This window comes from Brienomyrus brachyistius, chromosome 20 (assembly GCF_023856365.1).
Source record: "Brienomyrus brachyistius isolate T26 chromosome 20, BBRACH_0.4, whole genome shotgun sequence".
Lineage (NCBI taxonomy): Eukaryota > Metazoa > Chordata > Actinopteri > Osteoglossiformes > Mormyridae > Brienomyrus > Brienomyrus brachyistius.
In genome coordinates this window covers 5,970,839-6,041,504 of record NC_064552.1, presented here as the reverse complement: position 1 = coordinate 6,041,504, position 70,666 = coordinate 5,970,839, and the positions used below count along the sequence as shown (strand labels likewise).

General features: G+C 44.8%; 4 protein-coding genes and 1 long non-coding RNA gene across 13 annotated transcripts; 2 read left to right on the top strand and 3 right to left on the bottom strand.

The window, feature by feature from the left end:
* Positions 1-31,012: 31,012 nt before the first annotated feature.
* Positions 31,013-32,756, top strand: LOC125715847 (uncharacterized). The gene is made up of 3 exons (XR_007384206.1): positions 31,013-31,153; positions 31,681-31,767; positions 32,522-32,756. It is a non-coding gene; the product is annotated as an uncharacterized LOC125715847 (long non-coding RNA).
* A 7,320-nt stretch (positions 32,757-40,076) lies between these two features.
* On the bottom strand, positions 40,077-45,186 carry mmp21 (matrix metallopeptidase 21). Of its 2 annotated transcripts, XM_048987884.1 has the most exons (8): positions 44,780-45,186; positions 44,372-44,455; positions 43,373-44,048; positions 42,808-42,947; positions 42,410-42,551; positions 41,146-41,403; positions 40,859-41,031; positions 40,077-40,651 (listed from the first exon to the last, which is right to left on the bottom strand). In XM_048987884.1, the coding sequence occupies exons 1-8, from the start codon at positions 44,801-44,803 to the stop codon at positions 40,346-40,348; spliced, it is 1,803 nt and encodes a 600-aa protein (XP_048843841.1). In that variant the 5' UTR covers positions 44,804-45,186; the 3' UTR covers positions 40,077-40,345. The 2 variants fall into 2 exon arrangements, with proteins under 2 accessions (XP_048843841.1, XP_048843840.1); XM_048987883.1 differs by having other exon boundaries at positions 44,372-45,186.
* A 134-nt stretch (positions 45,187-45,320) lies between these two features.
* uros (uroporphyrinogen III synthase) lies at positions 45,321-54,625 on the bottom strand. 8 transcript variants are annotated; one of them, XM_048987889.1, is made up of 10 exons: positions 54,590-54,625; positions 53,324-53,411; positions 52,989-53,072; positions 52,757-52,853; positions 50,813-50,887; positions 48,579-48,653; positions 48,360-48,449; positions 48,054-48,251; positions 47,479-47,577; positions 45,321-45,704 (listed from the first exon to the last, which is right to left on the bottom strand). In XM_048987889.1, exons 2-10 carry the CDS (start codon positions 53,384-53,386, stop codon positions 45,511-45,513), a joined length of 975 nt encoding a protein of 324 aa, XP_048843846.1. In that variant the 5' UTR covers positions 53,387-53,411; positions 54,590-54,625; the 3' UTR covers positions 45,321-45,510. The 8 variants fall into 8 exon arrangements, 7 of the variants coding, with proteins under 7 accessions (XP_048843846.1, XP_048843845.1, XP_048843844.1 ...); XM_048987888.1 differs by having other exon boundaries at positions 54,322-54,619; XM_048987887.1 differs by having other exon boundaries at positions 53,324-54,288; positions 54,464-54,617.
* Positions 54,626-54,978: 353 nt separating this feature from the next.
* Positions 54,979-59,011, top strand: LOC125715552 (BRCA2 and CDKN1A interacting protein). The gene is made up of 7 exons (XM_048987250.1): positions 54,979-55,170; positions 55,315-55,389; positions 55,685-55,765; positions 55,983-56,069; positions 56,808-56,995; positions 58,131-58,281; positions 58,490-59,011. Exons 1-7 carry the CDS (start codon positions 55,027-55,029, stop codon positions 58,658-58,660), a joined length of 897 nt encoding a protein of 298 aa, XP_048843207.1. The 5' UTR covers positions 54,979-55,026; the 3' UTR covers positions 58,661-59,011.
* dhx32a (DEAH (Asp-Glu-Ala-His) box polypeptide 32a) lies at positions 58,959-70,302 on the bottom strand. Its single transcript, XM_048987249.1, has 11 exons — positions 69,933-70,302; positions 67,898-68,091; positions 66,781-67,153; positions 65,890-66,126; positions 64,889-64,982; positions 64,184-64,333; positions 62,198-62,389; positions 61,409-61,549; positions 60,862-61,052; positions 60,251-60,441; positions 58,959-59,760 (listed from the first exon to the last, which is right to left on the bottom strand). Exons 1-11 carry the CDS (start codon positions 70,182-70,184, stop codon positions 59,577-59,579), a joined length of 2,199 nt encoding a protein of 732 aa, XP_048843206.1. The 5' UTR covers positions 70,185-70,302; the 3' UTR covers positions 58,959-59,576.
* Positions 70,303-70,666: the final 364 nt, after the last annotated feature.

Here is a 70,666-nt window from a genome sequence, read left to right as displayed (position 1 = left end):
CCGGCGCCGGGGCGGCGCAGCGGCGGATGAAATGCGCTGACATATCTCGCAGGAAGAGCCTGAACCAGCGTCTTCTGAGATGGGTAGAGTAAAAAAAAAAAAGAATGTAGACGCAAGCAGAACAACTGCGCCCAGTTGTGCATTTGATTACGACCCGCTCTCAAAGCGCCCTTTCCGGCTCCAGAGAAAACCCAGTCATGAGGAAGTCAGTGTGGGAGAAATGTCTCATTGTCTTATAGGAAACGTGAAATGTATTTATCGATAAAAAATCATTTAAAAGAATCAGTAAAATTATTACGTTTTTCTAATCGCTCCAGGGAAGCTGGATAAATAGCGTACCCTACACTCTGACTCCAATATTCGCTCTGTGTGTGTGTGTGTGTGTGTGTGGATTAGGTTTATATTACATTGTGGGGACCAAATGTTCCCCACAATTTAATAAAAACCTGCTTTTTTGACGTTGTGGGACCATTTTTCAGGTCTCCACAAAGAATCTGTGAATGCATGCAATAAAGAAAAACAAAAAATGCCAAACGTCTCCTGTTTTGTTTGGTTACTTGTGATTAAGGTTAGAGCTGGTTGGGGGTTAAGGTCGCCATGTTGGGATTAGGGTCTTGCCCATAGAAATGAATGGAGAGTCCCCACAAATACATGAGTACAGGTCTGTGTGTGTGTGTGTGTGGGGGGGGGGGTGTATAGATAACATTTGAGGACCATATTGTCCCCAAAGTGTAGTAAATCCTGAAATTTCCCTACTTTTGGGGACACTTCCTCAAGTCCCCATTTGGATAAGCTCAGTTTTATAAAAATCTGCGAATGCAATCAAAAAACTAACAATGCCAAAAGTCTTGTATTTGGGTTGGTTACTTATGGTTAAGGTTAGGGATGGGTAGGGGTTAAGGGTGTCGTGGTTGGGATTAGGGTTTTTCCCATAGAAATTAATGGATGATTGGACGGTACCCATTTAGATAGGTACACCAACATGTTTGTGTGCGTACCCTTGTGTGTGTGTGTGTGTGTGTGTGTGTGTCAGCGTGTCACAGGAGAGCGAGATGGGGTATACGAAGATTGAATTTCATTTTACTTACACCTGTACAATGACAATAATAAAGGCAGTGTTAGAAAGGGCATCGTATGAGTTGGTCGATAAGGTCACATGACCGACGTCGATGAATCATTTGCGAGACTTTGCTATTGTACGTGTCCACTGACCCAGGTCAAACACGCACATATGCTAAAGCAGAGGCAAGTAAATATTCACTAAATATCTACAATGCAAGTTCCGTTTGGCAGAACGACTAGAACTGATTGGCTGGAGTCTTTATTCCTTTGTAATAGGATGATCCACCGTGTTCACACCTATTACCGGTTCTCATTTACGGCTATTACGTTCTCTGTTCTGTGCTATTAATGCGCAGGAGTGGGAAAAAAACCTGCGCAATTAACAGTTTAACCCTCTCACTTTGAGTATCAGAGTTTAATTTGTCCTCGCTTCTATTGCTTTGTGGGGGGCTGCAGCAGACACAGCAAACACGTAAAAAACTGGCAGACAGAACTGAAGTATGTTATCCAAGCATATATTTATATAACCGGGGTCAATTCGAAGTGGATTAGTTTGGCCAAGTAGGATGCAATAGCATATTTGATTTTTTAATGCCTGGCAGGGATATCAAAGTCTGACCTTTTTAAAATGCAAAGCTATTCACAAATCCTGAAAGTGAGAAAGGCGACTGATTGTTGCGATACAAAATTTGAGGAAATTAACACTTCACATGGGGAGAGAGAAAGGTTTTTTTCGGCTCTTAAAAGGCCGACGACGCCCACTTTTATACCTCCAAGACTAAGACGTCCTCAGACGCGCTGTAATTCCAGCGCCCTCCGCCGCTTACACCCACTTTAATTAATATTTAATCACGACTTGGGCTCACTTTCCCGTACGGGTGCGTCACTGGCTGGCACTTCAGCGGCTGCAAAGAATTGCACATTAAATATGAAATACAAGTAGGGGCCGGAGCATTGTGAAAAAGCGCAACTCGAACCGCGGCGCAGAGAGATAATGATCGATCGCCGCAGCCACCGCCAGTAAATGTTGAAACAACAACCTCCTTTGAAAAGTCTACCGGGGTGCAAACCATTTCCAGTAGAGAGAAAGAGACATCTAAAGCCATCAGCCTTGGAGGACCCAGTAAACTTTGCGCCACCAAGATCATCTTTTATTATTGCGATTATTAATTTCATTTTTTCGACGGAGCGACGCAAACCGGTAGCACCTGTCGTATGCGGTAACCTTTCTGTCTGTTTGTAACTCCTGCCACATTAAATGTCAGCTGTGACGGCTACAAGTCAATTAACCGAAAGGGCAGTGTTTTCTCTTCCTCTCTTTTTGAAACTTCAATGAAAAAGTGAGCCCGCTGTGCCTATTCTCGGAATAGCATTAAAGCGGCTATGGGCGCAAAGAACTTATCCGGTTTTCGCTGCCATCAGTCTGCGAAAGTCTTAGGCAGTCGTAGAAAATTATATTTAAATGCTTTTACTGTTGCTGTAAAACTATGTCTGTCAAAGTGTGTCAGCTTAGCTATTTCAGAATCTCTGCTATAGGCACCTCAGCTCCTTAGTCTGAAATACCGGTGGTAGAAATGCCGATAGATTGCCAATTGACAGATTTTGCCCCTGGTAGATTTTGATAAAAAAAAATTTTTTTGGTGGGGGGCTGTTCAACCCCACAATTAGCCTACCTACCTGCCTGGCACTACCTGTCTAATGCAAGGATGTACGTTATGGGGAAGAGGTTGTTACCATCCCCCTCCCCTAATAATCAGGAGCAGCCAGTGCGACTCCCTGGACCCCTCTTAGTGGGTGGAGATCACAGTCCCCCCCGCCCACCCAAAGTTGTCCATCTATTTCTTGACAAGACCACTAGCATAGCATGTTTACTAATCAGTACCAATCGAGTTAGTTTACTAGTTAATTAATAGAACTGGTGGTCAGATTTAGCAGATATATGGCTGGGGGGCGGGTGGCTGAAGAGAGGTGTGGGGGTGTTCATCTAGCCATCCAACAAGATATCAGTATGTTTTGGGAGAACAGAAGAACATCTTGTTAGTATTTATTGTTTTATGCTTAATTTGCATATGATCTAATGTTAAATTGTTTTTTTTTTCTGTGCAAATATACGCTTACTGCTCACATAATTAGCTGGATACATTTTCTTCAGGAACTGCCTAAGAACTCCGCACAGTCCTGCGTCGACAAAAGGAAAACCAACACGTGACAGAAATCGCACCATTCATGCGCTTTACGAAATACACAACATCGCACGGAGACACTTTGCAAATTCAAAACGTCTCGCAGCTACATGTAACAGGTTCCAATATCCGTAACCGATTTCATAAGCCTATAAAAATTGACTTACGTTTCAGGAGCCTCTGATTTCAAAAGTCATTATACGATCCTGAGAAACGAAAGGCCACAATTGCAGTATTACAGACAGTTATCGGTTTCATTAATTTTAAACTTGATTAATTATAGTATGGCAAATTAGTCATAACTTAATTTGATTTAAATCCCTTATATATAATAAATGACAAATTATCCTTGTTATTAAAAGCAAATATCATTATATCTTGTTATGGTTATCTTAGTAAAGTCAATGGCATAGGTGAGTGATCTGCCTATTTAATATTTTAAAAATATAATTATGAAAATTCTATTAATTGTCTATGTATAAACTAAACTTTGTTGGAATATGTTTGCATTTCTAAATAATTATTGTCATTGTGAACGAAATCTTTCTAAAACGCTACGAGTAAATTTATGAAGTTAACAATGCAAATGATTTTGAGTAACATTTCTTTCTTTCTCGCAGGTCTCCTGCACATCCCCGGCCTAAAGCAGTGACTGTGACGTTGGGTGGCTTCAGGACGTCCCGGGTGACAGGCGGGTCCCTCTATGCCTTCCGGTTCTCGAGGTGAGTTCATTGCTTCATGACTATGGATTTAATAGAGGTTCCGGGTGAAGACCAAGACTGGGATTGCAACACAAGGATGACCAAGTTAGATTTTATAATTACCTGTAATTGGTGGTGGATCCAGGCACGGCAGACTAGGTCAGATCTAGGTCAGGACCCAGAAATAGTGCCAGGTTGGCAAACTCTTCCGAAAGGGACTCCCGTGAGATTTAATTCTGGCTATGATCTGGTCCTCCCTGTAACGTATTCTGTATTGAAGCAGATAATCCGCTGGATGAACTAGTACATTTAAAATGGCCACACTAGACACGTTCCCCTTATACTATTAGCTCCTCAACACCTGACACAACCTGTCCCTTAAAAATAAAAATAATCACTTTTGGAAGTTTTACTGACACAAAAATGTTCTGAGGGCAGAAGGAACAATGATTGGTTCAGAGAGATAACCAATCAGATTGTAGAGGATGTGGGCCCAAGCAACTAGAAGAGGCGGGACCAAGACATATTATTGGTTGATTCTGCCTCTGCTACTTGCCTGGACCCACTTCCCTGAACCAATAATTTTTTTATTCTGCCCTTAGAATGTTTTTATGTAAGTAAAACCCCCATGAGCAAAATAATCCTGTATTTGACTGTTTTTATACAGAGGTGATACATTCTACTTGAGAAGAAAATCTCCCAACTGAAACCTGCCGGCAAATAAGTTCCATTGTGTTTGTTTTTCAATATTTAATGAGAATTTAATGCAAGAAGATTCCACAAATATGAATCCAGATAAAAGCGACAGGTACATTATGCAGGAGTCATTTTTCAGTAACGGAGAAATTAAATTCATTCACTGAAAAATTTGATCCAGGAATTTAGTCGAGACGCCTCTGTGGACAGCACGGTGCGCCAATTAGCTTCTTAATACGCTGGGCAAACGGATAAAGTCAACAGCACTCCGAGAAGGGCTGGGTGTACGGCAGGAACTTTGGAGCAGTCTGCCGCTTCTGCCGTAACCCACATGGTATGATTTATCGACTGCCTGCGCGGCCCAAAGCCCAGAGGGGAGACCTTTGCGTGCAGTAATGAGGATGAACAGAGACGAATTTGCTCGTAACATCTGTTAAAATTAAGCTGCTGGAATCTCCCTTAAACTGCACTCTCACCATTTATTAAAACGTAGCCGTTAAACGTACCTTAGCGCTAGGCGGTGATGTCCCAGGCTAGTTAGCGAGCGTGAACCTCTCTGAGTACTTCCTGCGTTTCGCTCATTTGCGTGGACGTGCTGTATCTACAGAAGGAGTTTCAGGTGACGACGGACGGCTGTTTGCGTTAAGTAGATAAGAGATATTGTTCGTGCTCTGAAAAACACACGGCCTTCAGGATTACACATCCCCTGTTTGGTATGGCTTACACAAGCTTCAGGAATGGACATAAGGGGTCAAAAAAGTTTCTGGGGGAGGGGTGGAGGGGTTAACCTAATCAGTTCTATTGATGGAGAACCAAAGTTGAGTTGATGACCTTTGTTGGTGTGATGTGAAATCTCAGAAGGACCTTAGAAACGAATGCTTACGTGGGGTTTGTGAACACTGAGGATGGTGTAGATCTCAGTGCCCCGGTGCACTCAGTTGCTCAATGAGGAAATGAGGGCAACATTCCTGAATATCCCCAGGCATCACTCCTGCGCAATGCACTTTCAGAAGGCCGCTGTGACATGGCCTCGGGTTTAGAGCACAATCAGATTGACAGCGCACACCTCAAAGGGTCATGCTTCTGCCATAGAAACGGGCGGCTTTATCAAAGGGAGAGTCGCTCGCGAGAGGGCCGGTCTCCGCGACAAACGGGGGCCAACGCACATCGAAAATTCCTTCGCCTTTTCAACAAGCAGTTAAGCTGATAGCCAGGGGGGAGAAAAACAGCTCCTCTCGCATTGTTTTCTACACACTTTCAGTGCCTGAAAGGGAGAGATTTATAAGAAGTAATGAGTCCTCTCTGAGAATAGATAGCTGCAAGTCACCTTCATATCAAGGAAAAACCCACTGTCTCTTATCATGACTTTCTTATTTTATTATGACTTTCTTATATTAAACCAAGTTGTTCGAAACTCGGTGTGTTTGTGTGTATGTATATATGTATATATGTGTGTGTGTCTCTCTCTCCGGGTATGTATACAGTTACATATTGTTTATCATCTCATCCAGAGTGTCCCCAGCCTCGTGCCCTCTGCTTCTGGCAGTAGGCTTATTGTGACTCTGTCCTACTTAAGGAGACATGGAAGATGCATGAAAATATCATATATCATATATCTAATATCATAAATATCACATACTTCCAAAATGCCAGAAGAATATTTTAGCAACCAAATACAAAAGCAATTTCAATCTTCAGCAAAGTTTCATGAATAAAAAAACAAGCACTGATATTAATAATGTCTGGACATTTAAATTTAAATATACAAACATCTTTCAAATGGAAACCCATTGAGTGGATTTGTACAGAGTCGCTGCCTCGTCCAGATTAACATTTTTGCTGATGCGCTGTAAATAACTGTTTTCATCCCAGTATCCCCATAGCACCTTGATGGGTCCCTCGTAGTGACTGGGAGAACGCGAGGAACCTCATAGAGATCCAAGACTGGAACTTGGGAGAACGCGAGGAACCTCATAGAGATCCAAGACCGGAACTTGGGCGAACGTGAGGAACCTCATAGTGATCCAAGACCGGAACTTGGGAGAACGCAAGGAACCTCATAGAGATCCAAGACTGGAACTTGGGAGAACATGAGGAACCTCATTCAGATCCAAGACCGGAACTTGGGCGAACGTGAGGAACCTCATAGTGATCCAAGACCGGAACTTGGGAGAATGCGAGATAAAAAAAAGAGATGGCATAGAGATAAAAGACCGGAACTTGGGATAACGCGAGGAACCTCATAGAGATCCAAGACTGGAACTTGGGAGAACACGAGGATCCTCATAGAGATCCAAGACCGGAACTTGGGAGAACACGAGGATCCTCATAGAGATCCAAGACTGGAACTTGGGAGAACATGAGGAACCTCATTCAGATCCAAGACCGGAACTTGGGCGAACGTGAGGAACCTCATAGTGATCCAAGACCGGAACTTGGGAGAACGCGAGATAAAAAAAAGAGATGGCATAGAGATAAAAGACCGGAACTTGGGATAACGCGAGGAACCTCATAGAGATCCAAGACTGGAACTTGGGAGAACGCGAGGAACCTCATAGAGATCCAAGACCGGAACTTGGGAGAACACGAGGATCCTCATAGTGATCCAAGACCGAAGCTTGTGCCGCTATTCTGAACCTATGAAAAGCCATAGTCTGGAATTGCCGAACTAATGGGATTAAATTGTAGAGGGCACAGTTTCGGAAGCGAGCCGGCCAGCATGAAAGGGGCCCGGATACAGTTGTTAGTGTGTTCAAGGCCCCCTGTGCCGGAGCTGGCGGCGTCAGAGGAATGCATTGTGAAGTTGCCCCGTTTGAGTTTTGACAATACGGGGCTAATCCGTACCCCTCGGCAGGTATTCAGAAGGTCTGCAACTCCTTGAGCTGTACGCTTGGGTGAGTGATGGGCAGTGGGGGTGGGGGGCACTAGGTTTTGGAGCATTGTTAAGAATGCAGTGATGAACAACAATGAAAAAATTGGCAGTGGAGGCTTAATGGTTAGGGAAACAAGCTCGTAATTGAAAGATTGGACGTTCAAATCCCAACCAGCAAGGCACCACTGAGGTACCCTGAGCAAGGTGCCGCCCCCAAGCACTGCTCCCCGAGAGCTGAATTAGCTGCCCCCCCTGCTATGTCACGATGTCACATATGGGTTAAATGCAAAGCACACATTTCGTTATTGTGCACTAAGTTCAAATTCAATTAAAAAATTAGCTACAAATGATTGAATGCAAACCGAAAAAACTCAATTAATGAAAGTCTGAATTATATCCATGTTTTTTTTTTTTTTTTTTTTTAATAAACACAAGATTATATCTGAGTATTTTAAAATCTAATTGACATTTGGACATGACTTTATGCTACCCCCCCCAACCCCCCGCCCCCCACCACCACATGCCCCCCTCCTTGTTCAGATGATTTCCACGGCCCATGTGGAGAGATATGGAGAATGGAGTAGACGTTGCACAAATGAAAGCTCTAAAAATATGCAGATTTATTATGCCGAAATATATAAGAAGCTGTTAGTCAGCTACGTTTGTCCGCAGAGCTGCACGGAGAACGTCACAGATGATCGCTGTGGGGTCGGGAGAAAAGGTTCTACCACCATAATCCTGATTCTTCATACGTCCCTTCGTCGTCCCGCAGGTGGCCTGTGGGGTCAAGAGAGAGCCGCTGTTCCTCCCCAAGCCTGGAGCAGTGAATGCCCTCCCCCTCAGTGTGAAGTGTGGCAGCAGAGGATTAAAAAGAGAGTCCCTCCGACAGGCAGTAAAACGGCATCTCTAGAGGAGTCACGGGCTTTTGCCTTCCTGGGGTCTCCTATTTAGGTGTGGGGTGGGGGGCTGATAAAACCCAGGAGGGCCCATGTTAGGGCTCCCCGGCATCCCTGGGCCGACCTCAACCTCAGGCAAGAATAACACCAGTCGTTATTGACTGGAGTGTCAGCCAGTTGGGAGAGGGGAGGTCGCCTCTGAGAGAATATTCCAGGACGTACAAAAAGCCTGTTCCTGCGTATTTATGATTGATCACGGTTTCACCCCCGGAGACAGATGCAAGCAAACTGGTGAATGGGGATCGCTGGCGGCTTATTTTAGCCGGCGTTCTCGCGATTAATTAATTAACTGCCGCGACAAAGTGGGGGGACGTGCCCGCGAGGCGGTGGTTCCTGACAAAACCGGGGAAAGGGCACCAGGGGACACAAGGCGGCCAGCGGACGCCGTCCTCACGGGGTCGTTGATGTCGTCAGTGATGCGCCCAGGCAAACGAGACTGGACATATCGGTCGATGAATGAACGCTAATAGCGTCACTCGTTTGCGGCCAGCGACCTCGTTAAACGTGACAGGACTTCGCCTCTTTAAAATGGCGTAACGGGTCGGCTGGCGGGTTGTGGCGGCGACGGCAATTCGCGGTGTCCTTGCTTAGAAATGAAATCGGAGTTTGGCAATCCAACGTAGCACAAAACATCCTACCCCAAACAATGAGGACCCGCCCCGCTTTAGTAATTGAGCCCATAATGGAAAGCCTGTCCTATTTTCTTTTGTTATAGCCTGTGGGTCTTCACGGTGGTGGTGGCGAGACTGGGGGTGGGGGTGCGGGGCTGGATGGCTGACACCCCCAGTTTTGTCTCCCTGTGACACAGTGGTCTCCCCTTTATGATTGTCTGCATAGATGCTCCCCGCTGGCCTTTAATTGTCCTACGCTGTTGTTTGTTTCTATGCTGTGCCGTTGACTCGGAGCCACATAAATTGCCGCTAAGCAAACATGTAGACAGGGAGTGAATTAAATAAACAAATCATAAAACAAAAGACGGCTCCTTGAGAATCCATCCTGGAAATTCTTATCTGCAGGCCGAACTCATTTTTTTTTGTCGCGGTATTGCATTCTTTAATAATACACTTATTCAGGCTGAATGGCATTTTGTTTAATATGGATGTTTTATCAGTTAGATTCACGGGGGGGCGGGGTTAGGTGGGTGGGGGGGGGGGGGCGAAATGTTTTAGTTAGTTTTTATTCTCCGCCGAATGAACCATAAGCGCCCTTATCGCGCGTGCATCTGCAATGTAAATTAAATTGAACAAGGGCACTGCATTAGGATGCAAATTAAAGACCTTCCGAAATCCATTCAAATAATAACGGCGAATGGAGACCAAGGGGGTGTTTAGAAAAGTATTGAAGTTTTGCCTCAGTGCTTTTACGAGCCCTCATAACAATTTTCCCTGATAATTTACACAATGTTTATAATACGTTTTGTCAACATGTTGATTAGATGTATTAACTCCCATCCGTAAACAGTCTGTTCTCTCCATTAATCCGTACGATTAATGCAAATATTGACTAATTACAGGAATTACTCGCATGTAAGACCTACTATTTATTTTTAATGTATGCAGCAGTCTATTTTACTCAAGAATCTATTAAGCGTTAAAAACGTTTTTTTTGTCTCCTAAGTATATGTAGCATATTTTATTATTATTATTTATTTATTTACCTGGGTATTTTATTCAATAGATTGGTAAACAATTTATCCTCCGGGACTGATGTGTTAGGCTACTGGAAAATGACGTGCTGTGGACCGAGCAGATTATCTAGACGGGATTCTAATTTACAACCCACCTGGCCACAGCGTCTCACCCATAACCGCTGAAAACAACCTACCCTTTCCTCATATTTCCACCACACCCAGTGCAGAACTAGATCTAATCCTGATTTTCGTGAATGCCAGCTGGTGCATTAGAGTGATGCCTATTATTTTATCACAATAGGTACTATATTAAAATGACTGTAAAAAGGTGAGTATAATCCTAAATGAAAGTAATGCACTGATCGCGTGTCCCACCTTCTGCCCTGTCATCCCTATCAGCGTCTTAACTGAACCAGGTTTTTCTGTCTGCTCCAAGCGCACCGCACACGACACGCCTGTCACCGCTGTCACTCCCGGTAAGATGCCCTGAATGACTCCCGCCGTCACCCTCGCAGACAGGCGGAAAATTCTCCTTCCCCCCTGTCCGTCAATGCTTTGGCGTAGCCGCGCCGCCTCCACGCAACATCCACCCTTACTCGCGGGGGCTTACCGGTGATTAACGACACGCTGGCTCTGGAAATGCTGCAGCACCTTCAAAAACAGTTTATTGCCGTTATTATTATTTTCCCCCGCTTGTGAACATTATCTCACAGGTTAGAAACCGCTACCGGGAAAAGTCTGTACTGCCCGCGTTCTTCTAGTCACGAGCATGTGAGTCTGATCTTATCCTTGACGTTGCGGCTTAAATCTTGAGATTACCAAATACTCACGTATATTTGCATGACTTAATTACAGCAACACTCTGAATCTGTCTGATAATTATAGTCTGATTAAAGCCACGAGCAAATCGCTCTGCAAATTAAACATACTTAGATGAATAATTTCAAATGGAATTTTTTGTCAAGAGACCTTGTAATTTCATTAAATCTAATCCAATCCTTCAACAACAGAAGAGCTCTCGACTGGCATTGGATTCCTGTAATGCTTGATATGGAAACTTTTTCGTTATCCTTTTTAAATTGCATTTAATACAGGTCTGACTGCACAATGACACAATAACCTGTTAATCAAATTTCAGGTATTGAAAAATATAAAACAAATAACATCTACGGTTCATTTTCAATGCTAGTTATATAAAAATATAACAAATGTTTGCTCATATCCGCCCATTAAATAGGTCTCGGCTAGCTTTTCTGTTAATGTCACCCGATTTGTGTGGGTACCGTCCAATGGTATCGCACCACTGGTGGAACTATAGGCAGTGTAGTCTGTGGAGTCTCACTGCGGCCCCCAGAATTGGGGGCCGCACAGAGGGTTGACAGGGCCTTTCGAGGGAGGATCGTGAGACTGTTGATCTCTTTCTTTAAATTAGCGATGCATGTTACATTGCATTTTGAGTCGTTGGACACTGAAAGATACATACCCAAATCTTGCACTGGGGTCCATTATAAGACGTTTACACCACTGCATTACATTCTTCTAGACTGGTTGCAGCTGTGCACGCTAGTGGATGGTCTGGTGCACCCAAAGGCCGTTATCTCCTTCTCGTTTTGTCTTCCTGCCCCATCCTACAGCCACTGAAATGAAAATGAAATGAACAAAAGTGAGTAGCAGCGTTTGGTACACAGGGCTTGTTGGAAACAAGTTTATGGGCCAATTATGAGCGTGAAAAGCACTTCTGAAAAGACAGGACCATTACAATCCATCTATTATTCACTTTTAAACAAGAAAGTCATAGTTAACACACCACAGAATGTAACAACACAATGTCCTTTGTATTTAACCCATAGGTGACAAGGGGGTACCTTGCTGGTCCGGGATTTGAACCAACAACCTTCCAATCACACTGGCACTTCCCTAGCCATTAGGGCACCACTGCATTACATACTGTGTTATATGGTTATATAAGTAATTTAATAGATTATATATAGTGAATTACATTAGGAATTGAGTCAAACCAAGTTCGCTTCTGCAAAGTATGAACACTCCCGAATCGTAAGTCAGTAGAGACACCATTTAGGTCGATGAGAGATGTCGTTCTCGTCACTGTCACGACACACTGCTGTAAGAAAGGGAAACAAATCTCCGCAGGTTTTTCACGAGATCATGCTGAATGTTCCGGAACTGAAGGGAAAATCGCGTTTAGTTTGCTCCGCCCTGTTTAAAAGAGCGTGACTCGGGGGTGGTGGATTGCCAGTGAGAGAGGATAAATGGTGCCCCCATTGTGAGTAACGGACATGCCGGCGTGTTTGCTCCGGTTCAGTGGGGGTGTTAGGGCCCAGCTGCCAGAAACCGCAACTTTGGCAGTTCTGGGTTGACGGCTGATCTATGATTCAGGAGGAAACTCCACAGAGTGTCGATAGGTTCGCTCATTTCACTGCACTGCTTCTCGCGTAAATGCCTGCCAGTGCCCTCAGCAAAAGGGAAGAGGGAGAAACCACAAGCTTGCGATAATACTGGTTGCCCTGCGCCGTCCTTGTGGTCCATGTGAAATGGTTTCACCCAGCATTACAGGACAGGCACAATTTACCTCACAATAGGGATATATCTTCTCATTAAGAACACCAGTGAAAAATGTGCCTTTGTTTAATCTGAAAGAAACTCTGAGTGAACTTTGGTAAAGTTCATACTGCCAGTGCATTTTTTTCAAGGTGGAAACATTAATTTTGAAGTTTTATCATAAATGAAAATGAAACGTACATAGTTATGATAATAGCACTTGTTTGTAAAGTGCAGGTCTTCAGCGAGGGATGTTAAAGATGCTGGTAATAAAATAGTTTATCTGCAGGTGTTAATGATAATCTAAGACAAAAATGTCGGAAAAACAATGGTTTTATATGACCGCCAAATCCCAGCTTTTAATTCAGGTACTGTGACAGGTTACTGCTTTTCTCTGGCTCTCAATAGCGACATTATATCTTAAGCAGGCTTGAGCTTATTCTGAGCAAAACTGATGCAAATGAGGAATAAAGTTAATTGTAAACTTTCATTAGTATTGTCAGACAAAGTGGGCAGGGGGTCGGTGCGGATATTCAGGTCAGGGCCAAAGGTCAGGCAGCGGCCACGTTCGTTTGGTTCACGTAAGTTTAGCGAATGATTAACTATCTTATTTTGCTAGTCTTTAACATCAGAAGTGAATTTAGTTTGAAGAAATTAAGACCCAGCAAAATGACAGCATTGTATTGTAAAGATTTAGTACATCACCTGTAAAGCATTTCTGTTAGTTGTCAGTTTTCTTGTTTGATGGTTTGGTTTGAGCATGAAGGACATTATAATTATGATCAATTCTGAATGATGCTGGATCGGACATGAAGTGGTTTAATTGTGAAGCCCGTGAGTCACCGAATTAGGCCTCACCCTGGATGACCTGCTTTTCATGGTCAGAGAGAAGAATGACAATATACTCGCAGAGCTAGAGGGGTTTTGTGTGCATGTGAGCGCTGTTCGATAGACGCGCGGGAACACGGCGGATGAAACAGGTGGAGAAGTGATCAGAAAGACCAGCGGTCAGATGGCGGTTTGCCGAATTCTGTGTTACATCTGCCAGTGATGCTCAACCAGTATCGTAAGCCTCTTATAATGGGCGCCAATTTTTTCTTTTGGGGGAAGGAGGACCCTCCTTATATCTGGACACGTGTCCTTGCATGCGAACGAAGCCTCTGGCCCTTAATGGTCAAATGTTAGAAATGTACCTCGTATGTTCATATGCAATATGAACTTTCATAGCCTTGTCATGAAAAGGAAAGATTCTCGGACACACTGAGTGATACAGATTAGTCAGCCTGATAAAGGTTAGGGTTTGGTTTCCGGCAGTTCCTAAGCAGTCTCGGTAATTGTAACTAATAGATCAATAGTCCGGTGATCATCCCCACAAAGGCGACCGTCAACCCTCCATGGTACCCCTCCCCCCCCAAGTTTCTGGGGGCCCCAGAGATACTGGGATGCAGTTGTACCAGTGCGCTCAAGGGCGCCACCTTCTGTGTGGGGGCGCCGTCATAGCAAGTCGATTTCACTCAGACGGCCTTTGACCGCTCGTCTGCACAGTATTTGTTCGCTGTAACACTAAGCAAGGGATCTTCTTGGGCATGTATGACACTGGGCGTACCGGGCTGGGCTAAATTGTTACACGAGAAGTCAGTGTTATTTAGCAGCAATGCCTTAATTACGGACTTGCTGAGGGTTAAGTACCGTTCGCCGGACCAGAACTGATGAGATGTGCCCCGGACGGTCTAATCACAGCATGCCTCCTGAAAAGGGGTGTAAATGGGTGCGAACCACAGGTGGGGGACGTCGAGAAGGCGATGCCGGGGCTAATGGCTCGGAAAATGGTGCTGATGAATAGAGAGGGAGGGCGTCGGCATGCTGTGGCGTGGAACGCCATTTCTCCGTCGCGGATGCTGAGGACGCACAGATTATCCACAGATGGCACTAATAATGGCAAATCAGGGGTCTTGCAGGATGGACGGCGTATGGTCTTTGCTTTAATCGTGTGGGTTTAACTTGGTTTGGTGCTAAGATATGGAGGGAATGGTTATCTGCTGTTCTCAGAAACCACTTTCCCTCTCTCTTCTCTGTACTCGTTTCAGAAAACAAAAATGTATGTTATGCAGAGAAACCAAGACACCAGAAGTCTTTGCGCAGGCAGTGGTGACAAGAGCATTCCCACATTTTATTTAGTTGTAATATTATATTAAGTTGTCTCATCTGGGGAGACCCCTACCCCGCAGCCTCTGAATCCTGGGATAGGCTCCAAGTTCTCTGCAATTCTTTACCGGATAAGTAGTTTGGGAAGATAGGAGTGTGAATTACAATAAGCTAAAAACAATCCATATTAGATTTCTACACTTTCTTCTTACTTTTTGAGTAAATTGATGCTGAAAATTTGGTTTTCTAATGATTGGATGACACATCATAATTAATATAATTGCTGGTAATATCTATCCATCTGCCAACTGTTTATCCAATATAGGGTCGTAGGGACTGACGTTAATATCTGTTTTTAAAATACCAACAGGCTTCTTTCCCAATGTCTGCACATAATTGGAGGTTCCTGTTTTGAGGATCTTGCCAAAATGTTGCGTTGACCCTTGACCCCCGCCCTGGCGACTGAATCGGTCCTGGTGGCCACATCCAACTGCTCAACTGATCTGCATCATTCCTCGCCCACCAGCATGGCATTACCGCCCCCCACCTCACCTCCCCTGATTGTCTGGGCTCCGGAGACTCCTTGGGGACTGTCTAAGGCACACAGACGCTACAGCCCCCCCCCAGGCTCCCCTATCACCACACCCACCAGTGGGTCACGCCTTTCAGGGAGCGATATTCATGCTGTGTGTATAAATGCGATGTTATTTAGTGCTGCATAGAGTGCAGTAAAAAAAAAAAACCTGACATATAGGCCGTCAGCTCAGGGGAGAAATTATTACGCTTTAACATAATGGAAAAACGGAAAATGCACCTCGCTCGTTGTCCAAATGTGGATCTTTCACAGCACTCGACGCCAGTCACTCAGCCAGTGTTATGGTTCAGCTGAAGTCATATAATACACGTATCGCTAGACAGAATATTTGCAAGACCCGTATATGAAAAGGTGATCACGTCGATACGCGTTGGATACAACATGTGGTCCATTATTTATGACATTTAATAGAAACATCATAGCGGTGTGACATTTCACGCGTCACGCCTGCGCACAAATGATCGGTTTGGATGACGGCGTCCAAAAAATCCTTTGAAAACAGTTCGAACGAGATGACTTTAATTGGAACCCCGCGCTCCCAGAGATCACGGTGAATTCAGCTTTGGCAGCGGCTAAAGGAAGAGACGGTATCGGCACTCGCTGGCAAGCAACCGCCTTCTGCAAGCTTCTCCCCCCGACCCGACTGAGTGTGAGTGTGTTACTACACGGGGAGAAGAGGGTTACGTGGCTGTCTTTGTGTTGACAGATACAGAGCAGATACAGAAGGTGCCGTTTACACCCGCTCTTATTTGATTTATGAAGAAAGGGGAAGAGGGGAAAAGATACGATAGACGGAATGCCCCTATCGGAGCCATTAGTCTTGGTACCAGAGTAAACAATGAAATTCTATATAATGCTCTGGGACTTTATAGAGTCGTCGCCATGGCAACCCCCGCTTCCCAATCATATCTTTAATGAATAGGTAATGAAAGGGCCATAACATTCACAACTTCATTACTGGAACAAAGATCAGCAATAAAAGTGAATCAGAAGCGATGTCGCTCCTCCGAACAGTTTCCGTGAATATTAGGCGGCCAACTTGTTTGTGGCAGTGATAAGCCTGAATTTGTGCATTGTGTTTATGCTAACGGGGGTGGGGTGGGGTGGGGGGGGGGGGGGGGCTTGCGGCCTTGCGGTCAGGTGACGTCTTCCAATGCTTTATTGGGGGGGGCGGTATTGAGACGGAAGAGCATTCTCCTCCTCAGTACTCTCCTTTTCAAATCTGAAATCGGTACAGATTTATTCGCTTACCTAATTGGGGGTCTCTATCAACCGATCCGGTGGGATCGCTCCCCCCCCCCCCCCCCCATCCTTTATTTTTTTGTTTTAATGAAAAGACACGCCGATGAAAGCAGCGCTTCGAACGGGAATTATACTAAGTGCCTGTTTAAATAAAAAGAGGATTTAATTAGCAATGAAAATGTGACATTTTGCTTCTGAAAGCTGTCCAGATATTCAGGATCTCCACCAGTGGGACTGGCTGTCCTTCAAAGTGCTTTACTGGCAGGGAGGTACAGAGACACGTCTACTGGGATGAAGAGAATATGTGGAGAGAACAAGACAATAGCAGACACAGGGAGCAGGATCAGAGCAAATGCAGGAAAGAGATGCTTTCAAAGACAAACATGCTTTCCTCATCACTGTTAAATATATATACATATTGCACATACATAAATGCACAAATGCATACATGCACGCATATTTTATCCTGGCAAGTGAAACTGTGTTGGACATTTTCAAAAGGAAAGTTCTTACAAGGATCTGGCTGGGAGTTACTGTGGTAGTGAAGCACAGAGAGTGAAGGTAGATGTTTGCAGATGTTGATACCGACATGAAAAATGTTTTTAATCAATAAATACATGTGACGCTATTGTGTTTTTGCTCTTTTAATACCGACACATGAAATATGGTTGCAGAATATTACAAAGATTCCTCCCGATATTATAAATAATACTTCACAAAAAAAAAAAAAATCTGTTTTCTGAACTCCTTTCGGCCTGAAATGTGCACCAGTATGGTTCGGTTTGTTAATGGCGGGGAAATCGTCGCTGTAGTCTAACATGGATGCACCTTGCAGATAGTAGATTTATTAAAGGTGGGGAGCTTCGCAACCGCGAGAAAAACTGTCGTTTTTCGGTTTGAAGGGTTGCAGCTATGCGGAATGGTTCAAATGTTGGAAGACTCCTTCGTTGTAATCAACAGTGTTTTTATCTTTTAGTGAATCAAACAAAGACGTTCCAGAGCTGGCGAAGATTCACCACTGAACTCTCCTTGCTAAATTTTTTTGAGTGAAATCAAATGAACCCATGTGACCCTCTGCAGACAGACAGCAGAACTCTATCGAACCCTGCGTGTCTCTTAGAAACAGCCCCACGTGTCAGAGATCCCCACATTCCCATAATATATGTGATGTGCTTTTTCTTTACGTATTTGTACAAAGAAAATAGAATTCCAAATGTTTGGCTCATGCTGAAGCTTGGTAATAATTTCACATTCCGCGTGTTTGTTTAATTGAACGGCTCCTTCTCTCAGGGCCAGCTTTGGGAAAACGAGATGCGCATCAAGACACGTCAGATTCGAATTTCCATCTCTCCGTGGGATAATTTATATCTGCCGCGTCCCTCATTATCACAATAACCTCACGAACCGAGAGCTGTAATGATGGCCCCGGCGTTCCGAAGCCGGCTTTCCCATCCAGGTGATGTGGGTCTGGTGGAGATTTATCGAGGGACACTTTGCCTTTGACGGAACATCTCAAGCAATCCCCCCCACAGATAATTACGCAGAACCCACAGAGACCCCAAAAGGACATGTTTCCATAAAAAGCCTGAGAGTGTATGCAGCTCCCCCACCCCTGTGGTGCCCCCTCTGCCCCCCCGTCAGCCATCCTCGCACTGCTTCAGTATAGAAGAGCTGAAGTTTGCTCTTACAGTATTTTTTATTTCACCCTCCTAACTTGAGCTTACTCCAGTCCTCCTAACCATCGTGCAGCATGAGCAGATGTACTGATGTCCCTGCATCGCTCTGTCTTGCTGTCGGTTTTGTTCCATCCTAGGTGTCGCAGCCCTTCTGGGCACCAGACAGGACGCAGGTTTCCGGCTGGAGACTCGGCTGCTCCGTACCGAAGTATAATCACCGAGTGAGGGAGTTAGATTCTGTCACAGGTCCAAATGTCTCACATTCAATCTGACAAAAGGCTTTCAGCGCAAGCAAGGGGCTGACGCTTCCAAGCTGGCGAAGCTAAGGTGGACCCAGATTACTTCTTCATACAAGTAAAAATATTTTAATCTAAAACCGTTTGGAGCCAAGTTATGGTTTTTAACTGGTTGGCCAGACACCGTTCAGCCATTGGGGCTATCTGACCCTCCATCTTCATCAGATAAATACAGAGTTCGCTACACCCATAATGTGTAAATGTTTTGGCCTCTTATGGCAGTTTTAGTGATGGAGCCCCCCCACCTCGAGCCGGGACAAAAGACCCATCTTCTTGGGGGGGGGGGGAGGCACAGAAGGCCCCCTGTCATTGCAGGTCGATACGGGGGCTGGATAAAGAGAAACTGTGTTTGCATCTGCTAATGAAGGTTGGGGAGCATGAGCATGGTAGCCAGGCAGCCTGGGGGGGCGGGGGGGGGGCAAGCCGAACGGGCAGATCTCCTCCTCCTCCTCACCCTTTCTTCTCCGCAGGTGCGGGATCCTTTTACCTCTCACATCAAAGGTGCCGCGGCGCTCAAAGCTGTCTGCCGCCGGTTTTAATCTCCCCCGTTTGTACCCCAAAATAGAGGGAGGCGTAATTCATTTCCAAAGCGTCTCATTTCGCATTCGTGGTCATGTGCGTTACGGCTTTGAGTGCCCGGTTTGTGAAAGATGTTTTTGTTTTTGGTGCCTGTTCTTTGCGTAGATTATCAGGGAACGGGGGGGGGGGGGGGGGGGGGGGTAGTTTTTAAGGTCCCCTGTGCACATCTGCCCATGGTAGCATCTCCTGAAATGTTGAAATTCAGTTCAGCCCTGAGACAGAGCTAGAGATTTTTCTGGGGGGGGGGGGGGGGGGGGGTCTTAGATTCCCCAGGTCGTCACTCACACGGGTCCCGTCCAAACACAGACATGACGCACGGAGAGGTGTGGCGGAGCAAGAATCGTAAACAGAGACGAACGCATGCAGGATAGAATTGCGAATCCCGACATGCGGCAGTGCTAGTCTGGGAGTGCCGATGAGATGCAAACATGAAGCGCTGCTTCATTAATATTCATGCTAATTATCGCAGGTAAGACGCCTTGGTGGCAAAGCACGGATCACTCATAGCCTAGCAATCATTTTATAGCAAATATTTTCACTGTTTTTCATCAATATAGCTACGCTGCTTCAGACAGACAGCAAACGGAAGCAGGAGAAGTTAGCATAGCAGGCTTCATTTATGGCCGTTTACAGTGGGGGGAGACTTCGGTGATAGAAGAGTGTTCGGGGGCGGGTTTGGGCTTGGGGGGGGATGGTCGAGGGGGGGGCTGTGTCTCGATCATCCTTGACCTTGTTGTGAACCAGACTCGTTAGGGGCTGATTGCCCCAAAGCTTAAACTCGAGTCACGATGGGGCTCAAAGGGATCAAGGTGTGAAGAGTCAAGTGTCTCATGTCAGCCTGGAAACGGGGCCTGGCCTGCAAACTTCGAAGCTGGCGGGCTGGCATGAATCTGAAGCTGAGCCACAGGACTCGCAGCCAGAGAGCAGTACTTTGTTTCTCAAATACGTTCTTTTCATGGCAGAAGGTGAGAGTTCAGTTCCAAAGTGAAGTCCAAATCCAGACAAAGGTTTCATTTCAACCAACCAGTTGAGTACTCGGACACAGTGAGTACTCTGTAAATATGACTCTCTGTCCTCAACTGATTGGTTGAAAACAAAACCTTGGTCTGGATTTGTACTTTCCGGACCACCTCTGCTTCACGGTCCTATATGTTGGGCTCATGTAAGTACTGGAGGGTGTGACGCTTTCACTTCGTGTGCCATTATCCACCTATAATTTAACAGTTTCTCGCTGCTCAAGGACAGCACCATGCAGAGACTTTTTGAAGTCTGCATGTTTGGGTTGGGGGGGAGGGGGGCTTGGTTGGTCTCCCTCAGTAATATTTGTGTGATTGTCTGAGATCGAAAACAGGGACTCAGTAAAATTGGCTGACCGTGATTTGAAAAGCGTCATTTAGGGCTCAGAAGTGGGGCGTTTTCAATCATACCCCCCAACACACACACACACCACACATTCCTGCTGGGGAGTTTGCCCATCACCCTCTAACGTTTAAAAGCATTTCCACTAAAAAGAGTAAATTGCATTTTGCCATTTCGTATAGTTCATACTAATTTGTTACTCACCAGCTTATATCTGGGAATTGAAGAGAGCAGCGAAAGGGGGGTGGGGTGGGGGGGGGGAGGGGGTGTTATCCTGTGCTTCAGCAGCCGGTTTCACTTGATTAAATGAAGTAGCCATGAGGGTCAAAGGAAATGACAACACATGGTAATCCCGCCCACCTGAAATGCAAATCTTTGTTTCTCTCCTGGCTAGGGCTGTGATATTGCCATTCCACCATCGCTGTTACCCTGCACCCCTGAGACACGCACCTGTCTTCTGGGGCTGTGAAAAAAGGTCTTCTGCCTATTTTTGTTCACCTGTCCAGAATCTGCTCAACATTAAAAGTGTTGGTTCATTAGCTGCGCAGTCAGTCAGCGATATGATCTACAAACATAATTACCATGGATGAGGTGGCATGGAGGTGGCACTCTGTCCTACATGCGATTTCTACGCCCACCTTTTGGATTTACCCCAATGTAGGCTTTGGTCTTCAGGACTCGTTTGGATGATCAGACCAGTCCAGATGAAGGCACAGTTGTAGCCGGTTTGAGTTACGCAGACACCATAATTCTCACACTGGTACCAGGAGGGACCAGAGATCGAGGGGATGTTCACAGCGTGAAAAATCATTTTTTCTGAAATGGAGAGATGAGCTCCTCCGTTAGCTGTTAAGTCGCACGTCCACCGTAAAATGCCATTGGACACATTGCAACATGCTAACCATTCAGCAAACCTTCTCTTTTGTATAAACGGGCTCAAGGTCAGCCTTGCTGAGATCCGTACCTCTCAGGCTCCCGTGCAGTCTGAGCCCGCTGACGTCTTTATAGTGAGCATATAAGCCGGCGTTTTTTTTTCAATTAGCTTCCCAAGGAACCTGGATTTCTCTTCGCGGGCGTCAGTGGCCTGACCTGTAGATGGTGAATGGTGGATGCGTTTGTCACACGAGTCTCTCTCCCGCTACTTACACAACGCATGTCGGCCTCCAAGCAGCTGGCTGCAGTGGAACAGGTGCAACCTTCATCTGAAGAGAAACACACTTCCACTGCTGCCCCCCCCCCACACACACACACACACACACACACACACATACACACAAGCTGCTTCAAACCAATGATCTCTTTTTGAACCTACCTATCAGAGGTGCAGCAGCAGCCCACCCTATAACAACCAGCAATGTTATTGTCCAGAAATTTTAGGATCCAACCTGCCCCTCCCACTGCCCCCCCCCCCCCCCCAAGCCCCCACCTCCCATTCTCCGCCGGGTAATTGAATGCACAGCGTAATTATTACCACCCAGCCCGCAGCGTGGTGGCGTCTCATTTTCTGTTTTCCGAAATGTATTCAAATTTTCCGAATTTGATTCAAGGGCGAACAGGACAAATTACGGCTAACGGGAGTTGGCGCAGTCTGGCGCCCAAGGATTTGCGCGCTTTTCGGCATCCCGTCTACCGACTGACCGAATAACCAAGCCTGGAAATCTAAAAAAAAAAAAAAAGATCTGTAATAAATCCAGGAATTGTTGCGCCCCCTGGCAAAGTTCACAGGATGACGTAACAGCCCTATTATTCACTACCATAGTGACCACTGGGCCAGCCTCCCACACAAAAGCCGCAAGAGTCGCACTCAGAATCACTCAAATTCTTCGCATTTTGCAGGTGCAACGGACACCCCGGATTCCCTCTTCCTATCCCGTTTAAGGAGACGGCGCTAATGCGGCCAAACGCGGGAGGCAGGAGGCGCTTTCAGGCTGGCGGCGCGGCGTCAGTGCGGATTTCCCACTTCCCGTCAGAGGCCGTTCCGCTTTCCGCTATTCCATCAAGCCATACATTAAAGCATAGAAGTGAAATACCGCCTTATACCGGGGAGCTCATTCACACGTAAACACTAACTATTATAAAAGATTTTTTTTTAAAACATTCCGGGCACATATTTCAAATACTTCAAATAGTGACCTAAATGGGATAAATCCAAAAGTAAGATTTTTGCTGCCAGCAGGATTTAAACCTATTCAACAGTATAAATGTGAAATAAAAATATCCCAAGAGAATGTTCCCACGAAAGGAAATATGTTCGTGGGAGGAAAACATGCCCCAAACTAAATTGCAAATATTGTTTCAGGATCCATTTTTTTCCTCCAAACTGATATCCTTATAAAATATGACCATAGGGTTAGGCCTGGCGTCTCACACATAAGAGACCTTGATTTCATATAACATTCATGGACTTCGACGCGTTTAGATTTCTCCATGGTGACGTTCGCGACAAATGAGCATCTGAAAATAGGAATCACTCTGAAGATTGGTTTTGTATTGTGCTCGCAAGTTTGTCCCCAAACCAATACCCACATATCACCAGATAGGCGGCCAACACTGATTAACGGATAAATTGCCCTGGATGGATGTGGGTGATTGATTTGATCGCCGCCAGTATAGCAGTACGCCTACAGGATTGAGGCATCCGCCTGTTATCTTATATCGGGCTAGTGATGTCATCCTTTCTGCGGGATTTATGTTTAAACTGAGTTCTGTCGCGTTCCATATTTACAAAATTTATATTGCATTTGGTGTGTTAAACAGATGTATGACCATTTCTTATTTTTAGAAAGCATTTTTACAGATTTGTTTAAATGTTTTCCTCTTTAATCTCATCTTCAAGCTTTTCCGCGCATGCTAAACTCGAAAACTATCTCGTTGGTGCTGTTTTTCGTCTTCGTTATTTAATTATATTGAAATTAATTTGTAGAGTATGTTTACTATATGTTAATTATTATTCTTGGTTATAAGGAACATTTTGCTTTCCGCACACCAATAGACGGGACACTTTTGATGAAACGCCCCATAGTTGTATAATTCTGAGACGTGTCTGAGTTTGGGCGTGCGGCGACGAACCTCAATTAAAGGACTTTTTACGTCGCACCATAAAGCATTTACATGCAATCACAAAGATCTGTTACTATGAACCGAGGGAAAAAAAAGATTAAATAGTAAAAAGTGCTACATTTCTCTTTGCGGGTACGTTGGTTTCAATTTTCCTTATTCATACTGAGCATCTCCTCACAGCCGTCATGATCGAATTGGGTTTTGAACTCCAATTGTATAGACGCTTCATTGTGTCTATTGACCGGAGAGGGGAAGCCCTTATTTGTTGGTGATGGGGCGGGGGAAGGAGAGGGGCTGGGGGGTGAAAGCAGGCAGTTCAGTGAAAGGTGAACCCGGGAGATACAGAGCGAAGTAGGTTAGAGGTTTTCCGCATGGTCGCTCTTAATAGGACGCAGCAGTTAAATACGCGCTATTTGATAATGACTTTCCTCTGCGTCGCACGTCGTCTCCTTATTTTTTAAGGAATGTCTCCGAGAGTTATCCTGTCCAGCGAAAACAGGGAGCGTCAGCATGGCGGATAGGCTCGTAAGGTTCATTCCGAGTATTGAAAGCGCTGTGGAAAAAAAAATACCCAGTGTGGCACCGAGTCAAGGTCCTCTGACATGCGATGAAAAGACTTACGTACAGCCACCTCCATTTACTGACACCCCCACCTCCATACACTGACAGACACCCCCCACCTCCATACACTAGCATTATTTACCATGACGAAATGATTCAAACCAGACCTGTCTCACAATATATATATGTTTTCTCAGTTAACTTACAGTGGTAAAATGATATGATTTTATATTTGTGCATTAATCAAAAATTTGTGCATTAACACAAACCCACAACAAAACAAAACCCACATCAGGGTATCCACGACCTTCTGCCAGGTCCATCCTGGGATAAGAGTCACTGTGCCCATTAAGGTTGGATGAAATGAATAACAAAGTTAGTATCCTAGAGCAGACTGGGAACCCTTGGGTGATTCTGCAGGACGGCGTCCTGGTGGACAGTCCCAGTTAGAGAATCAGTTTTGCAGCCTGATGCTTGTTGGTTCAAGCCCGGGGAAAAGGGTGGAGCAAATCATTCAGATGTACAAGCAGGTGCAGTTGGTCTGGAACGAACTGTGAGGCAGGCAACTAGATGTAATTAGACTGTGTCCAGCACGCTGCTCCTGCTGCTGGACGGCGAAGCCCCTGGCAGGGATTTGGGCCCCCAGTCCTAAGTTGCCAGGGTTTTAACACCAGGTTCCTCTTCTCTTCATTCCCCATCTGTTCTACAGCATCCCTCTGTCTTCTCAGCGGAAAGTGGGAAAGAGAGCCAGGGAGTGTGTGAGAGAGAGAGAGAGAGAGAGAGAGAGAGAGAGAGAGGAGGGAGGGAGGGAGAAAAAGAGAAATAGAAAGAGAGACAGGCGAACAGACAATCAGTGACAGAGGGAGAGAGAGAGCTTTGTAGAGAAGGTGGGGGAAGGTGGGTGGAAAGAGGGTCAGGGGATGGGATGGAGGGTAACAGCTCAGTGCTGAAAGGAGAAAAAAGCAGGAATACTTGAGAGTTCAGTCTGCATGGGTGAGGATACACTGTCAGGAAAAAAAGTAAGAATTTGTACCTCTGAAGGTACAATTACTTGTCACTGGGGCTGTACCCTCAAAAAGGCTGCCAGTTGTACCTTAGTTTTGTACTTTGGAGTTCAAAACCGTATGAGGGCTGTACTCTTTTATCTGACAGCGTATGGGGTGATGATGAATGGTAACCCCCCACCAGCCCCGATGGACATCCCCACCCAATACAAGCGTCATCCTTCTGGGGAGCACCCTGCTTACCAGGTCATGAGGGAGCTGCCCCCACCCCCTCCCCGTATCACAAGTTCAGTTCAGCTTGAACAAATTTCAGCTTGAACAAATCGTCTCCTCTGCATGCTAGTCGAAGCTCATATGTAAGCCCTAGGTAAGCTTCACGCCCCCAGCATTAATGCATCCCCAGTGGTACAAACAGCATTAATGTACCCCCAGTGGTACAAACAGCATTAATGTACCCCCAATGGTACAAACAGCATTAATGTACCCCCAGTGGTACAAACAGCATTAATGTACCCCCAATGGTACAAACAGCATTAATGTACCCCCAGTGGTACAAACAGCTTTAATGTATCCCCAGTGGTATAAACATATAAACAGCATTAATGTACCCCCAGTGGTACAAACAGCATTAATGTACCCCCAATGGTACAAACAGCATTAATGTACCCCCAATGGTACAAACAGTTTTAATGTATCCCCAGTGGTATAAACAGCATTAATGTATCCCCAGTGGTACAAACAGCATTAATGTACCCCAAATGGTTCAAACAGCAATAATGTACCCCAATGGTACAAACAGCATTTTTTCTGACAGTCTATGACTTATAGCAGAGCATGTGTTTACCTCTGAGGGAAGCAGACTGGAGGCCATCAGATCTGTGACTTAAGTCTGGCACTTTTAGTAAAGAGCTACTTGACTGCTGAGAGAAAGGAAAGCGGGAATTTGGACAAACATTTCTGTGAACTAAACGGCACATTGTGCATCTGCGGGTTTGGCTATGAGATGGTTTACACATCAGCTGTTTCGTTCGGGTTTGGCTATGGGATGGTTCACACATCACCTGTTTAGTGCGGGTTTGGCTATGGGATGGTTTACACATCACCTGCTTCAGCCAAAGCGATGAGGAAAGCTCATGATGTCCTGTGGGCTTTTTAATTTTATTTTTCCTGCCTTAAGGAATTCGGTGTCTGGTTTCGCTCAGCAGTCTGGGTGAGGGGGCCTTTGCATTTCCCATCATGCACTTGGGCCCATTCCTGTGATGGGCTGTGGTCCAAAGGACACCCTCCATTTATCTGCCTGGGGTTCCCATGAATGGAAACGGTGCTGACAGCTGTTGCTGAAGGAAGATCGTTGCCTGCCACATGCACCCTCTCCTGTCAAACACACACCCAGGGAGCGTCCGACTGTAGAGTCTGTCACAGACTAACGATGTCAAATAAGAATCCACACTCCTATCACGTGATACCTCTCTCCACATATCGTTCTCGGGTATATATTATTTATATGAAACTAACCTTGCAAATGTATTACACATATGAAACTCTATCACTATGAAATTAATATTTATGAGTGATTTCCGAATCAATAAGAAGGTTGATATATAGAGATTAAAGTTAGTTGCTACACCTGGCTGGGGGGCATGCTGTATTTCGGCTAAAAAGAACGTTAACTTGGCATAGGTTTTGAAAATAGAAGGTCGATATACAAACTACTAGTTATCCTCGCGACACTTAAGACCGACGATAAAAAAATACGTTTTCAGGTGTTTGATAACAAACCGTTTAAAACATTGATATGAATAGGAAGCGGGCGCACTTTGTCAGCCGCAGAGGCGTCAGTCCGTGTTTTTCACTCTTAATCCCAACTTCTTGATGTGAAGAGTGTACAGAGGCGCATTTAAAGTGTGAATGGCGGATAGTTTATTCAGACACCGACTCCAAACCCAAATCCGCCATTCAAGGCAGGCTGAATTCATCGCTGATTACTGTGGATGAAATGCAGAGCCGCATCCATAGGTACTACAGTCAAATCACAGCCTAATTCAACCCTCAATACCTCCATTCAAAGCAAGAAAAATGTAGCATTTTGCAAGTGTATTCCATTAAATGAAATCTTTCAGCGCCCATTTTGAGATGCAGTCAGAAAAGCAAAAGATCTGTCAGCTTTTCTTTACATCTGTGAAATAAACTGCTTTTTATAAATTCGCTCAGTAGTGTACGGGATGCAGTTGGAATACTTTTCTCTCTCCCTGTCTCTTGGTCCGTGACAATAACTTGTTGAGACCTCGGAGAGGAAACCTGCATTAGTTAAAAACTGAAGAAGAAAAAAAAAACGATTAATTTCGGTAACACAGCTTCCAGGCATGAATTCCGAGAGGTACACTACACAGAAGAGAGACTGTAAACAGCACATATGAAATTACCTTAATGTAAACTGTGTATCAATTATTGCTGGGCATAATCACCAGTTCTGGCAGTCATTAACATGCCATATAATTACCTGCAGCTCCCCTAAATTAGTCAGACAGATGAAGCATAAAATTATTAGCATGTTCCTGTATCTGCTTTGCGTATAAACATTGCCGATCTATTAAACAAGGACTGAAAGCACACAACACGCTGTCTGTAAATTAATCATTTACGATGCATGCCATAACACCTGCAATAACAAATGCAAGCCCTCACTTTATAAGACCAAAGAAGGTACCGCGGCCATTAAAGATTACCTATAAAATCTCGTATCTTTTTTAACTACACCAGTCTCATCCCCCACTAGTCACCATGCCTGTGTTGTTGGTTTTCTCCGTCCATTATCCAATCGTTTATCGTGCTTAGTTCTTGTAAATGTTATACAAATAGGATTCTACTTGTGATTTATTGTTATTTGTTTGCTATTTGCTTAATGAGCTCAAAATCCACACTCATTAAACAGTAAGCGAAGAAAACTACTTTAAATGTTAAGCGAAACGTTGCAAATAACCGTTTGCGTTAGAATGCAGCTCACAAGTGGAGGACCGACCATCTTGAACTGGAAACGTAAGGACTGATACTTCACGTAGCCCATATTAATATGCATGCAGCTAAGTATGTTTACTGCAAATTTTTATGCCAGACGGCAAAGAAATCAACACAACAGATTAGAGGGTGGGAGACCAATCAGCTTATACGAGCATGGAGAAAAATTAGAATCTACTCAACAAGTGGAAAGCGCATCTCTACAGTGAACCCATGGTAATTAAGCTTTCCTGGTCCAACTGTGTAACAAAGTGTAGCAAATCTGGGTTTGAACTATTCATTACCTACAAAGTTGTTCCCCCTTCTGGTCAAAGGACGAAACAACACTTTCCTTTTTGTTTCATAAAACCTGAAACGTAAAACATAAAACAACCGAAAGTTGCGCCCTTTGGCAAACGGAAAACGTAGCAATCCGTCGTAAAATTTCCATGATAATACACAACCAGCAGCCGTATGTCTAAATACATTAATTTCAGACACAAAAATCAAGATCTGGTTTAGGATTTAATGTCCAACGTCTACAAAAGGCATTCAGTACATACATGCTTACATTTATTTTTATATAGCGCTTTTCACAACAGGGTTGTCCCAAAGCGCTTTGCATGGTTATGTTGTGAGACAAAAAACAAAATTAGAGAGAGATACAGAATGGGGAAAAGGAAGGAGAGAAACTGAATAAAGAAAGTCAGAATACAAACCTCCCCCCCCCCCCCCCCCGGGCTTACCAACACCACTGAAAACAGGAAAGAGTGGACATGTTTGCTAATAGGTAGGTATAAGCTGCGATATAGAATTAAGACAAACTCCATCGATGAGTCCGTTATCCATCTTGGCCTCTGAGGGCTGGCCAAAGTCTTTTCTCCACGATGGGCAGTGTTGGGTGGCACTGAAGGCTGCACCCATGATGATACAGTTCGTATGTCCCATTCGCGATGTCGCCCCTCCATGGGACTGAACCAGGACCCCAGCTCAGATGGTGCCCACCCCCAGACACCACCAAGACATGTGCGAAGGCAGAGAGCATGGATGGTCAGAACATGCGTTGACACATAAACGGACAAGCCCAGTAGATAAAAACTACACGTACAGCAACACCAACAGCCATAGTTTTGTTGTGGGTAAGCTAAACTGAAGTAATGCACCTTCAGTCGAGATTTAAAGACTGAGACCGAACAGACTTTTAAGCCATTCCACAATGTAGTTCAGTGACAGTGAAACAAACAGTTTAATGGAACCCTGTGTGCTACTGCGATGGCGGTGCAAGTAACGTGACTTTTAACTACAGAGGAGAAACTTCAAGAAAAGGCTCAGCTGAACGGCAATGTAGAAATCCCACCTCACTGAAATAGTGAGTCAGACGGCCTACACACCCACTAGGCGGAGCAACTGCATTAGCCTATCAATGTCAAGGGAGGGGCGACATTACATTTAATACACGACATTGCATTTAAGTGGAAGATACAACGTGAGCCTCGGAGGTCTCCCAAGAAGGCTCCCTTCCTCTACCGTTTGACGGAATATCGAGCATCTCCGCTGCACTGCAGCCGAGTAAACGGGGATGCGAGATAATAACGGGGGGGGTTATTATCTGGATGAGACTCTCCATAGCAACTGATCAATAACCCCCAGAGTAATCTGATTGTTTCCATCCCAGCGCCCAAATCCATGACGGTCGTTCCCCTCCCACTTAACAACTAAACCATGCAGGGAAAGACAGATATCGCTTCAAAGATTAACAAAGGTCAGATCTGGGCGACTGATTGGACTGGACAACATGAGAAAATGCACCGATAAAACTTGGATCAACACACTATAATAGAGTATATATATATATAGACACAATGTATGTGCCACGTCCGTGTAACTGCCTTTGTGGACCGCGCTGGCCATTTACGCATTTCTCAGTCTTTGACCATTAAATACTTGCGCCTTTTCACTGATACCCACGTGCTTCCATGAGACGACTATAGTCCGCCCCGTTGTAACACAGACACAAAGACAGTTGAACTAGAAACACATGCACGGTACTCTATCGATATTACAGACTTTCTGCAGTTTTATCGAAAATGATGGTTTACTTGACAAATGCCCGGGGTTTTATCCACCCGTATATCAGGTAAATGAAGATATGGCGTCGGCCTGCATAAATGCGATGTTGGATGAAGAAGGGGTGAATGATGATTTTACGTTCCACCTACAAGTCAGTCTAATTAAACACTGCCCCCACCTGACTCTGATTCGCCATAAAATGAAATTTAGCTTAATTAGCAACCCATCTGACGATGACAACTATTATCGTCATCATCCTCCTTAAAAATCATCTACATTGTTATTGTATCATTTAGTGGATGACCTTGTTCAGGGCGATTTGCAGTGCACGACATTAATTACAGTTTCCTACTGTGGTTAATATTCAACCGTTATCAAATTACGTCGCCCAGAAATCTGCAAGCGCAGCACAAAATGCAGACGCGGAAGAAAATGTTAATGAATAGGCACGATGAAACAATTACAAATCTGTCAATTACATTTGATTTAATTAACCTGCGTTAAATATCATTTACTATATATGTACAATAACATTATAAGACAGGGAAAAAGAAATTAAAAAGAAAAAATTTACCAAAAAATCATAATTGATCATTATGAAAATGATGTATTTTCCAAGTATAAATCAGGAGATCGTGGTTGTGTCATTTCATAATTATTTTTCAGTCGCTACACACACGTGTACACACACATACGTGCACATGCACACCATTAATAAGACTATTTAAATATCAGTAATTGAGCATTAATTCAGGCTCCAAGTCCACACCAATTTACAGCCATGGTTACAGATCTTACGTGAAAATCTCCCTCTAGTCTGGATTAGTTTTGCTCTTATAGCAAAACCCCGGAGCTGCTTATGTTGTTTTTTTTTCATCGATTCTGAGCATCTTTTTTGCCCGATGTGTTAAAAGTGAGTTTGGGCTCCGTTCAGCGGCGCCGCTGCTTGGATTTCGCGACAGACCAGACCGCCAGATGGGAACAGAAATTCTCATCGGCGTTATCTAACATTCACCTCGTACGTTTATTTTGGCTTTAAAGCATTCCTCTCGGATCACAATAGCTGTATTCTTTTGCAGGGCTTTTTAGTCTCTTTAGCACAGCACTGCCACGTTTGGCCTTCTAAGAACATCGTTTCTAGCAGCTGGGTTACGAACCGCACAGTATAAATAGCTCCCATAAAATGCGCCCAGCTGTGGCCGCCTCAGCTGGCTGTTCATTTAGTTTATAACTCTTGTATTTCTACCGTGGCGTCGCTCGTACAACTCTTGATTCAGTGCGAAATCTAAGTGTTTTAACATTAAATATGATGTGTAATTCAGAATATACCGTCAATGCTTCTAGATTGGGACCTCGCTGAGAAGTTGACGTTTCTCCACAGAAGCTAAATTCACGACCCACCGTGTGGAATTAACCCCCACGAATCTTGTCTCTTTAAAGATGCAACCTCCTGATTTGGACGAAAGGTGCGGTATCGGTTGTGCGGTATCCCACACAGATTTCCCAAGAGCCGGGACCTCCAAGAAGGTTTGGAAGCAGAACTTCTCTATACTTCTGTTTTCCCTTCTTTCGAAACCACTGACAATTTCGTGATGGCAGCTGGGGCCAAACAAACACAATGTGAATGTGAATAACAGAAGAGTGGGAATCAATTCTTTCGATGCTTTAGCTGAGATGCCGACAGAGCAGAGGCTTCTTAAGGTCCTTTTGTAATTTATGTCGGTGAGGTCTGCCAAATTAATGCGTTGCAGAAGTTCGCCCCTATTACCGGGTCTCTGAAGCGTCTTCCGCGGTCTTCATGCATTTTGTATGACGTTAACAAGCGTTTCTTGGGGATGATGCACAACCGATCCGACTGATCTTACAATCTGCTCGCTCTCTCCATGTTCCCTGCTATGTAGGTGAAGAGTGTTTTGAAATGCATGTCTGTTTAGACTCACCCCTGTGTATCAGTGGAGGGTAGCCAACGCTTAACACGCTCAGAGATGTATTATGGAGACCGGCTGTATGCAGAATTCTGTGTTTCATGTCAGTGTCGTGGTCTGTCGAATTATGTACAACAAATAAGATGAAGATATACCCAGTAAGATGAGCTGCATCGCTCAGACAGTCAGAAGAGCAGACTAAGGCGTTTCACTATGGCCTTATAATGTAAATGTAAGCTGTTTCATATGATCGGCGTATTATCTAGAAGTCCTAAAATGATTAAAAACAAACCATGTCTAAAATTTCTGTGTGATCTGTCTGAAAGCAATCTTGTATATGTTTTTTTTCCCCAAAGTCTTTGACGGAGCGGACAGGGCCGAAGCTACCGCCACCCAGCGTATGTCGGCGTGTCACCGGCCTCCCTCGTCGTCCTCCCCGCAATCCGTGCAGTTTTATAATCCCTTTTGTAACCGATTCGCGCTTCAATTTATTAATTAATCCAGTGATGGGCGGTCGCGCGCCAGGAGTTTAATCATAGATATGGTTAATAAATTGTTAGAACTCAGACCAAAATGCATTAACTGCCTAATCATCGACTGATTTTTTTTAAAATTAAATAAATACAGAGAAGACATTTAACAATCTTTGTTCTGATTTTTTTTGTTTAGTTTTTTGCTTATAACGTAAATTGGAAAACTAAGGTGTCTTATTTTAATATACCTGTTACCTCTGTCACTAAAACAGTTCTTTTCCAAACGGATTATCGGAAGAGCCCCGAAGCCCAGAAAATGAGCCGATCATTACCGACCTCCAGCTGAACATCCTCTCTCTCTCTCTCTTTCTCTCTCTCTCTGTGTCTCTGCCCGCTGCTGTCGACATCGCTGTCCTGTCGGTGGTTCTATTACCCATGAGGCCCTATGGGCCCAGGGCAAGTGGCGAACACCAGGACGCTGAGGAGCAAGCTGTCAGAGCACATGTTGTGGCTGCAAAACCCCATTGCACACTCCTCCTCCTGGGCTGGGGCAGCCGCGGACCTCTCCAAGCGACTTCTGCTAGATTTGCTGCCTGGCAGCCCCAGGAGCCCCTGGGATCTGGGGAGGAAGGCCGGCGCCCAGGTTATTTTTTTTTACCGTGTTGTGGCACACAGGAGTAAGAGTTGTGCTGCCTCCTGTTGCCGATAAAAAATGTTTCTGTGACCAAAGCCCTTATTTAAAAACTGCCAGGGGAATGGAAGAGGGGTGATTGTTAAGCCTCTCGTTCCAAACCAGTTTAGCTCCTTCAGCTCTTGCATTTTTCATAGTTCCATAGATTCCTGGAGGCCACAACAGATTAATCCACTGTTACAGCAGATGGCACCGTCACAGCATCAAAATGTCTGTTTGAATCAGTGCCTGGCTTGTAAAATTCGAAGCATGTGAATTCATTAATCGAACAAGCAATACATTAGCATTTTAGACCTTGAGATCAAAAATCATTCACTCGTTGCACTGCATTTTTATGACCTCCGAATGTAAAATTAAGCATATCCAAAGGGTGTCAACATTAATTATTTTTCGTTAAATTATTTAAGTATTTCGTTTATTGAAGTCAATCTTGTTTTAATTTTGCTATTTCAAATACTTCAAATGCTATTTCATGTTGCATCCTTTTAGCGTGAGGCCAGGCTCTCTCCTGTCCGTTTTCTTGAAAACAGGCAGCGTTCCGGCTTTAAAGGCTTATATATATTTATGGATTGTTATAGATTTCAGACTTTCCAGCGTGTGAATTTACATGCCGGAGAGGTTCTTCATTTGCATTTAAGAGGTGCCTTGGAAGACGCTATCCCACGCAGAAGAACATTCTTGGAGAGTTAAAATTATAATTACTGGACTAATAGGATCCCGAGAAGTGCGTGGGTGGCGGCGGGTTCAGTTCGTTTTTTTTTTCCAGGTCATTAATGGACTGAAATCCGTCTGCAAGACAATTGACAGGAGTGTCGCGGTAACCTGACACGAATGACGAAGCGGGTTATTAAGTCCTTACGAGTCCTTTACCGCACTGACACCGCCGAAACACATGTCCTTAATGCACTAGTTTCAAAGTCTCTGAGTTGCTTAACAAATAAGGCCAAGCAGGGTGACGGAGTACTTTATGCATTTGAAAAGCAAAAGTGTCAGAGACCTTTATGCCGGCTGTTTGTAAAGACCGCAGGAAGCATCTGTTTGGAAGGGTCTGAATGCAGCGCATCGTTAACTCTATACATCCATCTGTATTTCTCTCATTTACTATCTGATATGGGGGAATAAACTCAGTGAAGAATATATAAAGTATTGGTATGACCAGTAGTGTTCTGTTGAAGCAACGATTTATTTTAAATGCTTTACTGTCCTTTGGTGTTGTGATCAGCGCGATAATATCTGTTAGGGCAGCCTCATTTTCGTTTGGTAGTGGCTATTGTTATAGCACCATTAATGTGACAATGGGCAGAAAACTAAACAGAATGATAATAATTGTCGGATTGGGCATTTTTGTAGCTGGTAATAATCACTGCACATGCAACAGCCCGAAATGCAAGCGAAGATAACCTTATTAATGCCACAAAGGGAAATTCCGGCATTACAGAAGCAAGTTATAAAAACGATCAGACAATACACACAACATAAAGGCACAATGCAACATGAAGGGAGATTATGTCCGTGTGTGTACTCTGTACAGACAAACAAATAGCAGGCAAAGTTTAAGACTTGAGATTGTATAGTCATTGTGACGAATGGCAGAATATCCATGTGGATTAAAGATGCAGGTGGATGTTTAATTTTAATTTAATGAATAGTCCATTAACTATAATTACCAAGCAAGACAATTGCAAGTCCTGCCAAGTTGTCATAATGAGTTGCAACAACTTGGGTAGCTGGAAATCAAAGGGCCATTAAAATACGAAGACCTAGGAACCTTCTCAAGTTTTTAACTGAAACCTATGTTGGGGGGGGGGGGGGGGGGGGGGCGGAGTTCCATGGAGCTTGCAGTCGTGTTCAAATTTTTCTTATCTGTGTAGATGTGAAGGAGCCCAAATTAAAAATTTATTAACCATTTTCAGCGATTTCATTGCTAAATGATTAGTACAATAAAGATCATTTATGCCTCCATTACAGTGATAAGGCTGTTAGATAAAATGTATCCTATATTTTTCATTAATTTATCAGGTTCCTTTATCTACGACGAGATACGGGTGAGGGCACAAGTGCAGCGAGTGTGAGCAGGGTAGTCATGTCGGAGTCAAAGGTGACAGTGAGCTCTTGTGCAATGAAGCACAATCTGGGACAAAGAGCATTTCCATGTTGGACAGGTTGACTTCCAGATGGTCGTCCGTCAGGAGAGAGAGGAGTGGTGGGGGTTGGTAGGAGAAGAAGCTGCGATGGAGGCTGAAGATAAAGGAGGATCTGCAAGTAAGAGCCGGAAAACCCAGTGGCTGTCCTCGAACGACTGACCTTATTTTGTTTCCAATTTTGTCTGTTCCTGACCCTTCGGCAGTAACGTCTGACATACTGCGTCTGTGGATCCACTTCGCCACTTCCAAAGCGGTATGTTTTAGGAGGCGTGGCCGTGTCGTCCCCGCCGTCCTGGAGGTGGCGCTTCCCATGCTTCATAGCGGCTACTTCTTCGTCGATCTATTACGTCGTTCTTCATCTTCGTGTCATATAATAAGACATAAGAAAATAAATGGAAAACGTCATGCAACAGAATTCAATGGCCGATATTTAATGGCTGTTAAGGGCCGGTTTGTCTGGTGTGTAACCGTTACCTGTTACAGTCCCTGTCGGTATTGTTCGTATTCTGTTTGTTTATTTACTTGTTTGTTTGCTTACATAACCAAAAATGTCCCCAGTTGCCACGATTTTGTTCATTTGTATCATCTATCTATGTGTCTAAGCCGCTATGTGCAACCACCACCTAGAAAACAATTCCTTGGAAATTACTGTAAGTCTGCTCGGTGAATAAAATGCTGTTTCTGTATTCTGCCCCCCCCAGCTCAGTACTGGGTCACAGCAAGTCTGGAGCCAATGCCAGAAAATACAGGGCAAACTCTGGACAGGATTCCAGTCCATCACGGGGCACACACACACACACACACACACACACAGCTCAGGAGGTGTGAGGCCACAATGCTGCCCACTGATTTATATAGATGCCTCTATATTCCACATGCAAATTAGCATGCTCATTTGCATATAAAGTAAAAATGAAGGGGGGTTTTTATCTGCCTTTTCCTGCGCTTCTGACTAAAGGCATGTCAAGATCTATCTGTAGTGCTAGATGTTCTCCACTAGGTGGCCTCATAAGGTCTGATGAAAATCGGCAAACAAGACAACAGCACTGGGCTGGTCAGCGTGGACGGCCCGCCGGTCTTTTGACGCTGTTGGCTATCAGATAACTGTTCCGAGAAAGAACCCCACTTGGTTCCCATAGCAACACACCAGTGGGGGGACCCAGGACATTCACGTGGGCATGGTGGCAGTTGGGTTGCTGGTAAATCCAATTTGGGCGGGGGGGGGGGGGGGAGGGGGGCATGCAGTAGTCTTGGATTCTCTGAATTTCCTCCCCATTTCCTCTCTGGCGCAAAGTCGGTCCAGTTTCTGAGCTTAGATTGAGTGGGAGCTGGAAATATAGAGAAATATAGAGCAACTAAACATGCAAGCCCTAAATATCGATCCCAGAGACACCGATATCAATCCCCACACAGAGCCGGGGGCATCTGCTTCAGCTTCTCCATCAGGTGGGTCCCCCTGGGTGCCTGACAAAGCAAACGCTTGGGCTTCGAGCAAAATAGCAGCATCAGGCTAAACAACTGTGTAATCTTGTGTGTCACGGTGTGGGCGGGGCCTGTCGAATTAACACGATGCCTGCCATGTGGGATGTGTTGGATGTGCCGTGAAAAAGGCGGGTGTCGGAAACGTGTGGCAGGCCATGAACGCCCTGGCTGTTTGGGGGGAGGTTACACCCAGCCTGGGGGGGCGGGGGGGGCATCGCTGGAGTGCTGCCACCCACTGGTCCCAGCAGTGTCAGGCAATAATTTAGGAATGATTACGGTCTACTGAGTAAGTAGTAGGTGTGTTTTGAAGGACTGGGGGATGGGGGGGGTGTCTAATGCAGTTGTGCACTCTATGCACCCTCAGATTCCAATACCATTAGCCATGGAGTACCAGATCATACTATGGTTTCCTGATAGTTTACCATGGTATATCTCTAAATAATTAACAACCAATTAGGAACCAATTTATATCGCTAAATCACTATTTCTGTTGTTATAACGATACTACAATAATTTGCACTGTGATTTTACTGCCTTACACAGTTGGAGCTTTTTAAGCTTCAAAGAGTGCAGTACAGGGGTCTTTCCATGGACCCAAATCCTCAGCTTTCAGGTTGTTTATGCTCTTATGCTGTTTATGCTGTCTGCTGCACGTATTACGCACAAAAATTCTGGGTGGGTGGTGCACACCGTTATGGTTTTTGTGTTGCATTTTTATTGGTCCGGCAGGGGCGGGAGACTTGGTGACTGTGACTGTCGCCCCCTCCAGCAGTGGGTATTTTTAAAATCTGTGTAGACGCTGTACGGGAAGAGATGTTGACCACACGGATGCATTCCACAAGTTATCGGGTCTTTTTTTTTTAATGTGTTTAGTATATTTTTCATTTGTTTGATTGCACTATTAAGAGAGCCGGATTTTTTCCCGAGGGAAGATCTCTTTAGATGTGTTTACCACACCCTGCGTATGTTAGATATAGTTACGTTCACCTCTCCCGTCTTTATCGTAGCTCCCGTCAAACGCGCCACCGTCAACTGGCTGTGGCTCTCCACCTCTTATCTGCGTCGCAAGTAAGGGAGACTCACACGTGAACAAGGGCTGATTAGTTAATTCGGGTTATCACCTAATCGCCCCGTCCCAAGGCTTCTGTTTAACACGGTGCGCCTTGTTGCACACTGACTGCAATTATACCATCTCGGCGGAGAGAGAGAGGCTTTTATTACCGCTGTCTGCGAGTTTTATCTTCTGTGTGCAAACGGTGCCGGACCTGTCAGGCAACAGACAGCATGTCGCACCGTTGTAGAGGTAGCAGGATGATGAAGTAGCGCTGAAATGATGATCGTGTAACAGGGTAACTGAAAAACTGTTATTAAATAAAAATAAATTCCCTCGTACGAGCATTATGGGAAACCCCACGAAGTTGTAAACATGGTTGTGTCTCAGCACTTAGCTTTTAATGGGTAATTTCCCTCCTTTTCTCATGTTATCTAACTGGATTTATTTCCATTTTCCGAATACTGTGAAGTGAGATTTTTTTTTCTAATGGCTCAATGCTTTCGTACATCTAACTAGCATTTATATCCACTGTACATCCCCTAACCGCTTTACCTGGATGTAATAGTCAGTGAAGGTCACGAGGAAAAAGTGAGACGCAGCACTGTAGGCTGCCTCTAGGGGGCACTCCTCCACATTCGGCATACCCCCCCACCCCCCAGCCAGAGCACTCCGATGGAACATTGTTACCATGACAACACCCACACTCAGGTTTCCCTCACCTTACACGCCACCTCCCGCTGTCCTCTTCACAACACATGTACACATCTTCGAAAGTGAGGAAAACACAGGTTTCCTCGCCAAGTGCTGCAGTTAGTGCCCCTGACAATAGACATTCTCACACAATTCGCACCTCCATTGTTTTAAGTTCACTTTCTATATCGTCTCAAACTGCACTCCTACTTTAAGCGCAACAATGTGCTTTTGAAAAGATCTGAGTAAAAATAGCACGCTTGTCATCTTAGGTATATTACTACTCTACATAATGCTTGGTTATATAACAGGTATTATCTCAAAGGCAGAGGGTAAAACTTCAGAAAGCCATAAAATATGTACTACTTTTCATAATTCAGCTTTATTTTTTACCAAGTAAAATGTCCTTATATGACATACACTTTGTCATATATACTTTGTCATATAACACTGCATAGTGCGCGTCAAGAAATGAATCTACACACAGATGTATCGACACAGAATTATGAACATCAGAAAGAAGCAAAAGCAAATTTAAAAGAATGAGCTCTAGTATCCAGTTAAACACACATTCATTGAATGACAGACCGGTAAGTCAAATAAACACAGTTATTTGTTGAGTGTAAAACAGAAAGCCCACTATTTTAGTGTTATTTCATTTAACCTTCATTATCTCGCAGGCGATAAATCGTGCTCTTATAGATCATGCCAATCGGCACTTGTCTTAAATTGACCGTGCTACAGTGACGGGGAGCTGACTGGATGACCGAACCGTTTAACGTCGCACATGACTGCCACCAACTCTTGGCGAAGACGGAAATAACAAGCAGGGAGACAGCTTCACTATGCTGTATAGCCCATGTATTAAGGCTAAGATCACCTGTGCGCTTGTCGAAGACGCTGCTGCATGTCATCCTAGGAATTCTACCGAACCATTGGCTGGTTTCTGTTCAGTCCTTCTTCTAAAACTGTGTCTTTACACCCAGGTATTGCACACGTTTATGAATTTTAGGCATAATTTCAGTTTGTCCCTCAGACTGAAAGAGTCTGGCAGTAGCTGTAAGGACTCTGTATATCAAACAATAAGGGGTCACTGACAACCCTAACCCATGGCGCCCGTTTGGACCTGGAACTGATACTGGGGAAAGAAGTTCACAAAAATGATCTGAGGGCAGAACAAAAAATGATTGGTCCGGAGAAATAACCAATCAGATTATAGAGAAGGTGGGTTTAACCAACTTGAGGAGGCGGGAGCAACCAATCAGATCTCTTGGTCCTGCCTCCTCTAGTTGCTTTGACTCACCTCCTCTACAATCTGATTTGCTATCTCTCTGAACCAATCATTTTTTGTTCTGCCCTCAGATCAGGTTTTGCCTGCAGAACATTTTTTTTTGTAATCAAAACTCCCACAAGTGGGAAAGAACGGTTGGTATTGCATCTGTGTCAAGGACAGAAATTATGAAAGTGGAATGAAGCGTTAGTCTCGAGACATGGACTGATTGAGACTGAGCAGCGAAGGTTTAGTCTAGAAACATGAAGGTCCATTGAAACATGAAATGGATTAATAAGGGAATCAATTAGGGTTGGTCTCATGGGAAGGGAAGATTAAACAAGTTGCACAAATGGTAAAATGTCTGTATCTCTTGTCAGCCCACCATCTTCAGGTTAGTTTTGTGCACATCGCAGATGTCGAACCACTGCTGGTCCACCTCCTTGCCTGGCAGCAGGCTATTTCGGGGGAGAGAGGGCTTGAGCCTCTGTTCCCGGGTGCCCAAGACCCTCCAGAAGCGTGTGCCCTTCAGCAGGAAAACGGCATTATGGGTGTAAGAGAAGTAGGCTGCATCCAAGTGGCCCTCTGGGTGGTCACCAGGCACCAAGGCAGGGAAAGCCTCCTTGATCTTCTTTGGGTAGCCGCTAGCCACGGCGTGTGTCCCCACGTGAAAGGTGTAAACCTGCGGGAAATTAGTCAGTCTGACGACCATTCAACCGTGAGGGACATGACATCACGATTGCCACACATAAGTAAGAACTGCACATGCATTGCTGGCAAATTTATGCACACAAAGACCCCATATTCTGTGTGGCTCTTTAACAGACCTTGAATTACAAATGGCTCAGAGAATCTCTCCTTTCATTAAAACCTGAAATGTTGTCCTTACATCCATGCCCTTGAAGAAATAGATTAGGAAGTCCCTCCTGTCATAGAAGGCGGTGTCAATGGGGCTGGGTACGCCAGGGAAGCCCTCGGAGATGAGCCGTGGGTACCTGCGGCCCTCAGAGTCCTCAGTAAACGCCTGGTCGTTTTCACTGTCGTACCTCCAGTACTGAGTACCTGTTGCAAGCGAGAATTTGTGCAGACAAGCCCGAGCTAGATTCTCCTTCAAGAGGCACGATCCTCCAGATAATGTCGCAGTTTCCCATCATGCATCGCAAATGGTGCGTTTACCTTTAAAAAAGTAGGCAGCATCGGTGGTCCATGTCCACACGTGCACATAGGCGTCCACGCCGTTGCTAGGGACACCGTGCCATCCCACCTGTACCGCCACCGGGTCTCCGTACCGGGTTCTATTACTCCGGTTCTCATACATCCAGTACCAGCCGCCCCGCATGAAGTAGGTGTTGAATCGGACCACGACCTCACCATACGGGCTCCGCTCTTTCCTGATCCAGTCGAACACTGTGCTGAAGCGCCCTCTACACCCACCTTAGGGAATTGCAGGAAGGTCAGCTCACTGTCAAGCACAGCTTCTGAACAAATGTAGCCTTGAGAAGTATTAACATAGATCAATGTATTGCTGAAAATGTTATATATTTCCTGTTTTTTGCTGCCTATTTCATTCAAAGACATACAATTTTTAAGAGTGTTCAGTGCTTCTAATTAGTCCTGTACTACCTTGGTGAAATGTACACAGTTGTAGATTTAGTACATTTAACATGAGCTGTTATGTGGACACTCACAGTAAAGATTTCATAGGATGGATATATGCACTTAAGCTGCAATTTTCAGGAACATCTCAGGACAAACAGAAAACTGAAAGTAGGTCATCGTGCTCCTGCCACCATCATAATTTGCTGCTAGGACAGTAATTATCTGCGTTTTAGGCCCAGAAAGACTCTGATAAACATTTAACGTTTATTGCAAATATGATTAGTGCTACTGTTCCACATTACTCATATTAACAATGTTGGATGTGGCGTCCTTTGCCGAACTTATATACCTAGATGTATACGGACACTCCTCTACTTACGAACTTTCAACTTACGAACTTTCAGATATACGAACGAAGAGGACTGTAAGTCCAAATTGTGTTTGCTTGGCTCCCGTTTCCTGTCTGCAACATAATTTTTTTCCTGCGCGCCAATTCCGGCAAGTACGACTTCTGGCCGCTACTCCGGCCGCACAGCAGTGTAGCGTGCGAACTCCCAGCATCCTCGTTCTTTGTACTTGCGTTTACCCTTAAAATGATGCTGAATAATGACTTACGAACATTTCAAGTTATGAACGGCCTTTCGGCACGTATCTCATTCATAAGTAGAGGAGCGTCTAAATCAACGGTCAGCACAGCTTTTCTGGTAAAGTAACAAACGTGAAGATATTCTGAAAATGTACTATATTTGTAGTCTTACAGCTAAAGAGGCACTTCTTCACCAGTTTGACCAAGAATGGCGTGCTAATCAATTCTAGGACAAGATGGACAGTCAGGTCTCACCATAAAGCTTCTGAATAGCTTTCCTGTCCAGCCAGTCGATCTCGAACCCGGTGTCCTGTGGCAGGTAGCTGGGCTGCATGATGGAGCCTGACCGGAAGATGTGCGGCAGACCCAGAACATGGCCGATCTCATGCACGGCCACCTGCCGGACGGAAACCGAGGAGAGGTTGGCCAATGCTGAATGGTCAAATGATACCTCTGCCAACATTGAGCCCCATCAGCTGAATTATATACAATTTATCATCATTTACTCAAAGTTAGTAAGATTCTTCAGTGCTGCTTGGACTCCTCACCATCTCTGGCCAGATATACTATCAAGTCTTGACTCAACAGTTAGTCCAGAATTTTTTTCAAGAGTTCCCTATTGAGTTCGGTTGATCTCACTGTCTGAAGCTCACCTTCAAAAGGCTGATTCCATAGCCGGTGTTGGGAGCGGTGAAGTGTTCGTCGTCGTCAAAGTGAATATCGCCCAGAAACCACGCGTGAGCGAACTCCTGCCCAGCGCCATCGAAAGCCTGAGTACAACCCAAGTGTCTTCCTGCAAGACGTTACAGATAGCTAGATATTCAAAAGTAAGCTCTGGTGTCATTCTACAGGTGTTCATTCACAGAGTGCTGATTTACAGTGTGCTATTCAACAAACCTTTTGGCAAATAAATCAACAATCATAATGCAAACTTTAGTTGGTTAGCTGATGCAATTATTCAAAACAAATTTATAAAGCTAGATATTTCTGTACAGTTACAAAGTATTACAGTGTGGCTTGTCGTGGGAGTTCAACCAGCAATCTTTTCATTACTACTTCCTATCCAGGACTACTTGAGTTCAGCTCCAAATGTCATACCACACATAAGAAGATAAGAAATTTACAAATGAGAGGAGGCCATTTGGTACATCAAGCTTGTTTGAGGAGAATTCAACTAATAGTTTAAAGTTGTTCTGATTTAACACACAACTGACTCACCAGTCCCAAACCCAAGCCTGATGTCAATCTCAGCCAGGGGTGAAAGCGTGTCCTCTATGAACTCTAGAGGAGATACTTCACTCCACATCCGGAAGGCCAGCTTGAAGATGTACCTCTGGTCGTCGATGGACAGCTGGCTGCTGTAACCTTCTCCAAACAGTCTCCATTTCAGCAGCTGCTTGGAGAAGGCTATCTGCCTGAGGTTGCCGGCCTCCGGTTTTGGCCTCCTCTTGGACAGAAGGGTTAGGAGATGCCTCTTCTCTCGGGCGCTGGCCGGCTTTGGAGACTGGTCACTTTGGTTATCTGTGACGTTGATTGTAGCATTACTGGCTAAGGGGTCAGCGGGTGCTGAGCCTGAGGAATTGTCTTTCACAGATGAAGCAGTGGGAGATACCCTGTCTGGGACTCCACACCTTGGCTTGTTCATTGCAGCTTTGGTAGCATCATCAAAAACGCCCGTTTCTGGAAGGCCAGACGTGACCTGGAACTGTCTGAGGCCTGAGATGAAGTCTGGGGTGTCGACACCAACATCGCTCTCAATCCCCGCCCGAGATGCAGCGCGTCCTTCCTGAATACGCGTGTGAAGCCGCTCTCCACCTGGGCTATAGTCTGCTTCTTCAGATTGGCTTTCGTCCAGTCTGAGTGACTTCAGAAAGCCATACTTCGACAGAAATTGCTGAAAAGACAAAATGGAAATTAAGCCATTTCCAGAAGGCAAAATTCCATGCGCATTTGTGAAAACGTGTACAGAAACACATACGGATAGTAGGAATTACAGTAATGTTTTGCGGCTATGAAATTGTATTTGGAATCTGAAAATGATGGGGATAGTTTGTGTTATCCTAATAGATCACTGATGAATTAAATATATGCACACATAAAATAAATTTATTGCGCATCTATACAGGAATAAGTATTGCAAAAACCGTTGTATAATAATTGAACAAAAAAAATGCAATATATATGGGTTTTCCAGTTCAGGGAGTCTTGAATGCTTACCCGTGCAGTATCTGTGTCAACTATGAGCTCGGCGTGGTGCGGAGCGTGCAGCTCAACATCGGAACGGTCTCTGGTGTGAAATATCTTCTCGGTATGAACAGTAAAGAAGTCCGTCAATAGGAAGATTGCAGTCAGCTGGGTCCAGATCAGCATCGTGATCGCAATGTAATGTCGCTATCTTCTGTTCAGAAAACTTCGCTCGCATTTATGCTGTCCACTCGCCTAATAAAGTGTGTTTAGAGTACTGGAGGGCGCCGCGATCTTTTATTTTTGGGCACCCCTCCTTTTGCGGAGTAACGGTTTGGTGTGAAGTCTGCGTAGCGCTTTGGAAACGCACAGGGGCGCTTAGGCTTATTTTAAAATGAGATATTCGTTTGTGATCATGGGTTGCGGTGGAATAATACGCACTTTGCAGGCCTCCGTTAATTGCATATCACTTTGTTTCGGGTTGAATTTTCTGGTTGATACGGGAGCGTGCAGCGGTGACACTGGGGTGATAAAAGCGCGTCGGAGCAGCTGCGGAACGCGCACCTGCCGCTGTCGGCTTTGCTCTCCGCGCAGCCACCCGACGATTTCGCACACAAGCAGCAAAACCTACACTTAAAAAGACAATTGTAAAAAATGGTGTTAGAAAGCTGATGCAAATTAATATAAAAAAGGCATTTGTCCGTGTGGGGCAGTATTTTTTTGCATTGCACAAAAAATCTAGGGAATGTACTATGTTTATTCATACAAACGCTTAATTGTTGTTTTTTTGTTACATCCGATTTTTAAATTATGTTTACGTTTTACATAATTACATTTTTACGGCTTTTTAAAAAGAGGTGTTTTAGGAATAAATCAGGTTCTTGGTCCTACATTTGAGTGACATTTTAACATTTACTAAATAAATAAATATTTCGTTTGATACACTATTACTTGGCACCTCACCAAATTGACACGCAACGTGCACGTTAAAACTGCGTCATTTATTACATATCAGTACACTTTACAAAGATCAAACATATTGCGTCGGCATAATGCGTCAGAAAAATATTTACTTGCAATATCGATGTTACAATATGCATTGCATTAGTAGGATACTTTTGCCTCGTTAACAAAATCCTTGGCATGGCAATATTTGTAGCAAACGTTCAGTGTCACTGGTGTCGGGTGACATGCGTTTTGGACATGGGATGATTTGTCTTGCAGGGATGAGTGGCCACGGTGGTCACTGTAGGACTTGCGCGATTCCTTGAGCCAGGTGCTGGGCTGTCGGCTTCTCCGCGGTGCAGCTGACCGTCAGACCTTCCGCGACCATGGCATCGGCCGTGGTGGGTCCAATGGCGGCAAACTGTGGGAAGAGACCCAGAATTCGTCTCTGGTCTGGCTGGTGTTGGTGAGCTCATGCGGCATGACAAAGCGAAGCTCTGTAATTACCGCATGACTTTAAATCCCCCGTTTGCTGCTCCGAGATGAACACGATGGAGACTGTGATCTGAAACTCAGCCACCTTTCAGAATGAGCTGTCAAGTGGAAAAAGGTCAAATATCGGTAATGAAACAAGCTCCCTTGGTTTTAATTAAGCTTGTTGGGTATGTCGAAATAGCATCCTTGAAAGAACGTGTCTGTGTCCAAGCCTGCGGGCAGGAGATATCAGAGGCAGATCTTTTTATATCAACATGCACAAATTGCTAATTGTGTTGATATGGGGACCATCTGGTCGGCCTAAAATTAAACCTATGCCGTAGTGAAGATCTGATGACCAAGCCTTTTAAACCAACTTCAGAATACACTGTAGGTCCACAGGCTTATTTGGAAAAAGAAAACTGCAGGTTTCAATGTAAATTATAACCCAGAATTCATTTCTTCTTAAATGGAACTCTTGTTTAATGGTTGATGGTCTGTCCATGAATGCTCTGCGTTCCCACCAAGACTTACACCCTTCTTCTGTCTACAGCATTGTTTTTCCCAATCCAGACAGACAGTCCACATTTTTGCTCCCCGTCACGTGGTCTGTCTGGAGGGAGGGAGCAAAAACATGGGCCGACTGTTCCTCCCCGAGGACAGGATTGGGAAACAAGGATTCTGATGATTGACATTGATTCTGCTCTAGTTTCAAGGGCCGCAAACTCTCTTACATGTAAGATACCTCCCTCGCTGTCACGGGAGCCGTGCACTGACCTTTCAGCACTCATACCTGTAAATATTTTCATTATTTGGTTTTTTAATTTTACTTAAATAATATGAGACAAATTATATACACTGCAGGCAGCGTATAATAAGCCTTAACACCTAACTCATAAAACTGAATTATAATTTATTACTTAGCTTCCGGCTACAGTGATACATTTTTAAAATTAATCTTTATTAATAAAAGTATATTACGTTTCTGCCTCTTCTCGAGGCGGCTTTATAGAGCACGGTTAGGAGTGTCTGGCTATCTCATGGATGCGCCGAAGACCTTCAACCCCAGTGATTCCAGTTGCTGATTCCTGACCCCTGGCACCGAGCAGATCAGGACCGGGCAAACAGCGGCCTGGATCCATCGATTAATCAATCGCTTCTTTCTTTTTTTGTAAGAATGGGCCCTTTAAAGAGGGTTAGGGCAGACGGTGTTTAATTGCAGACCGGGAGCAAAGCACAATGAAAGGACTTTATTTCTGAGGTCTATTTAAAGGCTGCAAAAGAGCACCCTTCATGAATCGAGGAAGGGATCCTGACCTGGAGGCTTGTGGAGGGCGGAGCCATTTAAACATCTGATTTAACGCTGAAACGCAGCATTCTCTACAACTGTAAAGTGATTACTGGTTAGGCTGGAACTGTCAGACAGCAATGGCAGTCATCACTGCTGCAGCTAAATACCAGACTGCCTAACATCCCATCCAGGGTGTCCCCTGCCTCATGCGCTGTGCTTCCTGGGTTAGACAAGTGAGACAGTAAGCCAGGCCGTGAGAGGGTGTGCCATGGTGATGGGGGAGGGGGCTGCAGGCATGGTACCCTGTCAGACTGCTTACAGGGCCCAAAGCGTTGACAGCAGATGACATGAGAAGCAGCTCGGGGAGGCTAACCAGCCCCTCCTACAGTATGGCAACGGAACAGATGAGGCCAAAGGGAACAGCGTTTACCTTTATCCGGCTCAGGTCGGGCCCCGACAGCCTGCGCACCGTCTCCAAGCAAAAGCGGACTCCCGACGGGCTGAAGAAGGCCACGCTCGCTGGAACACCCTGCGCGTTCCCGGGAAAACAACCCATGAGCGTGTGGGTGGGGCAAGTCCAGTGGCATGTGTGGCAAGACAAAACCTGGGGCTTTAGCACTTTTAAAGAGAGCTTTGGCTGTTTAAAAAGTACCGTTCGGGTTCTGTGGAGGGGATCTCACCGCTGCAGAACCTCTTCGACAGTTAGGCAGCGAGTGGGGCAGACTGATCTGCCTTAATCTCCCCCCATGTACGCAAAGGCAGTGAGTACCACAGAACATAGTGCTTCAACTTGTAATACTCAGCTCACGAAAGGGAAATTGGCAGACTCGTCTTGTAGTCTGGGATGGGGGGGGGTGGGTGGGCTGTTACTTGACGCAGCTGTCTAAAACCCACAGCGTGCTGCTCCTCATTCACACAAGCTCGGATGCGGAGTCCCGAGCCCCAGCATGGCGGCCACGCAATTCCGAGATGCCTCAGCCCCCACGGTCCTTCCCTCCCACCTACCTTCTCCGAGAAATAGTCTGTCAGTTTTCTCTCCAGGTCCGGATGCTGGGCCGTCTGATAGACGGTCAGTGTTTCCAGGGGCACCCCTAGAGGCGACAGGCAGGACATGCATCACGTCACGATTGGCTGGCCCGTGCTTACCGCCACAAAAGTCTGAACATGCACAAACAACGGGAAAATGCATTAGCAGAACGAGATCTGAAAAATAAAATGGGGCAGATTAGGCTGCTGTGCATTCGATCAGAAGGTCGTTGGTTCAGATCCCAGAATTCGATAAGTGTGAAGTATGAAACTAAGGAGAGTTACCATGTTCTCTCAAAGTGGTAGGCAGGACTTCTCTTTTGATTGAGCCACAGGGAAAGAGGAAGGGTGATTTCTGGGGTTCGTCTGCTGCATCTAGGAGACGCACAAATGTCCGCAGTCAGGAGATATTCCTTTTCACGCCCCGTGTGGTGGCTGAGGGATGGAGAGCCCAGCAGCCCATGTTACGGAGACAAGCCGTCCTCGTTAGGCTCGTTTACATACTTTCCAGGATAAACTGCGAGAGCACAGACGCCGTTCCGGAATCTTCACCCTGCGGGAGCAGCCCCAAGCTCCTCACTGGGGAAAAAAAACAAAGCATCCGGACATTAATGTTCATGTGCGTCGCAATGACACCCCCTCGAGTGCTCCTAGGAATGCATGGATGCATGCTGCACTGCGCTGGCGGTACTCGCCAAAGTGCAGGACAGGAGATGGAGAGGTAATGTCCACCTGGACAGGTACGCTTCTGCTTTCTGTCTGATCTGGGGCACTTATTCAGCAGCTCCGACAGATGGTAGGAGCTCTGGGTGGGTGGAGGGGGGGGGTGGGTGGTGACAGACTATGTTTGAGATGATCCCAGGTGGTGCGAACTATTAAAAGTGCGGCCCGCGCCAATCGGAGCGATGTCACTTCCTGCGGGGAGCACGGGCCTGTGCCCTTAAGGGCTTCAGCAGTCAAAACAGCAAGCGGGTGTCTAGCTTCGGACGAAAACGATTATATTTGATTTAAAAAAATGGCAACGCTGCAGAAAACTGGGTCAAATTAAAGGAACACAAATCAGACAAAGCCAAACTCCATAATATTTAACCAATATTAATTATTCAATTACCGCCACTTAGAACAGAATTTACGATTCCGTTGTCCAGTCGGTCTGCCTAAATACTGAAAGTGTGACACATCGCTGACTTCCTGTGCGAAGCTACACATAGTGATTGGTCATGGTGAGCACAGAGGAAGTGCACTGTTTCTGGTCCTGCATTTCCCAACTCCCCCCTCCAATCTTCTTTAGATCTACATCGCACCCAGGGGTGCTAACTGACACCTGGCCCTCCCTTCAAGGTGCCGACAAGCGGCAGGTGACGAGCTGGACACAGGTTCCATTTCGACAGCAAACTGAGATTCGTGGAGGGCTGATTTCCTGCTTTCTGGGGGGGGGGGGGGGGGGGCTGTTACAATTAGCGACCCATCAGCTTAAAGACAGAACCATCAGGGATCTTTGGGTTGTGCTGTGGGGCTGTAGAAGCACCCCCCCCCCCCCCCACAATCAGGTAGGCGACTTCAAGCTTTGGAGCTATACGGCTAAGCCTGAACAAAAGACGCCCCCCCCCCCCCCCCCCCACAGTGAATCACTGTCTCACCTCTTTGAACATAAAAGGAAAGGCAGGACCTATGAAATCCACCTGATCAGATGGAGGACATTCGTTTTATTCTGATAATACAACAAAGCTCTTAAATTCCCTAAAATCCCGAAGTGAGTGGGACAGAGCAGACACAGTGTAATAGCCGTGAAACCACATCTCATTATGCGATGTCTGTCCTACAAACGTTGCTGTGACTGGCAAGGTGCAGCTCTGCCTGTCTACACCATCAACCCACCCCCCTCCCCCCAAGAAGCTGCTGTGATATTTAAGCCCTCATACTCACGTCCCCCGACACACTCCCTCGGTTACCACACCTTCCCCCCCTTCACCCTTTTCAAAATCGCCTCACCACGTGGGTCTCAGTCAAATTTAAACGCCCAGAGTTTACTCTCGCAAATTATAAAGCACTTTTATTCGATAAGATCGCTTTGTTGCGGTATGTACAGGACTGCGCAAAAGTCTTAGGCAAGCCGGAGAAAATGTTTTGATGATCTTCATGTTGGTGTGATGCTAGGGTGTCATGTTTGGCTTCAGCTTCAGAACCTCTGCATAAGTCACCTCAACCATACGTGTATTTTTTGACTCAACCACTAGCATTCCGTGATTGGCTAATCAATACCTGACTGAGTTATATAACTAAGGCATTTAATTAATTGAGCTAGTGGTGAAAATGAATGAATACCCTGAATGGCCGAGGTGCTCTTGGGAACTGAAGCGGTGTTCGTCTAGCCATCCAACAGGATATCAGTAACTTTTTGGAGAACAAAAAATGATTGCTAATTTATATTACATTACTCTTGATATGTATCTTTTCATGTTAAACTGCATTTTTTTCCTAACAAGTATGCACTTACAATCCAGATGAATAGCCTTAAACATTTTATTTGACTCACCAAGACCTTTGCACAGCATTGAATGTATGTTTTCCTTATATCTGGAAGGAGCTCTGCTTGTACTGCTGTCTTTGTGAGTGAAAGCTGTCATATGGACCGTGATACGTAGGACGTACAGCGCATCACAGGCTCTGGATCAGCCTGTCGCTAATCGGCCAGCATCGCCGAAAGCAGACGGGCAGGTACGAGGCCGGCGACGTACCCAAGGCAGCCGTGGCCTTCCCGACAACGTAGACAAGCCTCACGTTCCATCTGTCCTTCACCGAGGCGTCCCACTCTGCAGAACACAGCCGTCAGACTGTCAGTGAAACAGAATGCGCATTCCTGAAACGGCTCCTATACCAGCAATCGTCATGGAAACATACAACCGGGTGATGACACCCTATGCAGGGCATGTTACACTGTGGTTGCAACAGGCTGCGATGCGCCAATACGAACAGGATTCACGCTTAGGCTAATATTGCAGTGGTAGGGACCAAAGAAAAACTTATTAACTAGGCTAGGAAGGATATGCTTCTGATAAGAGAACTTCGCAGACGCACAGGCAATGCAGAATTTCGGGATAATAAACTTTCCCCAGCACATTTCTTATGTTTGGATTTGTTTTCCCTCTCATTGCAACAAGGTGCACTGTGAAATGGAAACATAATTATTTCACATAAATTTACATGCATTTACATGCATTATTCCTAATACGACAGGAAGTGCACAGTTTGACAGCTGCTTGGTTCGTCAAAAGATCTGATGGACTGTTTCAATTCCCCTCAAAATGCCGGGCAGGAGCTTGCAGACTGAAAAATTGAGTCGGTCTGACAGAGCGTTACAATTTCTGTCATCAAGGATCAAGCCATTTTTATATATTATTTACTGCTGCATGTTTCATTCGTATTTTATAAACATTTGTTTTCCAAAGGCATTAAGTGAATGCTTTCATTGAAATGGTATGGGAATAATTTTCATATTTTGCCCAAAATTGGCATTCTGTGATTTTTTTTGTTTGATGTTTCGATTACCTCTGATTAAAAGACCTTAAAAAGCATTTCATTATCAAACTGTCTGTAAAATGCGCTTTACTAAACAAAAACCGATGTTCTTATGCAGTGTAAATGAAGGATTTTTTTAATTACTTCAAACTATTTTCATGCTACTAAAGATTCTTTGATGAGCTCAGAGATTCATAAATAAAATGCCCATATGTGGCATCTCCAGCACAAACGTCAGGCGTCTCCTTAAAGAAAACCTTCAATCATGTGACTGTTCACATCCTGTAACGATGTCGCTGACAAGAAAAAAATACGATTCCTGTCTCTTCTCCTTAAAGGAAAATGGGTCAAATTAAAGCAAACACAAATCAGACAAACCCAACTCACTCGTTAATAATTAAATACTTAGGAGATAAACTTTCTGGTATTTTTACTTCTCAGAAAAAAAAAATCGCAAGAAAACAGAAAAACAGAAAGTCACAAAAATAATGTAGTGGAACAGAGCAATTTAACTTCCTTCCAAAATTACGTCTACAATTAAAATGTTCCTTAAGAGGAGACTCTCGGTTACACTGTTTACTGCTTAGAAGGTCATTTCTGAGTTGTCCTGCTAAATCCTTTGGGTCATTTTTAAAGAAAACATTTTCATTCCCAGTGTTGATGAATGTCAGTATGGAGGTTATCAATAATAAGATGCAAATTATCATTCACTACAGATAGAAATTTTGAGTAACATTAGGAATAGGATATACGTCAAAGTGCAGAACGATATCCATGTGCTATAACGAATTGTGGGAAGTGTCCAAAAATCCAAGAATCTAAAAACATATATGCATTATAAATTCTTATCCATTTAAGAATGACAACAGAAGGTCTGGCAGTTGATTGTGAGCTGGAAAAATCCAATCTCAAAGTAACTGAAAACTTGTAGTTAATGGCGACCTCTATGGGACATTTACAGTCAATGCAGTGTTTCCAACCAGTGTTTCCAATGCAGTGTTACAGTCAATGCAGTGTTTCTAACTCGATCCTGTGTACAGGACGGCCGGGCTGGGAGTTTACATTCTCGCGTACATGTATTTACGTCTAGGTTAATACCTGACACACTGTTTAAAATTACGACTGAATGTGATTCCTTGCCGGCCCCCAATCAGTCCACCTACCCTCCATTTTACTGTGAGCTTCCAAACACGCTCTGGCAGCCTCCACTGTCCTGGGACTGGTAAAAATAAGGCCTCCGTACTTCTCAGGCTGAAGAAGCTGTGTGGATACAAAAACACATGCAAATTAATTTACGCATTTCCGCCATTCCCACAATTTCACCTGGATATAAATTAGGGTAGAAACATGCAAAGGATCCAGTATGTAAGCATTTTGATGAGAAATGGAGTTTACCTTCTGACACAGTGTCTCGAGGGACACAAACGTGAAAGACAAAACTGGAATCAATGTAGCTTTGTGTCCACACAACTCCAGCTCCTGGGACCGGCAACAGAAAGGTCAGCAATGCAGTTACACCACGTACATTAACATCTGCGCAATCAAGCAATACTAAATATTACCACTCTTCTAAATATGGTCATTTTATTGCCTGTACCTTGGTCTAAATGAAATGATTATATCACAAATGCATTTCCCTCCATGTCAGCTTCTCCTCCCAGAAGTTATCATTCATTGCTTACATATACAAATTAATACATTAATACACAAAGCTATATGTTTATAGCTACCTTGATGTAAGGATCAGGACCAGAATCATCTTCTTTCGGTTCTTTAAGCAGCAACAAGTTCATCTTGACATTGGCTACCTCAAGAATTCTTAAAAAATGAATTTGCAAAAATAAATACAGGATAATGCCAAAACAACGAGTGATCCTGCAAGGAGGCTGACAACGTGGGTGAGTATGATGGACACTAGTGACCTGCACTAGGACGCGGGGTTATTGGCTTATCGGGGTAACTTGTCGGATTTAAGGTACCACAGTTTAAACGGACTTCATATTCGTTCACTTACATTTTGCCCAGACTACCTTAAATCCGACAAGTTACCCCGATAAGCCGGTAACCCCGCTTCGTACTACAGGCCACTGGAGTTTGCCGTGAGTAAGCAGGAGATCCACCCTTGTGTTGTGTGCTGATATGAAAATCCCAAAGAGTCAGGTCATCTTCTAACAAACAGGATTAGCAGATACAAACGACAACAGACAAACACGTTAAACAACCAACTTTAGCATTTGTTACTAGTCATGACACACATGATGCTGCAAAATATGTAAAGGACTATTTTAAACGTGATGCACACTAAAAAAAATAGTATATAGAAAATACACTAGTGTTCAAAATTGTGGAAACACTCAGCATTACGCTTTAAAAATTACTACACGAATACTGGAGGTAATGTTTATAAATATTTAAAAAGGGTGTTTACAAATGTCATATATTGGACGAATAAATAACCGGAACAACAGTTGGATGAAGTTTTGCGATCTATAAAAATTGTGTTTCCACACTTTTGGCCCCGAGTGTCAATTAACTATTCCTCGTTTTTTGCCATAAATTATTTAGAAAGTTCAGAAAAATAAGTGATATTGCTGGTTGTAACACTTAGCTTCTTAATTGGTGCCGTAGATACATTTTGAAAGAAACGTTTCTTCGAAGCAATTAAAGGGAATACCACAGATCAGGGCAACAAAACCTAGAAATATATATGGTAACTACGACTGTTTACCTTTTTGGAATAAATATGTTATATTAACCAATATAAAAATTCAGAGCTGTCAAGGAGCTTCAAAGATAACCAGCATATAGCTTTGACAGGACATTTATAACCCCTCTAATGTCCCATTATGGCAGTATTGCACATATTATACCTATGAACTGTTATTCTGAAGTCTCATTGAGCAAAGCTGTCATATAAAAGCAACTCAAAATGTGAGCAAAATCATGCGAATAAGCACTATCTCCTGATGTAGCCTGAGAAGAGCCGATTCTTTTACCATAGCCCAGTTTTCAGCTTAACCCGGAAGCTAAGCTATGGACGCGTCTATCGTTTTCAAGAGGGTGCGTCTGTTTTTAACAGTCATATGTAATGGATATCAGTTTAAGATATACGAGTAAGATCGATCGACATATCTATTAAAAGTATAGATAGTTCAAGTTTAATTAGTTAGAGTTGATGTGTTTTTCGTCTGTATACAATTATATTGTCTATTCAAATAAATATGTTTACCCCTACTTTCAAAAATGGTCTCGGTCAAATAGACCCCAGGAATCTGGCGGCAAGATGGCGCCCACGGCGGATTTATCGTGGCCTTTTGCAGTATATTTAGAGCCGTCATGGCGGATACAAGCGCTCAGTTACCCTGCCGTATCGGCATCGTGAACCTTAGTGACCTATGATCTTTAGTTGCGTATCAGGCGTGTGTCGAGCGGCATGGCTTCGTCGGCGAAAAGGCGAGCAGTTGGAGTGCGACAGGAGCCCGAAGAGAGTGGAAGCGAGTCCTCGGAAGGGAGCTTCGGGGAGGGCGGCGACTCGGGGGAGGAAGACAGCAATGATTCAGATGAAGAGATCAACGAGGTAAATCACTTTTTTGCACGCATCGGGCCTACCTTTCCGAATAGTGATGGACTGAAGTTGAGCAAACTGAATGAATATTTATATGTACAGAACTGAGTCGTGATGTAATGTACAAAGCAAAATGTAATGTTATTAATTTTACAGGAGGTTATAGTGGATTTTGAAGCCCATACCATCTCAGATAATGATTTCAACGGGATAAAAAAACTGCTCCAACAGGTAAGTATCGGTGTCAGGTCTGTGATGGGGAAACATGACGTCATTACAGGCGACCCAAAGTCATACTGTACCATGAAAGCAAGATAGGAGTTGATTTCATCAGGAAATTTGAAGCCATCAGTGTGCCTGCATTTTAGGAACCGCTATTTGTTACCAATCAGTGTTAACCAACATTTAAAAGTGGCATCTTTTAACATGAATCTCAATGACTTCTGCATGGTCTGTAAAGGGGCTTGACAGCTTTGATGCATTTTTACTGAATGTTCTCTCCTTTCCCCGCTTTCTTGTGAATCAGTTGTTCTTAAAGGCTAATGTAGATGTGTCGGAGCTGACCGACATCATCATACAGCAGAACCACATTGGTAGTGTCATCAGGGTAAGATCCGTCAAAACATGACCCGGAACTCAGAATGATGATGTGTCTGAAATCGACTTAAACAAATGAGCACCTTATCCTTAACTAACGTGATTTATGCTTCCCTGAAACGAACCATCTACCAGATATTATCAATGTACATTGGCAGATATAAGAAACAGGAGTATTGCTGTATGAATCAGTGTTGCTTGTCTGACATTCTTCCCTTTGTCCTCAGCAAGGGGAGGTTGAGGACAGTGATGATGAAGATGATGATGATGAAGTGTTTGGATTCATCAGCATGCTGAACCTTACAGAGAGAAAGGTAGGAAGCTGTGTATTTGTATAAACCGGAGCTCCAGACTCCCCAATTTCTCAGTTTTGGACTGATGAAGTTCATTTTATTATACTTTTCTTTACAAAATCTGCTATATTTGTACACTGAACCCCTCTAAAACTCTTAGGGGCCCAGCAAACACAGTGCTCACAGGAAGACTCAATTACTTCAGTAAAATGATTGCAAATTTATTGGTTTTCTAACCAAAATCGTTATTTATTCACTTGTTTACATAATATTTATATATGTCACATTAGAAACCAGTGGTTTTAACTAAAGCATTCAAGTAGCAATACATTGAAACCCAAATCGTTCTGAGTTACAATGTTCATTACCAAGCAGTCTAATTGGATGCTTTTTGAGTAACACTTTTGCAATAACATAAAACACCAAACATTTGTGTTTAGTATCCCTTTGGGAGCCAGTGACTACAGTTGCAGTTAATAGCAAAATGGCAAGATAAGAAGTCAGTCAAAAAAAATTATGTCACTTAATAAAATGCCTGTTCAGATGTTAAACATTGCTTGTCAGTGGACTCTTGTTATGAAACCAATAAATGTGCAACATTTTTACAAAATTAAGCAAAGCGTCCCAAGACTTTTTGTGAGCACTGTATTGTTCTCTAGTATCCATGGTAACCACAATGCAGTGTGTCTTTCAGCAGGAATTGTGATGGCATGGAGATAGATGACGGGTGTGGGGCCTCTCTGCTGTGTGTTTGGCCAGGGCGTTCCCTGTGTGGAGCAGGTCAAGGAGCTGCTGCTGGCCCAGTGTGAGAAGGTCTGTCCCCACGGCGTGGTGGAGGAGCTGGAGAAGACGCTGAAGGACACAGGGAAGCCGGTGGGGCTGCTCCTCAGCGAGCGTTTCATCAATGTGCCCCCCCAGATCGCCCTGCCCCTGCACAAGCAGCTCCAGTGAGTCCCATTGCTGGTCTGTCTTGGATGTTGGCCCTGGGTCTGGGGTGCTGCACGCAGTCTTGGGGAAATTACTCACAAAAGTAATTACAGACAGAGGTGGAAAATTTAGGTCTAAAGTACAAATCCAGACCAAGGTTTTGTTTCAGCCAACTAATTACATATAAAGAGTCATAGAGTACTCAGCTGGTTGGTTGAAGCAAGACCTTGGTTTGGATTTCTGGACCTGAACTTTCCACCTTTTGTTTTTAATGGATCACTTTTGTGAGTAACTTCCCGAACACTGCATGCATGATACCGTAGAAACATAACCCCATAGTCGGGTTGCAAGTTCAGTTCATTGAACTAAATTGTTGTGTAACTGGATGGTCATTTCGATCTGATAAGCCTTCATCCTGTCACTCAAACTACAGCACTGAATTCCTCTCTAATTTGGTCTTTCAGTAGAGCCACCAGGAGTGGTGTAATTATATAATTCCCTTCTGTCCTTTCAGTTCATTATTTTTTCTGTGTCATTACTGGCTTTGGTTTTTGAATGCATGCTGGCACACAGCACTAATGCATGGCATTGGTAACGACCCACCTTAAAGAGAGAGTCTCTTTGTTCAGCATAGCCTTGCCCCAAAGTACCCCTTTGGCTACATTCACACTACCAAGCTCAGATGAGCCAAATCCAATTTTTTTGCCCGCATGTGACTCAGATCTGATTTTTTTTTTCTCAGGGCTGTGTGGACACACACATCCAGGCTTTTCAAATGAGATTTGAGTCACTTTCCTACATGGTCATAGATCGAATATGTATCCAATTTGTAGAGATAAGACATGAATGTGAATGGTCAGATCGGAATTCATGTGTTTTTTTTTTTTTGTGCAAATGCGCATGCACCGAACGTGTTTTGTTGTTGCAGATGACTCGTGTAAAAACTCTTGTGCACATGAGAACTGATTTGGAGGACAGATGCGTTCACATTACAGTTAGTTACAGGTCTCTGGTAATTATGAAGGTGAACCATCAAGATAAGCAAATCCGATCTGAGCATAATATTGGAATTGGACAATGAGGCTTGTAATGTTAAGCCAGCCTTTGTAAATGGATATCCCCTTAATGCTGTCGACGTCGTGCCACCAATTTCAGAGACGAAATAACAGAGGCGCAGAAGACCAACAAGCCAAGCGGCAAGTACCGTTACTGCCTGATGATCAGCAAGACATACATGGCAGAGAAGAAGACTGGGCAGAAAGAGGAGCTGATGTTCTGTAACGCCGAGGAGGAGTTCTTCTATGAGGTACACGGGGTTGTGATGTCGGTGATCTCCTCGCTTGCATCCCGGTGAAGTTGCCCAGGCAACACACCCGCATTAATAAGGAAGAGTTAAAAATTTTTCACATAAAGGAGGGTTAAATTTGAGAGCTTTTTGAGGGCCCCCGTTCCCAGTGACAGCACTTCATACTGGCTGAAGAGTGATGGTTTTAAATTAGGTTATCCTGTTGCAGCAAGCGACCACAAAGTTCAACTATTCAGTCCAGGAGGAGGCTGATTCCTGCCTGGGCGGACGATGGTCCTTCGACGACATCCCTATGAAGCCTTTTCGCACGGTGATGCTGATTCCTTCAGACCGGATGGTTGTCATCATGGACAAACTTAGGGAGTACCTGACTGTTTGAGGATGTCCAACACCAAAAAAAATAAACGTCATTTATTTGCTCTGTTATTGTATATGTTACCCCTGTGTCGAAAATGTGGGGTAGTCTTGTCGATAGTCATTGATTGACAGTCGGGGATCTCAACAGGAATGTCTTCAGATGAATTTGGCATACATGATCATATTAATTTTGCCGATTTTAATCATTCTTGCAACATACATGGTGTGAAATTTACTTTTCTCCATCTAGATACCTGAATATCTTTTGATATTGCGACAGATTACTATCCACTCTTTTGAAAGATCTCACTATCCATGTATCCCACTGTCCAATAATTTATTTCTTAATAAAGCATATACTCATATTTACAAACAGCGTGACTAACATTAATCTTAACTAGATTCCTGATAGTGCCTTCGCCACAGTTTACAAGGTTAAATGATTTTGTGCTTCTCCACTGATGCATCTGCCAAGTCCTGTGGTATTTCTGCAATGTTCACATCGCAAACCTCAATTTTTTAAACTGCCTGGCGGAAGCATTTGAATTTGGGTCATGGGTACACCTCAGCAACAGCAATAGGTAGGTGATGGCCAAATAAAGCCGTGTGAACCATTTGCTGTACTTTTTTACCCCACTAGATGGTGCTATTGGTCTGCTTTGAGACAGCACCATCAAGCTGGGTCAGAAAATACAGAAACTGGTTCGTGTAGCTTTACTTGGCCATCACTAGGAATAGGACACTTGTGAACATAAGAGTTTACTGTGTTAATGTCCTGCTTTTGTTAATTGCTGCAATGGACACTTTAATATAAATATGTGCCCCTACAAAGCTTGCCAACGGCTGAAAGGGAAACTGTCCATTTTACTATCCGGCCTGCATCTCCATTGCGACTCTCCTTGTTCCCGTTGGTGCGGACGGGGCAGGTTGGACCGCCATCACTGCACGACGCATCTGTCAGTCTGGTTCGAGTCGCCCTCGTGCTGCTCACCATCGAGCGCGTCCGCCTCCTGCTTTCGGTCTTTGCGGTGGGTGGCGAGGTCCAGGAGGTGCTGCAGAATATCTTTGCTCTCACTGTGGGGCAGGTTGTACAAGAAGTACTGTGGCACCATCTCTGTGAACCTAGAAAAACAAAAAAAAATCCTAGTAATACAAGTAAGTTTCTTTAAAAAATAAAATAAAAATCAAACTGCTAAACGCAATCAGGCGATTTCCTTATAGACATCAGTGAACACTGATGTAATGTTTGGTAGCTATTCAGCATTTGCTTGACTGAATATAGATGCAACACAAGTGTAATTACTCGCTGTATAATCTTTAATCTTTTGTTAAATTATCATTTGAATGTATTCATTTTTCAGTGGGTTATAAAGACGTACACTTTAGTGACTAATTTCGAACACCATCTGGCGTGTCGGTTTCACAGGACCATGTGGGGCAGGCTGATCCATGACAATAAACTGAACTGAATTAATTCCAGTTGCTTTTCTGGTCGAGGTTTGAGTGTCCCAGTAGCAAGGATGATTTCACCTAAGGGGATGGATGTTTTTACTCCAAGGTCACCCCCCCCCCCCCCCACACCACTGCGAACCAGACGAGCACGGCGACTCACCCCTCTGGGGAGATTGCAGAGATGGTGCGGATGCAGTTACTCTCCGACAGGATAAACTCGTGGTACAATAACCACTCGGGTTGGCCCAGCTTTTGAGGTTCGCTCCCGTAGCTGGACGTGGGGTGGATCTGAGCGATGTGCTTGTGCGTCAGCATCAAATAATTTCCGGAACCATCCACGTCCCTGGCGATCTGAAGGACAGGTGGATTTCCCCTTTCAGAAGAACTCAGGCTACTGAATCTACATCAATATATCCAGAGTGTTCCGGAATCGATAGTTATGAGCACTTGATTCAATTTTCCCAAAAGGAATTCATTTATATCTTACAAAGAGATTACTCTTCAAGTGGTTTTAACCAAAGCCACAAAGTCTGTTTAATAATAATTCATTATAATAAAAATTATTTTAAGACAGGACAGCCTGTGACTCTGGTTAAAACCCATTTAAATTCAATCAATCAAGGCATTTTTTCTTAATTATTTCTTCAAATACATTTTTTATACACAAGTGGTAACATAGCTGTAGCATTCTTCAATTCAGTTGAGGTACAGTACTGGACACACCAATGAATCTGAATTATATAACCGCTGGCAATTGTGCCCACTTCAGACCTGCATGAAGAAGCCTGCTAGCAGTGCCTTCTTGATGTTCAGAGTGTTGGCCTTCGTCCCGAAGGATGGCTCCGACACGGGCAGCTCGATGCGCCTCAGGATGTCGATGAGCTCCGACCGGATAGCCTCGGCCGTCCGAAGTGCCGGGTAGCTGAGGAAGCTGTCCTGACACCACTTCTCAATACACAGGTCTGCAAGGAGAGTGGGCAGGAACTCATATTCGAGTAAGTTTGAAGAACATCTGATGTCTGCCAATTCTAATTGCTTAGCAGATACCGTTTCTCCCAGAGGGACTAAAATGGGTCATTCAATGGTACAACAGACTTAACCTTCAATCTTATGGCCCACAGCACCACTTACTGCACATGTGATGTATTTCATTAATGTAGAATTCTCAGTAACGCTGTCGTAGCATCAGTACGGACACTCTGGTGCTGCCGAATTAACTATAACTGTTCCGTGTTTCCCAGAGGTGGGCGGGGCCTTGATGTGGGGCGGGGCCCTAAGATAACCAATGTGCGTGAAGGGGCGGGCAGGAGAGACTCACATGGTTCACGCTGGTTGCGTTTGAAGGCGTTATAGATGTTGACCAGGGTGAAGTGGTCTCCCTGGGGGTGCTGGAACTTCAGGTGACACTGCGCTGCCTCCCGCCTGCTCCCCGGGGGGGTCTCCAAGAAACAGCTGGGGGCTGAAACAGTCCCGAAAACAACCTGTTAGCATTTCCGCTATTGATTACCCTGCTGGCCAGCTCCATCTGTAATTTCTTAAAACATCTCACAGTGCCAATATTTAGAATGCAGTGCTGAACTACATCCTAATCTTGTACTAAATCCTTTCCATTTTACTATCCATGTTCTAATCACTTATCCAATGCAGAGCCTGATGTCTATCCCAGCCTATCCCTAAAAGCACAGCAAGCACGGCCGGGGACACCCAGGATGACATCGCAGCACATGGCAATTCAGAGAAACCACGTTTCTGGACTGTGGAAGGACTTCCACACAGAGTGGGGGTGTGATTCAAACCTCAGCCCTAGAGACAGCCCTAGTGAGGGGACAGTGCAGTCATCTTACCACTCCTTAAATATGTAATATGCAAATATAATTTGTTTTTCCTTTAATGAGAGAAAGCACAGAGATATTGATCTGCAAGGCAGTGTTTCCCAATCCAGTCCTTGAGTATCCACAGACAGTCCAGATATTTGCTCCCTCCCCGAGTTGGGAGGGAGCGAAAACATGGACTGTCTGGGAGGGAGCGAAAACATGGACTGTCTGTGCATCCCCAAGGGATTAAGAAACACCGCTGTAAGGAATCAAGCCAGTGGATCACAGCTTACCCGCGAGCATGGCAGCGATGGTCACCACCTCGTTCACGCAGTCAAACTCGCAGGACGCCAGCAGGACCTTGGCCGTCTGAGGATCCAGGGGAAACTCCGAGATGATGATCCCGATCTCGGACAGGTTGCCGTCGTTGTCGAGGGCGGCCAGGTAATCCAGCTCCTCCAGGGCCTGCATCAGGCCCTCGGGATCTGCAGGGGAGGCAACAGCACTCAGGATGTAGGCCGTGCGCCTAAACCACCGGCATCGTCGCAATTTAACTGCATGGGAACCAAACCAAACAACAGCCACCATTATTTAATAACTAATAGTGAACAATGGTGATAATGTCCAACAAGCAGAATCACAACTGTGGCTGAAAAATCAGAGGATACAAGTAAAAGAAAATTGAAAATGAAGTTTGTGGCTTTTTCCCTTTAAATGGATGAATTAACATAACTAGCAAAAACCATTTCTCAGAAATGCCATTTCAATTTTTGCAGCAGTCCAATCTGACCAGCAATTCAGGTGACCAAACAAAGCTAAAATCATTCTGAAAGCCCTGACATACACTCAGCCGCTGCTGTATAATTACATAGACGGCTACAATTATTCTACTCATCACTGCTCTGCTTAAAATACATGCCGTTTTCTGGCCACCCTTATGTGAAAGTTCACAAAAATTTGCAGTTTCCCTTTGACTTCCAAACGTTGTGCATAATTCAGAAAAGAAGGCAAAAGTATGTGAAACATCTTATTTAAAATCCACAACGTCAGGGTAAGAATTTCTCAGGAATGACACAAAAACACAAACCAATTAAATTTTATGCCTAAATTGATTAACTCCTTTAATTATGTACATTGATTCTGCCGTGTGTGTGTGTGTGTATATTTTTCTCCGGTGACAGTTTAAGAACTCAATATAACACATGATGAATGCAGGCTCCGCCTTCTATTTCTATATATTATGGTTGTGAGCAGTGTGATTTTGCTGATATTCACAGCACGATCGCCTCCCATTTCGCCTTTCACCTGGAGCGCTGTGTCATGAGGTTCCCAGCCCCTGTGCAAAGCGCAGTCACGGAGCCGACGGGACTAGCTGCGGAGCCACCGAGCCCCCCGCGAGCTTCCAGCCACTCTCCTCCGCGTTCGCCTTTCCCACGGAAGGAGCCGTGCCGGACCGGGCACAAAAAGGGACCCCAGCGGGGCGCTGTCAGCTCCGCTAAAGAATAGCTCTCTAACCCGAACCGGCTCAAAAGACCCCCCCCCCCCCGCCCCCATCTATATGGCTCTCCGCTGCCAAGTCATCCTCCGGTGAACCTGTCCCGTTTTCCTCCGCTGGCACTAAAAGCGCAGCACGTACAGAAAACCATTAACCACCGGGTGGGGGTGGAAGTATATATGCACTCAGTAAATCCACCACGCTGGAGCTCTTTGGGTTTCCGCCAGAATCACCTCCCTTGCCAAACAAACCACGGCTGACCTTTCCGCTTGATCCCCGTAGGTGCCGTTTATTGTATTTTTTTTATTTTTTTTTATCGCAAACCAGGATTACGCTCCGCACCCTCCAATAAAACAGCAACAGCCGCTTTTTCGGGCAGTCGGCCATCGCCACCAATTAATCGGGCATGACTGAGCGCAGTGATTACTCACGCTCTTCAGAAACACGTGTCTATTGTCATTAAAGTTACAGCACTTGCCGCTTTCGGCTCATTATCTGCGGTTCAAGAGCGCGAATTCTTCCGCGAAAAGATTTTCATTTTCATTCGGCGCAAACAAAACGGTCTATTACATCTTCTCTTTCACAGTTTGTGGGGCAGAAACCCACGCAAGGTTTACTGGATAAGATGCTGTGAGCGTTTTAGTTTGTAGACGTATATGGCTTTTTTTTGCCTCTTAGGTAATGAACGAGCGATGTGTTAATTAACCTTCGGAGAACATCGATGCACCACAGTCTATGTTACATTCACAGGTACCGGTTAAATCGCTCTTGAGCGATCAGTCACCTGGCCGGTCGATGAAGTCGCAGTGTCCCAGACCTGCGATCTCCATCCTCTTCAGGAACAGGACGGTAGAGGCGATGTTGGACTCCAGTAGATGTGGAGATGTTTCCTCTGGCAGTATGGTTTCCTCAGCATACAGGCAGAAACATTTACCTATGGAGTACACACCTGATCAGTACAAAAAAAGTCCTTTCAATTTCAGCAACTTATCAGACTGCTTTACTCAAATCATAGTGTTGGCTACATCTAGTGAAATATGAATTTTTATGTATCCATAGGAAAAGTGTAGTTATGGGCAAATGAAGCTTCATGAACCATTTGCTGTATTTTCTTACCCCACTAGATGGTGCTCTTGGTTTGCTTTGGGGCATGCTTTGAGCACTTATATGAACACCATGTTGTAGGATCGTAAAATACAGCAAATGGTTCATGAAGCTTCATTTGTCCATCAATAGGAAACTGTATTAATTGTTTTAGCAGATAATTGGAATATAGCATTGCAATGGGATCAGTGAAGCCCTTAAATAAATGCAAATAAAACTTGAACTCTCCAGCCTGTCGAGCTGAAACTGGTACACAGTTAAGACAAGAAAAACAATGTGAATGAAGAATGCAAATCTGATGATTATTTTTTTAGAATACAAAACGGAATTAGACTTTTTTCCCCACCTCACACAGCTCTATAAGCTGCAAGAGAGGACAACCTACCGGACGATTCCATTAACTGCTTCCGGATCTCCGCCTGGCATTTACTGATGGGTCGTACCACCTCCGAGTTTGCCCTGATGCGCGTGTTGTACACCTGGGTCAAGAGAAACATAACTCCTATCATCAGGGGCCTACCCTCCTTCCTGAGTAAATAATGCCATCAACAGAAAGCAATTTGTCTTCTCATTGATTTCTCTGCTGCCTCATCCTCATCCTCCTTCAAGTTATGCAGCAGTTACTTATAGAAGTATGCAGTTAGATTTTTCTGTAAGGTTTTACCAAGGTTTTTAACACTTATGCATAACATCTCTACCGCCTACCTTCAAAACCAACAAAACTGTTTTTAAATATAAACACAATGTGCATCTTTTTAATAAGTATTTTATGAAAGTTATGCTACATTTGGACTGCACATACTGCGTGAGTAAGAGACATGCTTATTGGTCTAGTCAGCCAAATAACCAGGTGCAAACTGGCTCAGTGACCAGCGTTTCCCCATCTCTAGCCCTGCACTGACACAACCGGTTCAGCTAGCAGAGAACTTCATTATCGCACTGCTTCGATTACGCGTGTCAAGCTAGAAAAACCGGATATGAGAAATGCTCTTTGTAAGCTACAAGGAAGGGAATATGATAATTAAACTCAAGGAGTATTAGTGGCAGGTGTGTACTGACAAAATTACTGTTTTTGAGCCTAGAATCTGGGAGATCTAATGACATCACAACACACCGGCGATTAAAGGATATTAAAAAAAAGACTTTAAATCATTAACATGTCAGTATTTTGAGTGACTGAAAACGCTGGACCTGTAACCTCAAATCCCTCAAATAATCCCTGGAATAAGCTGCCCAGTGTTGGAAAGTCGACCTCGAAAAAGAGGAAAACGAGAGGAATTAACAGAAAAGCAAGAAAGAAAAAATTAAACAAAGGAATCTCTCTTCTTCAGACTGACTGCATCAGCATCTGGTGCCGTAAATACCTGGAATCCCAGGAATACTTACATCTCTCTTCTCCACGCCCACGTCGATCACAAAGCTGATGGTGTCCACTGCCCAGAACAGGTCTTCCCCTTGACTACAAGTGAGGAAAACTTTTCTATTCTTCCCTTGATCTTCCCCTAGAAGAGGCAGCCCCCCACCACGCTGCGGAATCAGGGCAATTGGCACCAGCTCCCCCAGATCTCCCTTTTTGAAGCTGGCCCCTTCTTGTAGGAGAATGTCGTAAGCGCGGTCGATCTCCTGCAGAGGGCGGCGGTGAGATGGTCATCTACCCAACATCTTCGGATGTGAAACCACAATGTGCGTCATTCCCGGAGGCTAGAGGCATGATCACCGAACTTATGAACAATGTGTCGATCGCTTCTATAACAGCTTTGGAGGTCGGTCAAGTGTCAGACCGACCACACGGGACAGAGGACTGTCTATAAAGAAAAAACACCAGCATCATCGTTTCCTGGAGCAAAGGTCATTAGAACATCTCCTAGGTGTTACGGAATATTTAAAAAAATCCACCCCTCACATTAATTCACCTTATCTAAAAATGTCATGAAAAGAGAATTTCAATCCAAGTCTCCTCTGCTGTTCTCATCAATGCAACCGTGTACCGACCCAACAGACAATTCCAGCTAATTTAACTCATGGTGAGGAACAGACCTAATTATCTCAGGTTTAGTACTTTAATCACAGGAACCACAGCAGGAAAAATCTGGACTGAAACCAGCAGTGTTCATTCCAGTGTCTTTAAACACCACATAGCCTCTTGGCTAATAACTATTTAAATATGTTGACAAAATTAATGTCTCGACTTTGATGTTTCACTATGGAACCCTTCCCTACTCCTCCTGTCAGTTTCAGGGTTTGAGTCGTGGTGAGGGATCTGACCCCATACCCTACCTGTGACGAGGCCAGGAAGACCACCACGTCCCCCGCTTCCTTGGTGTGGTGGATCTCCAGGACCAGCCGCAGGGCGGCGTAAAAATAGTCCCTGTGGTCTCCATTGCTGTAGACAACCTCGGTCGGCCGCAGGTCCTCCAGCCGCAGCAAGGGGGCGCCATCGAAGTGGGTAAGCAGCTTAGCAGGCACGTGTGGTGCCGTCAGGACCACCAGGCGGAGCTCAGGCCGCTGTGGCAGGACGGCCTTCAGCAGACCCAGCAGCAGATCGGTGCTCACCGTCCGCTCATGGGCCTGGTCGATGACCAGCACCCCGTAGCGCTCCAGCAGCGGGTCAGACATCATCTCCCTCAGCAGGGTGCCGTCCGTGCAATATCTGCCGCATTCACACGGGGACAACGGTGACCAAAACAAGCCCATCTCTTGCGTTTCGCTACATTACGTCGCAGGAAAACTGCACCACACATAAGTGACGGAGCTTAGACGTTTGTCACTTAATATGAAACCTGTGATTGTTTTGAACAAATATAAGAGTTAATTAGGAGTTTTGCAAATCCCCAACCTGGGGGGGGGGGGAGCTGTACATTCTTTACGCAGCCTCCTATAGATGTGGGTACTGCCTTCAGATGCAATTCAAATAAATAAAAATCCAGATCAGTGCTCATTATAATGCCCTCCCCCTCCATCTCCATCCTTTACAGCCATTGTGTCCTTTGTTGTCATGCCGACCTGTGGCGCTATTGGGAACGTGTGTGGGGGGTGGGGGTCACAAGCAGCGTGCAGCTGCAGCATGGCTCCTTTGAAGCCTGCCTCTCTTCAGATGGAAATAGCTCCTGGAGTGAGTAGGAGGGAGTTGGAGGTGGGTGGGGGTCGTGCTCAGATCCCGCGAGCGGCAGCACACTGACACTGCTCCTTGTGCCTAGTTAACATCACTGGCTCGGGCGCACGGCTTAAGCAGGCTGCCGTACTCCTTAATTAGCCACCCAGTTAATTGATTTCAACGCTTAGCAACTGCATTTATCCGGTCCAGCTGACTTAACTCAATGATTTTACACCCGACTCACACCGATGTCGCGATACACTTGTTTTTCTGGGCCGGCGAAGACGCTAGCGGTCGTACCGGAGGACGGTGTCGCCAGAGCAGCAGGTCTCCAGCGGGATGCTGTAGCCCACCTCGTGGCCGATGTTGACATCCATCTCGTCGGCCACACGCAGGGCCAGCTCCACGGCCAGCTGCCGGTGGATCTGCGAACAGGCCACCATGCCATGCTGGTACTGGGCCGACAAGCAGAACTCGGCGCACCACTGGGGTATCTGGAGAGCGGGTGGGCAGAGAAATCAGAGATGACCGCAGTGTTTCTCCGCAGTTTTACCTGAGCAGGGCGCAACGCAAATTAATTGCATGTAGAATATAAACATATATTTAAATATGCCTCATGTTTTTAGCAGTTCCTTGATTATTCTAAGTTAACAACATCCACGAATCAGGGACGGATTATGGGTTGTGTGGGCCCCTGGGCAAAACGTTCGCGAGGGCCCCCCCCCCACCACCACAATTGAAGGGCCCTTGGCAGCCAAACGCCCTCCCTATAGGGTCAGGGGCCCTTGTATGCAGAGGATCAAAGAATGTAGGCCCTCTAAAATAGACAAACAAAAATACATTGTTGATAAGCGTTGAAAATTGTTTTGGGCTAGGGGCCCCACGGGCCCCCTGCACCCCAAGGGCCCCTGGACAGCGGCCCCGCTGGCCCGGTCCGTAATCCATCCCTGCCACGAATCGATAGTCCTTTTCCCGGGTTACAAATAATCATCTCCACATTGCTTTCCATCTAAGGGTGACCGCATTGTGTAACAACAATTGCGCAAAATCGCTCAGACAGCTAGAGGTTTTTTCAGCAGGGAAACACCCGCCCTTAAAAAAAAATGCGTGTTGTGCAGCGAACAGCTGGACCATTGTGTGGCCCGTCTGTCAGGCCTGTGACGGGGGGGGGGGGGGGAAGACGGCATCTGCTGAGCCGGCGCCCGGACAGCTGGGGGCGACATGCGCGCGGCCGTAAGGGCGCCCTCCGCTTTCTGAATAACCTCAAAAGGGACGCTTATCACGGAGAAGGGCTGTCCCCAAATGGGCTAATAAAAAGACAGAAGTACACAGATTATTAGTCTACAAAAGAAAAAAAAAGCCTTTGCTCATAAGGATTAATTTCTTTAGAATTTAATTCAAATGCAGACCCCAGTCTGTCACTCAACGTAGTGATCGAGGCTCCTTCACGTCTATTCGGTATTACCTGTTTTCACTTATTTTCACATACCTCTTCAAACAATGCCTCTTTGAAAACTTTTCAGATCAACGCCTATCTGAGCAACACGTGTCAATTCAGAGAACAAGGATTAACCAAGTTTGACTTGCTTAAATAATAGGAGCAATATACATCCAGATGATTGACTTGACTATATAAAATATAATTCAAGAGACCTATGTTTTAATCTTCAGTTTCGCTCTTTGCCATGAAAAGGTGTTATTCGCTGCACTATAAGTGCCATAATAGGGCTCCCGTTGTTTGTTGGCGCAACCGCAGTTCGTGCCGCAGGGTCCGACAGTAAAAAATGACACTAACAGAGACTTGAGCTTCTTCACTGGGCGCTATATTTAGGACCATTCAACAGCTCCAGGCCCAGTGATATTTAAGACACGTATCTTTGCCTCAGTCGAAACTGTAGACAAACGTACATGGGAAAATGAGTCCTCTTGTGTTAGGTGAATATTATCTTAGGATGAATGTAAAGTTTTGCATTAATATCTGGCCCAACCTGGCGCTGACGCTGGAAATAGGACCGGGGAATGACAGGCTTGTATTACATGTAATGTATACTCGCTGTACAATTCCAACAGAAGTATCAGGTAATAAATATTTTATCCAAGCTTTTTTTTTTAAGTACCACCATAAACTTTCCTTCAGTTGTCTTGTCCTACTTTATGTCAGTTATAAGCGGACGGGATATAATCTTGCAGTCTAAAAATAACACGAGGAAAACCCACATGTTTAAGCGTAATTTAAAACATCTTAAAATAGTAGGTAGGTTAAACCTCTTGAAATGTTAAGTTTTAATAAACATGAGCAAGTCGAGCTTATTTATGTTGCCCATTAAACACCCACCTGCGAACTTTTCCCAGATTTTGCTGTGCCAGAAACTATGACGACCTGGTTATTAACCAAAGTCTCCATAAATTCAGATCGGGCTTTCCAAACCGACAGAGTCTTCCTTTCTTTGAGTAACGTATAATATCGAGACGAATAAGGCAACCCGTCGAACTGATTCAGCTCCAGATCGTCGCCGAAATCCAAGCCAACTTCTCGCCCATCATCTGCTTCGGAGCGCAGCTCCTCCGGCAGCTCGTCGTCCGCCATGGCCGCGGTTTATAACATCAGATGTAAAAGGTTATTACTGGGGAACTGCGGCAAAAGCATTGACTGCAGGGTTTGCTGTTGTCATCGAGTGCTGAGGAACAACTTCGTACGGAACACGTCGCTCCTTCCCTAAATTTGGGGAGGAAAAAATACGGGAGATGGTAGTTTTCGTAGCAAAGTGTTTCTATCAAGATATATTCTAAAAGTAAGAACCCAAAAGTGAAACGCAAAGTAGCAACAAGCAAATTGAATCACCCGAAAAAATATTTCATCCCAAATAGTTTTCCGGCGCGCAATGTTACGTCTTTTGTTAAGCGCATTTGGTCCGTGAATGAACGGCGACTGCGAGCGTCCATTGTAGCGCTGAATGCGGTCATGTGGCCCCTTTAATCCCATTATAATCTAATACCGGGACTGGGAGGATGGGGACGCACAAATGAACAAATACAGGTCAACCAAGTTATAATTAACACAAAGATCAT

Coding starts and splice junctions, on each gene's coding strand:
- dhx32a (XM_048987249.1), bottom strand. CDS start 70,184: ATGGCGGACGACGAGCTGCCGGAGGAGCTGCGCTCCGAAGCAGATGAT. Junction 64,983..65,889: donor TGGGCGTGGAGAAGAGAGAT/GTAAGTATTCCT, acceptor CTCTTGACCCAG/GTGTACAACACGCGCATCAG. Junction 59,761..60,250: donor TCTGCAATCTCCCCAGAGGG/GTGAGTCGCCGT, acceptor TTGTTTTTCTAG/GTTCACAGAGATGGTGCCAC.
- mmp21 (XM_048987883.1), bottom strand. CDS start 44,524: ATGCTGATCTGGACCCAGCTGACTGCAATCTTCCTATTGACGGACTTC. Junction 42,552..42,807: donor ATGGAATCAGCCTTTTGAAG/GTGAGCTTCAGA, acceptor TCCGTCCGGCAG/GTGGCCGTGCATGAGATCGG. Junction 41,032..41,145: donor TGCTGCCTACTTTTTTAAAG/GTAAACGCACCA, acceptor CGCTTGCAACAG/GTACTCAGTACTGGAGGTAC.
- uros (XM_048987889.1), bottom strand. CDS start 53,386: ATGAACTTGTTGCTGCTTAAAGAACCGAAAGAAGATGATTCTGGTCCT. Junction 53,073..53,323: donor GTCCTGATCCTTACATCAAG/GTAGCTATAAAC, acceptor TGCCGGTCCCAG/GAGCTGGAGTTGTGTGGACA. Junction 47,578..48,053: donor CAGACTATTTCTCGGAGAAG/GTAGGTGGGAGG, acceptor GGGAACGCGCAG/GGTGTTCCAGCGAGCGTGGC.
- LOC125715552 (XM_048987250.1), top strand. CDS start 55,027: ATGGCTTCGTCGGCGAAAAGGCGAGCAGTTGGAGTGCGACAGGAGCCC. Junction 55,766..55,982: donor ACATTGGTAGTGTCATCAGG/GTAAGATCCGTC, acceptor CTTTGTCCTCAG/CAAGGGGAGGTTGAGGACAG. Junction 58,282..58,489: donor AGGAGGAGTTCTTCTATGAG/GTACACGGGGTT, acceptor ATCCTGTTGCAG/CAAGCGACCACAAAGTTCAA.